General features: G+C 45.0%; 1 protein-coding gene across 2 annotated transcripts; it reads left to right on the top strand.

The window, feature by feature from the left end:
- Nucleotides 1–30,709: 30,709 nt before the first annotated feature.
- On the top strand, nt 30,710–55,375 carry VRK1 (VRK serine/threonine kinase 1). Of its 2 annotated transcripts, none has more exons than XM_083167664.1 (13): nt 30,710–30,954; nt 34,816–35,020; nt 37,855–37,910; nt 38,540–38,609; nt 39,199–39,286; nt 40,251–40,359; nt 42,489–42,581; nt 43,914–44,046; nt 46,299–46,419; nt 46,792–46,850; nt 47,743–47,918; nt 54,865–54,946; nt 55,188–55,375. In XM_083167664.1, the coding sequence occupies exons 2-13, from the start codon at nt 34,855–34,857 to the stop codon at nt 55,271–55,273; spliced, it is 1,239 nt and encodes a 412-aa protein (XP_083023790.1). In that variant the 5' UTR covers nt 30,710–30,954; nt 34,816–34,854; the 3' UTR covers nt 55,274–55,375. The 2 variants fall into 2 exon arrangements, with proteins under 2 accessions (XP_083023790.1, XP_083023789.1); XM_083167663.1 differs by having other exon boundaries at nt 30,711–30,954; nt 34,845–35,020.
- The last annotated feature ends 16,714 nt before the right edge of the window (nt 55,376–72,089 follow it).

Genomic DNA, 72,089 nt, shown 5'->3' with positions numbered 1-72,089 from the left:
TCGCCTTATACGCCTGCAAATACGGTAGTTAAAATATTGTCAGTATTTTGTCTTACATATCTATTCAAATAATACATTTTGGAACCAGACCGGGATTCTAGATGCAGATTGCAGGTAGTATTTAAATAGTCCTCACACCTGACAACAGGCTTACTCAGCGCTGATGTCTAACAGCCATATAACAGTTCACACAGAACTTAAGTGCAAAATATAACCACCATAATTGCTGTAATGCGAGCAGGAACATACCCATTTATAAGGAGAGAAGTTTGCCGCATGAAATGAGGCAAAAGTGGTTTTATGAAAAGAAACGTACTTGGTAGGTGAGGTAATTTGATCTTTATACGAGTAACTGCTTCCCTCGCAGCCTTCTAAAGTTATCAAACACAGCGCTCCACAGGCACTAATATGTGGGTCTGCTGATAAATTATACATTACAAAATATTGCTACGTCTTTAATGATCGCTCTTGAAATACCCAGGAATCCAAAACAAATGCAAAGTTTACAGTGGTCAGGGATACAGCAGGATGTGATTGCAGCTTTAAATCTGGAAGAGACAAAATACCCTCTAACTATTAAAATTGGAAACCAACAAAGCCACTCGGAGGCATTTATTTGGAAGGAAGCTGAAGGCGCCACACTACTAACCTTGTCATAAAACAAGTTCTTTACTTGTAAATGTGCACTGATTTATGAAAAATTAATGTGACCCGATTTATGGGAACAATATTATGCAAATACATATTTTATGTTTAAAACAAAATTAAAGGCATTTGCAAAATGTATGTTAGTAAACACACACACACACACACACACACACACACACACACGCGCACACATTGCATATAATAAATAATCTTCCCAGAGCTTATTATTTTCTGAACGCTGATAATTAAAAAAAAAAGGTCTTCATCCTGTTTTATTTGTTCCTCGATCAAAGTATCTTTAGCTTCTGTTTCTGCTGTGAGTGTATCTGAATGAGGCGCCCATTTATTCAATATTGGGTTTTTGATCCGATAATTAATATTTCTTATTGTTGCTGTTCGAGGTGATAATAAATTAAGTACAGCGACTAGTATTACATAGGCACGGACAGGGGTACTGACTGATAGGACCAAGCAGTTTCTTCTAATCAGATCGCTCCCCCGCATGTTCGCACGTGGGGGGAGCGATGTTTTGCGTCTGCGTATGTGTATTTATGCGCATGTGCAGGCGCCGGGTGCGAACGGACATGGCGGACTGCAAGGTCGCCATCCCATTTGCACCCAACAGTGCGGGCGGGGGCAGATAGAAGCGCCCATGGGAACACCCGGCGTTTGATGGGTATTCCCATGAAAACGCTGGGCGTAACCAGGGAAATGAGGCAGTGACGCGGCTGCCTGGCCAGGCAGCTGACATCACCGGACGCAAAGCTAAGGCACCTGGGAGTGTTCGTTTTGCGTGCAATTTCCACATCATTCGATGGTCTATAGACTGTAAGCTTGCGAGCAGGGTATCCGGACTATTTGTAGACAATAAGTAGATAGACAGCCATTAGGTCGACACCATTAGTTCGACAACTCAATATGTCGACATGCTTTTAGGTTGACATACCATTAGGTCGACATGTCATTAGGTCGACATACCATTAGGTCGACATGTCTTTAGGTCGACACTGCCATTAGGTCGACAGTGTCTAGGTCAACAGTCAAAAGGTCGACATGATTTTTTTCACTGTTTTTTGAGCCGACATGTGCCGGCAGGAGGTATTTCATGCCCTACTATCCACTAGGGCGTGGTGGGAGAATAAAATAGTGTGCCGAGCGCAGCGAGGCTCCGTGCCCGAAGCATAGCGAGCGAAGCGAGCGTTGCGAGGGGCTGCGGTTCACTTCAGACTGTGTCCATGTCGACTGTGTCGACATTTCGGCCAAAAAACAGTGAAAAAAACAATGTCGACCTTTTGACTGTCGACCTAGACACTGTCGACCTAATGGCAGTGTCGACCTAATGACATGTCGACCTAATGGTATGTCGACCTAATGACATGTCAACCTAAAAGCATGTCGACCTATTGAGTTGTCGAACTAATGGTGTCGACCTAATGGCTGTCTATCTACTTGTTGTCTACAAATGGTCCCACATCCCAGCGAGCAGGGCCCTCCTACCTCCATGTCGGTTTGTATCTACCCAGTTTGTTTAATCACTGTTGTTTCCAATTGTAAAGCGCAAAGGAATCTGTAAATAAATAAATAAATAATGGTTGGCGGCCATCGAATTATGTCATCCTCACCCCCTGGGCTGCGAATGGGTGTTTATGCAAAGCATCCATTCGCAGCCGTGCAGGCGAATTCGCAGTGCTGCGTGTGAACCAGAATAAGGTCCCAAGTCACTGCTATGTGTAAACATAAAGGGCCTCATTCGGACATGTTCGCTAGGCTGCATATGTTCACAGCCTAGCAAACATGCAGACGCCACCGGCCGACCAACCAAATGCCCGGCCGGCGCATGTATCACCGCATTTGCATGCAAGGGGATGTGTACACGTATGTCTTCGCTGACCAAATAATTTTTTTGACGTTTTCATATAAAAGTCAGTCTAGACCTGGGGTAGCCAACTCCAGTCCTCGAGAGCTGCCGATAGTTAATGTTTTCCAGGTCTCCTCACAGAATCGCAAGTGAAGTAATTAGCTCCACCTGTGGATCTTTTAAAACGTGTTAGTGAGTAATGAGTGCACCTGTGCAGCAGCTAGGTTGTCTGGAAAATGTGAACTGTTGGTAGCTCTCGAGGACTGGAGTTGGCTACCACTGGTCTAGACTGACTTTTATCTTGGCCGGAGATGGACGAATTCAGGGGGGTTGCTGAAGTCACGTGACATCCGCTGCCCCTCCTAAGCATACAGCGACACACCTGTGTGTGTGTAGGAGAATGCCTAGTGTTTTTATGGCCACGCCCATAAAGGGCTGGGCATTTCCTTGCTTCCGCCCCCGCCCACCCCCATACCTCTCAATATGAAGCAAATGGTCCGGTGAGCTGTTCGCTCCCAGGGTTTGTGCTTCGTGGATGGGGCCGAATTCGGCCCATTATGAAAGGGTCTGAATTGGCCCCAAAGTGATTACTTTTTTTGTTGTTGGAGGTTGTGGCGGGCACTGTGTGTTTTCGTTCATGTAGTGTGGCTTATTGGCTGCTGTTAGCATCCCGGCAGTCAGGATGCCAGCATTAAGTATTACAACCCAGGATCAGTGATTTTGGGGCACCAGTGCTAAACCTTGGAGGGAGATAAAGTGATAAGAGATAAAAAAAAACAACCCAATCAGCTTCTATTGTTTTTCAGGCTGTGTTGAAGCTGATTGGTTGCTATGGGCAACTCTTCTCCTAAAATGACAGGAGTTTGTTAGTTAGTACTTTTTCTCTGTCCACTCGCTGAAAGGCTTAGGTACATAGTTACATAGTAGGTAAGGCTGAAAAAAGACTTGCGTCCATCTAGTTCAACCTGGTATAGATATCCATTGCTGATTTGGTTGGTTCTGGTATTTTACAGACAAATTATATTTCTTATTTGTACCCATGGATGTTTTTCTCCAGTAAATGTTTGTCCAACTTTGCCTTGAACGCATTTAATGAGCCAGCCGTTACCACCTCTCTGGGAAGAGAGTTCCAGAGTTTGACTGTTCTGACCGTAAAGAAATTCTTTCTACTAGCTGAATGAAATCTTTTTTCTTCTAATCTATACTCATGCCCTCGCGTCCTAGATTCCTTTCTAGTAGAAAATAGGGTGTGTGACAGTTCCTTATATTGGCCCTTGATATACTTGTACATGTTGAGCATGTCCCCCCTTAAACGTCTCTTTTCTAATGTAAATAGTCCCAAATTGCTTAATCTCTCCCCGTAGCTTAAATTCTCCATTCCCCTAATAAGCTTTGTTGCTCGCCTTTGGACTTTTTCTAATTCTATGATGTCCTTTTTATAGTGTGGGGCCCAGAACTGTACTCCGTACTCTAGGTGAGGTCTCACCAATGCTTTATATAGTGGCATAATTACCCTTGAGTCCCTAGTTTCCATTCCCCTCTTAATACATGCCAGAATTTTGTTGGCCTTTTTTGTAGCTACATTACAATGGACACTACATCCTAGATTGCTGTCTATTTGGACTCCTAGATCCTTTTCAAGTATGGAATTACCCAGTTCCTCTCCGCTAAGGTTGTAACTTGCACACTGGTTGTGTCTCCCAAGGTGCATAACCTTACATTTATCTACATTGAACCTCATCTTCCATTTTTTTGCCCACTCATCTAGAATTGCAAGATCATTTTGAAGCATGGTGACATCTTCTGGTGATTTGATGACTTTGCTAAGTTTTGTATCGTCCGCAAAGATGGATACATTGCTGAGTAACCCTATCCCAATATCGTTAATAAAAATGTTAAACAAAATGGGCCCCAAAACCGAACCCTGGGGCACTCCACTTAGTACCGGTATCATATCTGATACGGCACCATTCACAACCACTCTTTGTTCTCTATTACATAGCCAATTCCCTACCCATCTGCAGATATTTTCACCCAATCCTAGGTTCTCCATTTTATTAATCAATCTCTTGTGTGGGACAGTATCAAATGCTTTAGCAAAATCTAGGAAAATCACATCTACAGCATTTCCATTATCAAGGTTTTTGCTAACCTCTTCATAGAACCCTAGTAGATTAGTTTGGCATGAACGATTTTTCACGAACCCATGTTGGTTAGTACTGAGTAGAAGGTGATGATCTAAATATTCCTAGATACCATCCCTTAAAAATCCTTCAAATAGTTTACCCACAATTGATGTTAAACTAACGGGTCTGTAATTAGCGGGATCTTCCTTTTTTCCTTTTTTGAATATTGGCACTACCTCTGCTATTCTCCAATCTTTTGGTACTATACCTGACGATAGTGACTTGCTAAAGATATAATGTAGGGGGGTAGCTAGTTCATCCCTTAATTCCATTAATACCCTCGGATGAATGGAATTGACCCCTTAGAACAGGCATGTCCAAACTATGGCCCTCCAGCTGTTGTGAAACTACAATTACCATCATGCCTTGCACAGTTTTGCTATTAGGGAATGCTAAAACTATTGCAAGGCATGCTGGGATGTGTAGTTTCACAACAGCTAGAGGGCCATAGTTTGGACATGCCTGCCTTAGTAGATGTGCCCGTTTATGACTTCTGGTGCTTGCAAGCCTTGGTCCTCTGACTTCCCTCTTAATGTCACTAGCTGGCAATAAAGTGGTATTTAACAAGTCGCACAGAAATTATAACCATAGAGTGATCTAACAATGCAGAAAGTCAGGTCCACAACATTGGTTTAGAATGGTTTCCAGTTCCAGCCGCAGCCATTGGTTGGCAAAACCAGTCCCCATTGACAGGAAACTTCTGTGGTTGCTCACCTCCAACTGGGGTCCCCTGTTATTTGGTCTTGGGTCAAAACTATAGGTCCAGGATTCATCACCACTGTTGACCTCCTAGAGTTAGAGCGACTGCCATCACACTTGGCCAGCATGTTGCAGAGCCAAGTCACCAGAGCCTCTTTCTACTCATAAGTCAGCTGAAGGGGCACTTAGAATGCAGAAACCTTGCTCAGGACAAGCTTTTCATGCAGTATCAAGTGGATAGATCACAATCTCCCTCTCTAACTGGGCCATGGTCACCTTGGCATCCACCTCATCTATGGCCCACATGGGAGCAAGGTTGTCCTCAAAGATGGTGGACACAGGTTGGCCGCAGCGTTCCTCATCTTCCATGAACCAACTCCCATGCCACTATTCTGCAAACCACACAAACACAATGGCAGGATGGTGCTTACTCCCCAAAAGCAGCTCACAGTCAGTACACATTCTCCTGCTGTGACAGACCACTCTTGTAGACAATCTTGGCTCTCCAGGGGCCTCTGTTGAGCTCCATAATGAGTTTGAGAAGAAAGTGAACATACTGACTTCTTTGATGTGCATTCTTGCGTATATATATATATATATATATATATATATATATATATATATATATATATATATATATATATATATATATGCTTCTGTGCCTCAACATTTCACCAGAGGTTTGGGGGGTTATTTTGGTCTGTTCGCACAGATCTTTCCTTCGCACGGGGACCGATGTTTGGCGTATTCACATGCGCAGCCGCATTTCTGCGCATGTGCATATTCCGGATACATGCAGCCACAGAGAACAGACTGTGTTCACCCAAGACTGCGGATGGGAGGGGGAGGGGGTGTTCGGGGGGGGGGGGGATTTGGGGGGCGTGTGGCAGCGGATAGTCACACCCATGGGAATGCCCAGCATGGGTGTTCCCATGGCAATCGGCCCGTGACATGGGTGCCTGGGGCAGGCAGCTGATATCACCGGATGTCAGCTGCCCGCCCACTTCCTGCTGAATGTCCACCGCAGATCTAAGGTTACCCGAGAGTAACCTTAAATGCCTTCCAGCCTTACACATCATTTGATGGTCGGCGACTATCGAATGATGTGGGTGTTAAACATCCATTCGCAGCCCTGCAAGCGCATGCGGCGTGCGAGTGGCGCAGGCACACCGGCATCTGCAGGACGGCGTCTGGTAGAATAACCGCCTTAGTCCGAGATTGCAGTTCACAACTAGACAGTCAGATTGTGTCTACTCAAACTAAGTTCTAGACATCTAGAAATGTATTGCATGCCCTCATATCAACGCAGCAAGCAAAAGCCAGGGTCACAGACACAATAAAGGAGTCAGAAAGGAGACAATGGGCTGGTACAAGGATAGGCAATACTCCATAACAGGTTTGTGCAACTACTGAATTTGGCACCGCCAAGCACCAGGCAGTCATGTTACCATGTACAATCACAACAGAAACCCGAATGCCCACCTGCTAAGTGGGAAACGCCAGCTGGGATCCAGGACAAGGAGGCCATTGGTGGCCAACAAGTTGTCTGAACTTAGATATTGGTCCAATCACCAAGTGTGGATGGCAGGTTGATGTTTTAAGAAGCAGTACTTGCTTAACTTAAATGTTCCCAAAATGTGTGCCTTGACACTCTGGGGTGCCATAAGACTCTTGCAGGGGTGCCTTCAGTTGGTGGTTCAGGACCAAATCAAATGTTTTATTGTCAAAGTGATAGCCAAATCCAGTGCTAGTGGTTGCCAATCATAAAACACATTCACAATCCAAACTGTAAACCACCACATAACTGAACTGACAGGATGACACGTAGGCACAATTGACTTCATTTAATATCGTTTCCCAAATTTATAAATAAAGAACTTTTTTTCTATGGGTGCCTTGAAAAATAAAATGCTGCTAGTCTAGGTCAGGTGTGGCCAAACCTGTCCTGAAGATCTACTAACTGTTCACGTGTCTCAGCCACCTGTGGATCTATAGTAGGAATGAATGTAGCAGGTTTGAAAATGTGACAGTTAGTAATGACTACAGCTGTGCACCAGCTAGGTGATCTGTGGAATGTGACAGTTAGTAATGACTACACCTGTGCACCAGCTAGGTAACCTGGAAAACGTGGACCATTAGAAGATCTCGAGGACCAGTTTGCCCCCCTGGTCTAGGGTGACATGATTCAAAAAACTTTTGGAACCATTTTTTTAGATAGAAAAATAAATATATTCAAATGCCAGAAAAGCTTTAAAAAGTGTGTGTGTGTGTGTGTGAGTGTCACACGTGGTCGAAGCACATGTATTGGGTACATAAGGCCAGGGCTGAAACTAGGATTTCTTGGGCCCGGGGCAAGGCAGTCATTTGGTGCCCCCCCCCCCCCCCCCCCCCACAGTCAGCCTCTGACTGGAGAGGGCAGCAAATGACTGCCTTGTGAGATGAACACTGACTGCCTCAGCGAGAGGGAGAAGTTGGCTATCCAGCTCTCCCACCTCAAAAAGCCCCACATGAGAACTGCCTAGTCTCCCCGGCCTGTGTGCGCATATGTGTGACAGCGAGAAAGAGAGCCGAGGGCTGCCGCTTCCCGAATGTCTTCAATAGAGATGTGCAGGTTCTGATTTAATCTGATTTCAAAGCAGGATCTTATTGGCTATCCCAAATCACATGACAGTTGTTGACAGTTGATAGCCAATAAGATCCTGCTTTGAAATCAGAGTAAATCAGAGCCTGCACATCTCTAATCTTCAAAGCGGGTCTGCTGCTATTTGTAATCTCGCGCCAAGTTGCGAGCCAATCGATTGGCTGGTGACCCAGCGTGAGCAGACCCGCTCTGAGTGAACACAGCTGGGCTGCTGCAGCCCTCCACTCTCTGCCCGGCTGTCAAACATACGCACACACAGGCCGGAGAGACCAGGAAGTTCTCGTGTGGGGCTTTTAGAGGTGGGCGAGCTGGACAGCCATCTTCTCCCTCTCGCTGAGGCAGTCAGTGTCCCACTGAGCCTGAGACACTGCATCAGCTCAATAACTATGCCCCCCCCCCCCATTCAACGCCCAGGACGCGTGACCCCCTAGCCTGCCCTTAGTTACGGCCCTGATAAGGCCAGGCAAAATTAAGACTCGCGAGTCTCATGTTTTATACAGTACCTGCCTAAAACAAAGCGGAAATCAATTTAAAGAGTGTTCCGTAGAACGTATCGGATGAAAGCCAGCCGACTGATGAATTCACCTCTGTCCACAGAAGCTCCAGCACTTAGTAATGTAAATAAACAGGTGTAACTCTGTGATCTCTCTATGTAAATATTCCCTATTAGGGAAAAAGAAGCACGTACACATTTATCACAGAGCCATTTTAGGGGTATGCTAATGGGCACAAGAATATTTCAAACTTCCATCGTGTGGGCTTAATCAGCAGCTGGAGATCAAAAGCCACCATGCGATTTTATACGCAATGGGCTGCTTCCAAAATACCCGGACATGGAATGAGATCAATGTCAAAATTGTTACATACAGCAAAGCACTTGCAATAAAAAGCTTTTTATGTGTCTTGTTCAAAGCGTTTAAGTGCCTTTTAGATCACTGATTGAACCGTACTCACTATAAAGCACAACCTTATAATACCAAAATACATTTCCAAAACAGAATTCCATTAGAGGAGAAAGGGTTTTTTGCTGCAACAGGAGAGATAATAATTCTTTCACCGTGTAATGGGATAAATGAAATGTTTGGTGATAAACAGAAAATGTTTGTATTGTTAGAAGAACACTCCATATAGTTTATGGCTATCTCTGTGTGTTTACAAATTATACACAGGATAATATGTGGACATGAGCTCATTAGAAAGTGATAAGTCTCTTGAAGGGACGAAGATGATACACAATCAGTTGAACGCAGCTTTGAAGTGCCGCGGAACGCGCTGCTCTCTGCCGGCTTATTTTCTCCATATGCCGGATACTGTAATGACAGACTGTACTGATGGCTGGTCTTCAGATCGAGCGTCGGTGTTGGATGCGGATTTCCTGATCTGATTTTGGATTCTTATTCTGGTTGACTCGCAAGGCTGCAAATTTCGCAGCCATGTGAGTCCCCCAGATGCCGGCAGCATGGCCGCCATGCCCCCCTCCCCCCGGCAACCATCAAATGATTTCTCCAGCTCTCGCAGATCTCCGGGCGCCCTGTGCAGGAAGCGAGTGGGCAGCTGACATCCGCTGATCCGCGCCACCGGCCATTACCTTGGAAACGGCCAGTGTTTTCTTGGGATCGCTTAGTGGCGTAACTACTAAATTTGCGCTCCCCTGTCCCCCCCCAAGTAGAGTTAAAACCCTCCCCTCCCTGATCCCTGCCTTATCCCTACTGTGTCCTAGCATCAGGGCCGTCTTAACATTAGGAAGGGCCCCTGGGCAACCTAGTTCACTGGACCCCCCCCCCCCCCAAATTAGTTTGCCCAGGAGCCCACAGTCACCTCCCCAACCCTCACCTCTCTGGCTCCGTGCGGCAGCCAGTCAGCTTCCGGCGGCCGGGGATCCGATCATCTTCGCTGGGGGATCCGGGCAGCGGGATCAGGGCAGCGGCGGTAGCTAGGAGCCTGCCCTGAAGTGGCAAAGCGCTATTAACTGGCGGGGCGGGAAGCGCTGTTGCATTTGAAAAGACTGGCCAGACGCTGATTGGCTGAATTCAGCCAATCAGCGTTCGGCCAGTCTTTTCAAATGCAGCAGCGCTTCCCGCCCCACCGGCAAATAGCGCTAATGGGAAAGATGGTGGCCGGGTGGCGGGGATCCGACCATCCTCGCTGGGGAAGGGGATCAGGGCGGCGGTGGCGGTAGCTAGGAGCCCGAAGCGGCGAAGCACTATTTGTCGGCGGGGGCGGGAAGCGCTGTTGAATTTGAAAAGACTGGCCGGATGCTGATTGGCTGAATTCAGCCAATCAGCATTCAGCCAGTCATTTTAAATGCAGCAGCGCTTCTCGCCCCCCCCTGCCGGCAAATAGCGCTTCGCCGCTTCGGGCTCCTAGCTACCGCCACCGATGCCCTGATCCCCCTGCCGGATCACCCAGTGAGGGTGATCAGAACCCCGGCACACGGACCCCCGAAATTAAATTCACTGCTAGCTAGGAGGTGAAGCGCTATTTGCCGGCGGGGTGGGAAGCGCGGTACTTGTGAGTTATCGGGGCGTCCGATTTTGTACTTACGATTTGCATGCGATTTGCATGCGATATCGCATACGATATCGCATACGATATCGGATCCGATTTGCGATTTACATGCGATTTACATGCGATTTAGCATGCGATTTGCATCAGATTTGCTATTCATTTCATTACCCCACTATCCCCAAAGTGTGTCTATCAACGTGAACCCGAAGCGTGGCGAGCGCAGCGAGCCCGCGAGGGGCGGCGGTACGCGTCCTCCGACCTTTTCATGCCCTACTATCCACTAGGGCGTGGAGTGAGAATAGAATAGTGTGGCGAGCGCAGCGAGCCACCGAGCCCGAAGCGTGGCGAGCGCAGCGAGCCCCGCGAGGGGACGCGGACACCTGTGAAGCCCGCAAGGGCACGCGGATACCTGTGAAGGTGTCCGCGTCCCCTCGCGGGGCTCGCTGCGCTCGCCACGCTTCGGGCTCGGTGGCTCGCTGCGCTCGCCACACTATTCTATTCTCACTCCACGCCCTAGTGGATAGTAGGGCATGAAAAGGTCGGAGGACGCGTACCGCCGTCCCTCGCGGGCTCGCTGCGCTCGCCACGCTTCGGGTTCACGTTGATAGACACACTTTGGGGATAGTGGGGTAATGAAATGAATAGCAAATCGGTACTTGTGAGGCTCCCGATTTTGTACTTACGATTTGCATGCGATTTGCATGCGATATCGCATACGATATCGCATACGATATCGGATCCAAAATCGGACGCCCAGATAACTCACAAGTACCGGAAGCGCTGTTGCCTTTTCAAAGACTGGCCGGATGCTGATTTTCTGAATTCAGCCAATCAGCGTCCGGCCAGTCTATTCAAATGCAACAGCGCTTCCCGCCCCGCCGGCAAATAGAGCTTCGCCGAATCAGGCTTCTAGCTACGGCCACCGCCCTGATCCCCCTGCCCGGATCCCCCAGCGAGGGTGAGCGGATTCCCGGACCCCGGCCACCATCTTTCCCATTGGGCTGGGCCGGGGGCCCCTAGGTCCTAGGGCCCCCGGGCAACTGCCCATCGTGCCCAATGGGAAAGACGGCACTGCCTAGCATATTGTAGCATACTGTGTCCGCCACCGGTCTTGTCTGCGGTCCTGGCGCTCCTCGAACTCCTGCTAATGAAAACTGACCCTCACAAAATGGCTGCCCCTAATAGCTGACGGTTTTTAAGGATGCTAGAGGCGGCCGCCGCCTCTAGCATCCTCAAAAACTGTCTGCTGTAAGGGGGCAGTCAGTTTGTGAAAGTTTTCATTTGCAGCAGGAGCCAGGAGGAGAGCCGGGACCGCAGACAAGTAAATCTGTCTGTCCCGGCCACAGACGTCAGAGGTCCCGGCAGCGGCGTAACAGTAGACCGTCGGTGACCACACTTTCTCAGCGCTTCTCCGCCACCGCGGGGCCTGCGGGGCAATTGTTACGCCACTGGGAATGCCCATGAAATGCTCAACAATCCCATGGGCTGCACCTCTCGACGCCACCCCACACGCACTGCTGGGTGCAAGCGGGACAGCAAACATGCAGTTACCCACGCGCACCAAGCGTCTGCACATGTGCAGACGCTAAACATCGGTCCCCCGTGCAAATGGACTGGGGACCGAGTAACTCAGAATAACCCCCTTTATGTTGTGATACATCTTCAGAGGAATATGCACCCCTTTTATTTTCTGGGGGGAGGGATGAGCCATAAATGATGGGTGTGTATTGGCTCAAAGACAATGGGTTCAATTCGGACCTGATCGCACAGCTGGGAATTTGCACAGTGGACGATTATCAATGAATTGCGCATGCATATGGGGGCAATGCCTGTGTGTGTGATGCCCGGTGGCGATGAACTCCTGTAACTTTTTGAGATTGCTGGTTATACACAAGGTGATTGACATGCAGTGGGCCTGTGGGAGTACTTAGAAAAACACAGGGCAGGCCAAAGGCTGATAGGGGAGGGTGTGAGGGTGTGTGATGTCAGCTCCAGGCTAGACATGCCTGTATTACAGGAGGGTGTGTTACATCAGCACCAGGGCGGATACACCTGTATTAGGGGAGGGTATGTGATGTCAGCTCCAGGCCAGATATAACTGTATCAGGGGAGGGTGTGTGACATCAGCTCCAGGCCGGTTATGCCTGTATTAGGGCAGGGTGTGTGATGTTAGCACCAGGCCGGATATACCTTTATATGGGGAGGGTGTGTGATGTCAGCACCAGGCTAGACATGCCTGTATTACAGGAGGGTGTGTGATGTCAGCTCCAGGCTAGACATGCCTGTATTACAGGAGGGTGTGTTACATCAGCTCCAGGCCGGATATGCCTGTATTAGGGGAGGGTGTGTGATGTCAGCATCAGGCCAGATATACCTGTATTAGGGGAGGGTGTGTGACGTCAGCTCCAGGCCGGATATACCTGTATTAGGGGAGGGTGTGTGACGTCAGCTCAAGGCTGGATATAGGGGGGGGGGGGTCTTATACTGCACACCTGATTTACATGAGGTGCTATCATGCTGGCACACTCCATGTTATTAATCAATCAATAATAGAGGTTCTTGGTATTTTAATTGGCCAAGAAATATTTGCCTACCAACCAGCTTCACAGTGACCTCATTTCTGGTGGGTCCCTAATACTAAGTTTGAATCTGGGGCACGGTACCCCACCCAAAAAGGCCAGCATAAGCCAGTCACCCCAGGGCTGCACACAAGTGAAAAAATAAGCTATAAGTGTGTTAATAAGAAAGAAGCAGAAGCTAGAGGTAAAAAAGTGTAGTGCTAGTAAGTATAGTATTAGTGAAAAATAGTGCTAAATAAATGTTAGGGTGTGCCTCCCCGAAAGCAACTCGGTTACACCAACCCAAGGGGAGCCACGCCCCAAATCCATCTCCAAGATATATCTGTATTAGGGGAGGGTGTGTGACATCAACTCCAGGCTGGATATAACTGTATTGGGGAGGTGTGTGACATCAGCACCAGGCCAGATATGCCTGTATTAGGGGAGGTGTTTGACGTGAGCTCCAGGCCGGATATACCTATATTAAGGAAGGGTGTGTGATGTCAGCTCCAGATGGAAATGCCGGTATTAGGGGAGGGTGTTTGATGTCAGCTCCAGGCCAGACATGCTTGTATTAGGGGAAGGTGTGAGACGTCAGCTCCAGGATTGAAATGCCTGTATTATAGTAAGGGTGCGTGATGTCAGCAACAGGCCGGATATGCCTGTATTAGGGGAGGATGTGAGACGTCAACACCAGGCAGGATATTCCTATATTAGGGGAGGGTGTGTGACGTCAGCACCAGGCCGGATATGCCTGTATTAGGGGAGGATGTGAGACGTCAGCACCAGGCCGGATATGCCTGTATCAGGGGAGAGTGTGTGACGTCAGCACCAGGCCGGATATGCCTGTATTATAGGGAGGGTGTGTGACAGGGCCGGATTATAACGGGGGCACAAGGGGTCAGTACCCCTGGGCCCCCCTCTAGCTAGGGCCCCCTGTGGTTGGCATGTATTTAAGAAAAATCTACAAACAGTGTCTTACCTTATACAGCCCTAACGTCTTCCGGGAACGGGATCGCACGCCCGGCTGGTAGTCGCATGTTGCTGACGTCACATACATGTGCGTCATCCGTGTGGCCATCACCATGGAAACCTGTCAACAATCCGGACAGAGCGCAAACAATTAGATATATTACCGGTTACAGGGCGAAATAGCCATTAAAGGGTATATATTACATGTGGCAGTGTGGGAGGCCAATGTCTCCAGGGAAAAGTATGTTGTCCAGTGCGATTTTAAACAATTTATGCATACCAGACGGGTCCAAAAGAAAGGTGTAAGGTGCAAGAAAGTCCGTATTGTAAAGTAAAACAAAATGGTAACAGGACCCAATTATTACCGACTTCACTGGGATGTTATATTTAAGGTACACTACCATAGAAGAATTTACAAATGCAGAACATTTGTTCACGTTGTAAAGTAAAAAATATATCACATATATAATAAAATAAATATTGAAATATAAAATAAAAAAAAACAAGTAATAAAGAATTTTACTTCTTCAGACACATTTATAGAACCAAAAAACATTGGTTATCTAAAACACGAATATAAACCATCAAATTTACAGAGTCAGACAAAGTTATGAAAGATCATTCAAAGTGCAAACCTACCAGCAGCAGCCTATTGGTTGTTCCTTCTCCAGTGTCAGAATGCAGACTGCTGGATTTTATGGACTGGTTTATAAAGGGATAGGCGTGTGACATCACTTCCTGTTAAACGGAGCCTGGGCTGTTTAAAACCCATATTATGTATAGTTCTGAAATAATTTATAGGATGCATTTTGCGCGCTGGTAGAACCCTATAAAGATTAGTCTTATGTCTGGCCTTTTTAACTGTAATTGCCCCTATGTTGGGCGAGCGTGCGTTTTAGCATGCGTTCCACTATAGGGCTCTTCTGTTTCCGGTATATGTTGAATGTCTGGACTTTTTGCGCATGCGCACTTAGTGCGTTCCAACCCGTGTGTACAACATGTGTTCCAGCACCAATTTATCCTGCGCAACATGTGCATTCCATCTCGGGCTCACTCCTTGCTTTCCAGCGCCAATCTGTGGTATGCTTTTATACTGGCCCTCCAATGTTTTAAAACAGGATTGAAATCAACACAATGTAATTTGGTGGGTTATATGCGCGCTGGGTGCTATACTGGTATATTATATAGGGGCGCCTTCGCTGCCTCTGATTATTTGTCCAATGTCTTACTATGACAGCGTCTGGTATACTTGGTGTGTGCATGTGCACTACATGCGTTCACATTGTCTTTGCTTTCAATAGATCATATTTTACTCACCTTTATTCAAAACATTTAAGGGTTGTTCTACCCAACGTTGTCATTAAATAACAGGCACCTTAATGTAATCCTAGGATGGTTTTAGTTAGAAAGTGCTTTATTAGAGATTCCCCATAGGGAAAAATTAATAAACTGATAATTAGTTGTCTTCAATGGCAGCAGTAGTTTATTCCATATGTCATATAATTAGTTCCAAATTATTTAAATGATACCATGAATCTCCTATAAAAAAAGAAATAGGAGTCTTCTTTTCACCAAAATATCTGGATCATCACATTTGGTTTAAATTCGAAGACACTTACATTGGCCCTTATTCTGATTGACGCGTACTTTACCGCATACTTTCGGATCGCGTCTTTACGGCGTCTGCGCATGCGTGGAGAACGCAACGCGCATGTGCCACGCCTTGACTCCGTACCTGTTCGGCCAAATCCCGTACAAAACTGTTCCCCGCAATCAGTCGGGAAATATGGGCGTATTATGGGCGTCATGCGGAATGACACATGGGCGTAGTTTCAAAGTGGGCAAAACGGGGCGGAAACATGGGCGGACACGGGGGAGTACACTTATGTTGGGGGGCGTACATTCGGATACCACTCCGAATGCACGCGATCAAAAAGGGAAGAAATGTGCGGTGTCCACAAGTGTACTATTGCTTTGCGGACACCACTCGTTCATGCGGTAGGCGAACGTACGCCTAATGACTACAAGCATTAACACCTGAACCCAATAGAATCGACTCCTTTACTCATTACTCACTAATAGGACGCTTGTCAGTGCTTTAATTGAAACCATTGCACTTCAATTGCTGTAAGGGTTAATGTGTGCAATGCATGTGTTAGGCATGCTTGTAAGGATATATTGGCATCTAATTGATTCCAATTCCAAATAAGAAGTTTTTTATGAGGATAGGTAATTGAATAAGTGGGTCATGTGATGTATTGCAGAAGATACATAATAGTGGGTTGTTTGGCGTAAATACTCCGCTTACGTGCGGTAGCACCGCTTGGCTCCCGTTCGGATGCGGTATTCCCGAGCATACTCTGTAATACTCTGTAATACCGTGCAGAATCTGAGTGTTTCTCCCGCACACGCATGGTTTGTATGTCGTCCGTAAACACGCCCTGTTCTTAAAGAGTGAGTCCGTCCGAATGCGGAGGACCCGTGGGCGTTTCTACGGACGATGGCCGCACGCGGCAGAACACCGTGGCGTGCGGACCGCTCCGTAAGAATGCGGGAATATCCACACCGATCAGAATAAGGGCCATTGTTCCCCTGATGAAGTTATTGTAGACGAAACGCACTGGAATTTGTTTCATGTGTTTCCTTTGACAACTTGAAGAAAAATAAACAAGTTCTGGATGAATATTTATGGACTTTATTTCCATAAATTAGGCGCCATACCACAATTGGGTTCTGTGTTGTTGCATTTGTCTCCTAACCCTCTGGGGACACTGTGGTAAGGCGGCCAACCTTGATTGGTTCAATATTTCTGTACAGCACGTGTGGATTATTGGCTTTTATATCTATATATATATATATAGATCTATATATATAGATATATATATCTATATATATAGATATATATATATATATATGGATTTTTGTAAGAACTTACCCTTTCTCTGATTCTATCCTGGTGATGCAGCTGACCTTGGGATGTAGTAGGGTCCAATAGGAGCCAGGCACCTATGCTAAACATTTTGAAGACGGCAGGCTCCTCCCTCACTGCATCCCATCATGCTTCAGTTCAACTTTCAGAGCACTAGGATACAACAACTCACCACAATGCCTGAACATATTATATGCACAATCAATTACGTAACCATTATAACATGGCAGTACATAAAAATGGAATTACTTACTGAGCGTAAGGGAGGGATCGCTGCGTCACCAGGATATAATCAGAGAAAGGGATTCGAATGGTAAGTTCTTACTAAAATCCCTTTTTCTTCTTCATCTATCCTGGTGACAGAGCTGACCATGGGACGTTCAAGAGCCGGTCCTTTTGGAGGGTACGCTCAGGTCTGCAGTTCTCATCACTGCTCGCCCGAATGATGCGTCCTCCGACGCAAACTCATGGAACCTGTAATATTTGGTAAAGGTGTGAACAGGTGACCAAGTGGCAGCCCTGCATACTTGTTCAGCCATAGCTCCATGGCGCACCGCCCAAGAGGCAGCCACTGACCTGGTGGTATGAGCATTGATCCTGGAAGGCACTGGCCTGCCCACTTTTGTATAGGCAAAAGCAATAACCGACCTCAACCTAGCAATGGTCTGCTTAGAAGCAGGCCAGCCCAATTTGTGTACATCCTACAACACCAAGAGAGAATCCGTATTCCGGATACCCTTCACTAGATGCGCAAGGCACGCACCACATCCAAATTCTTCAATCTGTCCCTTTTCCTGGTTTCTTCCTGAAGATTAAACACCAGAAGAACAATCTCCCGGTTTAAGTGAAATGAATAAACAACTTTTGGCAAAAATCTAGGAACTGTTCGAAGCACAGCCCGGTCATCATGAAAAACTAAAAACGGAGATAACGCTCCTAACTCCGAAACACGCCTAACCAAAGCGATTGCCAACAAAAAAGAAATTTAAGGTCAGCCGACCTTAATGGTTCAAACAAAGGTTTCTGTAAGACCAACAACACCAAGGACAAATCCCAAGGTGCCACCAGCTGCTTATAAGGAGGCTCCAATCTAGTAACCCCCTGCAAAAATGTCTGTATCTCTGGAATCAGAGCCACTTTCTTTGGAAAGTAAATGGACCTTTAAAGACTGAAGACTCAGTCCCGACGAAAAATCATCTTGCAAGAATTCCAACAATCTAGAAACTTTAAACCGAGAAGTGTGAACCCTCTGGCGTTCACACCATCTCATATAGATCTTCAAGTCCCTGTGATAGTTCTTTGATGACACTGGTTTTTGGGCACTGATCATGGTTTAAATGACCACCTCAGAAAACCCTTTCTTCCTTAAAATAGCGGCCTCAAAAGCCGTCAAACTCAGCCGAGCAAGGTCCTGATGATAAAACGGACCTTGACGGAGGAGGTCTGGTCGCAGAGGAAGATGGCACGACTGTGTCGACAACCTCCGGATGCTGGAATACCAAGATCTCATTGGCCAATCCGGTGCTATCAATATTAAGGTGATCCCCTGTGACCATACCCTCCGTAACACACGGGAAATCATTGGAAACGGGGGAAACACATAAGCCAGTTCGAACCGCCAAAGAATCGTCATGGCAACCACCACCCAAGCCAGAGGATCCCTGGTCCTTGCACAAAACTTGGGAACCTGGCAATTGTGTCTGGACGCCATCAAATCCACGTCCGGAAGCCCCCATCCATCCACAATCTCCGGAAACACTTGAGGGTGCAGTGCCCATTCTCCTTTCAGGAGCTTCTCCCTGCTCAGGAAATCCGCCTCCACATTCCTGACTCCTGGGATGAATACAGCAGATATGGCTGGAACATTGATCTCTGCCCACTGGAAAATTATTGTCACTTCTGTCATTGCTAACTGACTGCGTGTGCCCCCTTGGTGGTTCAAGTATGCCATAGCCGTGGCATTGTCCGGCTGGATGCGAATAGGAAACCCTCTCAGTCTCTCCTCTGCCTGTAATAGCGTCTGCCACACAGCCAGCAATTCCAGCACATTTATTGGAAGCACCGATTCCGCTACTGACCATAATCCTTGCAATCTCAAGTCCAGTACTACTGCTCCCCAGCCCCTGAGACTGGTGTCGGTGGTAACCACCAACCAATCCCACAACTGGAGAGAGCGACCCCACTGGAGCGAGTCCACATCCGTCCACCAAAGTAACGCTGATCTCGTTTCCATGGATAAGACTACTTTCTTCGATTTCATGGTCTTCGTGTCTCCCGACCAACAAGCCAGAATGTTCCATTGAAACTGACGTGAGTGGAATCTTGCATACTGTAACGTCTCGAACATTGCCACCATCTTGCCCAATAATTTCAGGCAATGCCAAAGTGACGGGCCCGGTGACCTTAGAATTGACCAAACCAGCTGACAGATGTCCTTGGCTTTTACTTCCGGAAGGAATACCCAATGTAAAGGAGAATCCAGGATAACTCCCAGAAACTGTAGTCTCTGAGTGGATTCCAAATGTGACTTTTGGAGATTTAGGATTCATCTGTGTTCCTGTAAAAACTGAATTGCCACTAATAGATTTTGATGCAATTTCTCCGCCGATTCTGCCTTGAAGAGCAGATCGTCCAAATATGGGATGACCACTATTCCCTGCATCCGGTGGGTAGCTGCCATAATTGCCATAATCTTTGTGAACACGCACGGTGCCGTGGCCAGCCCAAAGGGAAGTGCTTGAAACTGCTGGTGCAAATCTCCTATCGCAAAAAACGCAGTAAGGATTGATGTTCTTCGTGAATAGGAACGTGCAAATACGCGTTCTGAATGTCCATGGACGCCAGAAATTCCCCTGGTTCCAGGCTCAGTAACACCGTCCTCAGAGACTTCATCCTGAAATGGTCCACCCATAAATGGAGGTTTTTCCCTTTCCTGTAGGAAACCCCTACTGGACTGGCCCTTTGAAGACGCTAATCCCAGAAAGGACGGCTTAAAGGTACGAAAAGCAGCAAACCTGGATGAACCACGTTTTGCTGCAGGCGTAGGAAGAAAAGTACTCTTCCCACCTGTACCCTGCTTAATAATTTCCTCCAATTCAGATCCAAAAAGAAATTCCCCTTTGAAAGCCAAAGCCTCCAGGGCTTTCTTGGACTCAATAGCAGCCTCCCAGGCCTTGAGCCACAACACTCGACGAGCATGTACTGAAACTGCCGATACCTTAGAAAGCATCTTAACTGCCTCTTCACCGGCGTTGCAGGTATATTCTGCAGCAGCCTTCAATTTCTCTGCCCAAGCCAAGGCCTCTGAATCAGGCTGTAAGGAAGAACACAGTGTGTTAGCCCACACAATCATTGCTTTAGAAACCCACGCGATGCCCAGGATCAGCTTGTCCCTCTGTATATGCAGCCTTCAGCTCCGCAGTACTGTGCATCCAAAAGGTGCCGAACAGAGACAGAGGAAGAGACCATTGTCCCTGCTCCAGCGGGGTCCATGGCTCTTTGGTGCCATCTACCCCCTGGGAGCCGCTCCTACCATTGCTAATCCATTCCCTGGTGCCTCCCCCTCTGCTGGGAATCACATGGGATTGCCCGTGTCCGGGCTCCTGTAACAGGCTGTGCCCTCCGTGAAGGAGTCCAGCCTGTAAGCTCAATAAAAATGGCGGCCGCCATCCTGGGGGGTCCTTCACCTACAATCCCCCCCTTGCGGAGAGCCGGGCCCGGAGTCCCCCCTGAGCCCAGGCCGCCTCTACCGCTGTAGGGCTGAAAGCGCTGTGCAGAGAGACCAGACAGCATCTCTCTGCGCACAGGATGCTGACAGGACGCGATTCTGTCAGCTCCTGCTGCGCTGTCAGTGTGAGGATTCTCATAGAATCCTCACACTGTCGTCTGCACTAAACTATGTGTAAAATTAAGAAAAATAAAAAAACACCTAGCTAGTCCAATCTTCCGGCTGCGGAGCAGCCTGTTCAGCATAGCACCCACTCCTGTGGGCACCTAGAACGAACTGAAGCCTGATGGTATGCAGTGAGGGAGGAGCCTGCCGTCTTCAAAATATTTAGCATAGCTGCCTGGCTCCTATTGGACCCTTCTACATCCCAAGGTCAGCTGCGTCACCAAGATAGATGAAGAAGAAATATAAAACTTGAGTATTGGTCTCAGTCTTGTGCTGTGAGGTGTTGGGGAAGTACAGAAAGGAATATTATAGAGTGCACTAGAGGCTAAAATTAAAACTAAACCTAAAAATACCACCCAGCAGATTATAATACAATAAGATAATAACACTATTATGTCATAATACGGGTATTTGTTTAAATAAACAGCTTTACTGCAAAATGGATCCTGCGTCTTGTGAATAGATGCTGTTGTCAGACATTGGAAGGAAATATTGAATGTGACATCTTTTATGATGACATAACAGTGTCATTATCTTATAGTATTATAATCTGCTGGGTGGTATTGTAGGTTTAGTTATAATTGTAGCATCTAGAGCACTCTATAATATTACTTTGTATATATATATATATATATATATATATATATATATATATATATATATATATATATATCCCAATAGCAGTTACTGTAGCACACTTCATTTACATCATCTGGGGAAATGCTGAAGCCACGTAAATGTGGTATGGTGAATAGTTAAAGGCCAGCATAACACAAAAAAAATAGCAGAAGATAGCAAAAAAAAGCAAAAAGCTGTGTTTAATCATAAAGGTGGACACACCAGCATATCAAAAATAGTCCATATACATATTACCAGGTCAAAACAGCAGCATGGCAAATGTGGCATGGTGGTCCACCTAGAGGGTCACTGATGCCCGACGGCCGTTTCGGTGTGCTATCACCGTCCTCAGGAGCATGTGACCCTTCTAGGAGACCGGATATAAATAGCGTGTATCATTAACAAAATACCTGACACCTGTGTGCTCGTCTGTCACTGATTCCCTGCAGCTACCCGTGTCCAGGCAACGAACCTAAGCTTGGAGGTGCGGCCAGGAACTGACATGACGCTGTTTCCGGCTTTCGCCGTACACAGCGTCGTCTCCATGGCAACCTCATAACATACAGCGGGAGACACCGACGTCATGAACACGTCGTCGGGCTGGGTGGGAACCAGCCTCGGCGTCCGTCGTCATGGAAACGGGTCTCACTTAGCTGTATCCGCAGCACGTCGGTGAAGTGCGGGCGTCCCCAACTAAAAGCCGAGTGACACCGCAATCACCGGCGGTGCAAGGGAAATAAGTGCTTTCGACATAGAAAGTTGACAGGCTGGGGGCCTGATTCACCTCTCGTCAATGGGCACAATTTAAATGGGAAAATTGGACAGAGCTGCGGATTTGATCAAGACTTGCACTCAAGGTCATTAGTGAAAATAATACAGAAACAAATAAACAAATACACACAAAATATAATCCAAATCTAGCACCAAAGGCGTCAGAGGACACCATCATGTTGATAATCGTGAAAAGTATTAGTCCTGATCAAAGGAAACAATGTAGGGATTGTTCTTCGTTAAGTCCATTGGGTGAGGTACAGTTAAGTAAGTTGATCCAATAACACTCTCTCCGGAGTAACAAATTGCCCCGGTCCCCCCCTCTCCTCAGCGGGGGTATGTGGTCCAGAGGTTGGAAACGGAAGTCCTTTAAAGTATGACCACAATTATGAAAATGCTTAGCGACTGGTGGAGTACTGTTATCGATGGAACTTATAGCTTTCTTTATAGATGACCGATGCATAGCAATTCTTTCTTTAGCAGTCCTGATGGTCTTGCCGATATATATCATTTTACATGGACAAATTTTACATGGACACCGGAGAGAGTGTTATTGGATCAACTTACTTAACTGTACCTCACCCAATGGACTTAACGAAGAACAATCCCTACATTGTTTCCTTTGATCAGGACTAATACTTTTCACGATTATCAACATGATGGTGTCCTCTGACGCCTTTGGTGCTAGATTTGGATTATATTTTGTGTGTATTTGTTTATTTGTTTCTGTATTATTTTCACTAATGACCTTGAGTGCAAGTCTTGATCAAATCCGCAGCTCTGTCCAATTTTCCCATTTAAATTGTGCCCATTGACGAGAGGTGAATCAGGCCCCCAGCCTGTCAACTTTCTATGTCGAAAGCACTTATTTCCCCTGCACCGCCGGTGATTGCGGTGTCACTCGGCTTTTAGTTGGGGACGCCCGCACTTCACCGACGTGCTGCGGATACAGCTAAGTGAGACCCGTTTCCATGACGACGGACGCCGAGGCTGGTTCCCACCCAGCCCGACGACGTGTTCATGACGTCGGTGTCTCCCGCTGTATGTTATGAGGTTGCCATGGAGACGACGCTGTGTACGGCGAAAGCCGGAAACAGCGTCATGTCAGTTCCTGGCCGCACCTCCAAGCTTAGGTTCGTTGCCTGGACACGGGTAGCTGCAGGGAATCAGTGACAGACGAGCACACAGGTGTCAGGTATTTTGTTAATGATACACGCTATTTATATCCGGTCTCCTAGAAGGGTCACTTATGCTCCTGAGGACGGTGATAGCACACCGAAACGGCCGTCGGGCATCAGTGACCCTCTAGGTGGACCACCATGCCACATTTGCCATGCTGCTGTTTTGACCTGGTAATATGTATATGGACTATTTTTGATATGCTGGTGTGTCCACCTTTATGATTAAACACAGCTTTTTGCTTTTTTGCTATCTTCTGCTATTTTTTTGTGTTATGCTGGCCTTTAACTATTCACCATACCACATTTACGTGGCTTCAGCATTTCCCCAGATGATGTAAATGAAGTGTGCTAACTGCTATTGGGATATTTAACATTATTATGCAGATTGCACCTCGCTTTTAAAGAGACATTTTTTAAAGAGACAGGTTCTCTTTTTTGGATATTTTTCACATTTTTTTTCGTTACTTACTTCTTCTTTGGTGGTACCAATTGGCTTTGAGGATTACCATTATGGATGATACCAATGCATTGCCTGATGCTTTGACTGGAATCAAAAGATTCGATAGCAAGGATGAAGCTAGGATTTTATTCACCAATACAGAGTCGCTAGCTTTCGATGTGGATACGGCTGCAGAGGTTTATGCTGATCTTCTTAAGCTGAAGAAAAGGAAGGTTGAATTGACCTTACATGGTCTTACACTTTCACAGTATTTTAAAGATAAAATGATACCTCGAGGCTTCAGAATACGAAATCAGCCCACAATAGGGAGAACCAATAGCAATTTCTGTAAGCAATGGTGTCAAATCCTAAATGACTGTTCATTCCAATTGATTCTATTAGTCATTGAGCAGGTTAATGCTGATTTGGAAATATTAGATCAGGAAATTGTTACTTGTGAAAATTTGGGTTTAGAACTTTTAAAAAATGAACCAACGGGTGACATGACAGTTAAGTTAGAGGAATCCATCACTGCCTTCCCCACCGATTTACTAGCTTTCAAAAAAAGCAAGTACAAGGTGGTTAAGGATGACTACAGGGACATGCGGGTTTACGGTTGGGTATTGGGCAATGACAATCCTAAACCTAACTGGAGGGAGAATTTTAGGACGAGACGTAGACGGACAGGACGCCAGGATAGAGACTTTACTGATGTAGATACACACACCTCTGCTAGTGATTCAGACCAATCAGGGAAACGGGTTTTTCCAAAGGGCAGCGTTACCCGGTCCAAGTACAAGGGCCAAGGAGGAGAACTACTAGGAGGGGAGGAGTTAAGCTTAGGAAAAAGACAGCAAGGACGGAACAAAGGGAAACAGTAGTTTTTAATCTATCTAACTACACCCCTAGCACTGACGAGCTGGAAGTGCTTGGTAAGGGCTTGTCTTTTGTTAGGACCTTTAAACAGAGACCCTTTGACTTCGAAGTCGAACTATATCGATTTCATAGATTGTTGAAATTAAAAAACTTCTTTGCTAAAACCCCCCCATCTGATAAACCCACCAATTAATTCAAGTCTAAAAGCACCTTTGAGCCACCCTACTCTAATCCCTCGATTGAGATTTTCATTAATCTAGTTAAAAGGGATACCCTTGATTACATTAGTCACCAAAAAGTCTCATATTCTAATCTATCTAAACAACAAAATCTAGCGCTTCGAAGTCTAGGTTCCAATCAGGAGATAACCATCCGCCCCGCTGACAAGGGGGGCGGGGTGGTTATCTTAAATAGATGCGATTATGTATCAGAAATACAAAGACAGTTATCAGATTCCAGTTGTTATAAATGTTTGACCTACGACCCTACCTACAGTTATAAAAAAGAGATAGATTCTGTAATCTCCTTGGGCTTAGGCAACAACTGGTTAGATGAGACCACTGCTTACTTTTTGACTCAAACCCATCCTCGCATCCCCATCCTGTATATATTACCTAAAATTCACAAAACCCTAATCAAACCTCCCGGCCGACCCATAGTCTCTTCATGTGGTTCAATATGTCAACCGCTGTCCCAATACATTGATTTTTGGCTCCAGCCAGTGGTTCAGAACACCGCGTACTATTTACGTGACACTACGGATTTCATACTAAAATTAAAAAATTTGAAAAATATACCACCAAATGCACTGTTAGTGACACTGGACGTATCCAGCCTTTACACTAATATCATACATAAGGAGGGCTTAGATGCTGTTAGGGCCTTGATCACCGCCAGTCCACACTATGGGGGTCCCAATGTTAATTTTTTACTTTTACTCATGGAAATTGTGCTGACTAAAAATTATTTTTTGTTTGAAAATAGATTTTTTTTACAGCTGCAGGGCACGGCTATGGGGTCGAACATGGCCCCAGCCTATGACAACCTGTATATGCACATGTATGAGAATCAACACATTATGTCACATGATCAATTTTCACCTTTTGTATTTTTTTATGTAAGATATATTGACGACCTCTTCATGGTGTGGACTGGCGGTGTGGATCGCCTGACGTTTTTTGTGGACTATCTGAATTCTTTGGAGACTACTATACGTTTCACAATGGCTTACAGTGACCGTTACATTAGCTTTCTTGACGTTGGTGTAACTTTGACAGATGGGATGTTGTCGACTCAGATTTACAGAAAACCGACGGACAAAAATACTTTATTAATGGCAGACAGTTTTCATCCTATGCCGTTAAAGAGGGGCTTGCCACTGTCACAACTCCTTAGGGTTAGACGTATTACATCAGACTACAGTACATTAGCTGCAGCTCTTATTGAGATGGGTGACAGGTTCATTAACAGGGGTTACCCTGAACATGAAATACAGGATGCTATTACTCATTGTAAAAACTTGTCACAGGAACAATCTCTGGTGTCTACTACTAAGGACAATCTTAATGATAGACTAACCTTTGTAAGTACTTACTCCATAGCCTCAAAAAAGATTAGAGAAGTCATACAGAATCATTGGCACATTTTACAGGCCGATGACACCATGAGTAAATTCTGTGACAAGTTTCCTATGTTCTGTTACAAGAAGAGTAGTAATGCCAAAAATCTTGTTGCAAAATCTGATCTGTTACCTAAAAAGAAATTTGAGTGGCTTAGTCCTGTGAATGGTAGCTTCAGGTGTACCAAATGCATCAATTGTCAACATATGATAACCTCACCTGTCTTTACAGAACCTAATACATCCAGGACTTATCCTATACATTTCCATCTTGATTGTGACAGCCGATTTGTGGTTTACGCCATAATTTGTCCATGTAAAATGATATATATCGGCAAGACCATCAGGACTGCTAAAGAAAGAATTGCTATGCATCGGTCATCTATAAAGAAAGCTATAAGTTCCATCGATAACAGTACTCCACCAGTCGCTAAGCATTTTCATAATTGTGGTCATACTTTAAAGGACTTCCGTTTCCAACCTCTGGACCACATACCCCCGCTGAGGAGAGGGGGGGACCGGGGCAATTTGTTACTCCGGAGAGAGTGTTATTGGATCAACTTACTTAACTGTACCTCACCCAATGGACTTAACGAAGAACAATCCCTACATTGTTTCCTTTGATCAGGACTAATACTTTTCACGATTATCAACATGATGGTGTCCTCTGACGCCTTTGGTGCTAGATTTGGATTATATTTTATGTGTATTTGTTTATTTGTTTCTGTATTATTTTCACTAATGACCTTGAGTGCAAGTCTTGATCAAATCCGCAGCTCTGTCCAATTTTCCCATTTAAATTGTGCCCATTGACGAGAGGTGAATCAGGCCCCCAGCCTGTCAACTTTCTATGTCGAAAGCACTTATTTCCCCTGCACCGCCAGTGATTGCGGTGTCACTCGGCTTTTAGTTGGGGACGCCCGCACTTCACCGACGTGCTGCGGATACAGCTAAGTGAGACCCGTTTCCATGACGACGGACGCCGAGGCTGGTTCCCACCCAGCCCGACGACGTGTTCATGACGTCGGTGTCTCCCGCTGTATGTTATGAGGTTGCCATGGAGACGACGCTGTGTACGGCGAAAGCCGGAAACAGCGTCATGTCAGTTCCTGGCCGCACCTCCAAGCTTAGGTTCGTTGCCTGGACACGGGTAGCTGCAGGGAATCAGTGACAGACGAGCACACAGGTGTCAGGTATTTTGTTAATGATACACGCTATTTATATCCGGTCTCCTAGAAGGGTCACATGCTCCTGAGGACGGTGATAGCACACCGAAACGGCCGTCGGGCATCAGTGACCCTCTAGGTGGACCACCATGCCACATTTGCCATGCTGCTGTTTTGACCTGGTAATATGTATATGGACTATTTTTGATATGCTGGTGTGTCCACCTTTATATATATATATATATATATATATATAAAATATATATGTATAGATAGATACAAATGGATAAAAATGAGCACTCAGCACACTCTACATATATTTATATAATTTCTGCATTGTGATAGTGGGTTTAATATAGCCCTGACATAGTAACTGTTGAACAAAGAACGCTGTGATGGCGTAGGTGTGGCTTGTAAGAAGTGTGAAAAGCACGTTGGTAATTAACGCTACTCTCTAGGAGCAGTGCATAGAAATAGCATGTGGATAATAACATATTTATTACGCCTTATTTTTCTCTAGCAACATTTGTGGACAATTTGAAATGGCCAATTTACTGCTCCCGCGGCAGAGAGGTGACGCTAATGAAAGATGTGATTACAGGAGAAAATATACTGCAGGATTTTTTTTTTTGCTTTCCTTCTTATTTCTCCTTAACTTCCCACCCTCTATATTAGCAAGTTACACACAGAACACTGCTCTCATTCATCAGTAGAATGCAATATTACTGTTCGGGTAGTTTATATACAACTTGCAGGCAGCTACACGCTGGTCTATTTGTCACATCAAGCGGATAACATTGGGGGTTATTCTAGTCCATTCTTTCTGACAAAATCCTTCTTAGATGGACAAAACCATGTGCACTGCGGGTGGGGCAGATGTAACTTGTGCAGAGAGAATTAGATTTGGGTGGGGTTTTTCTTCAAAGTGAGATCTATATTGAAGTGTAAAATCATGCAGTCAGTATTTTCCCTGCACAGAAACAAAATAACTCACCCAAATCTAATTCTCTCTGCACATGTTACATCTGCCCCCCTGCAGTGCACATGGTTTTGTCCATCTAAGAAGGATTTTGTCAGAAAGAATGAACTAGAATAAACCCCATTGTGATGTACAAAGACATGAATCACTAGTTTATAAGGGCCTTATTCTAGTTCACTCTTTCTGACAAAATCCTTCTCAAATGGGCAAAACCATGTGCACTGCAGGTGGGGCAGATGTTACTTGTGCAGAGATAATTCGATTTGGGTGGGGTTTTACTGCAAAGTGAGATCTATATTGCAGTGTAAAAATAAAGCAGCCAGTATTTACCCTGCACAGAAACAAAATAACTCACCCAAATCTAATTCTCTCTGCACATTTTACATCTGCCCCACCTGCAGTGCACATGGTTTTGTCCATCTATAAAGGATTTTGTCAGAAAGAGTGAACTAGAATAAGGCCCTAAATACCTAAGAGTGTAAAGTACCACAAGATGCTTCAGCTATATGTGTTGTTTGTATTTTAACTATTGTAACATCAAGGTACAACTGGGGCTGATTTACAGCTGGATGGAGATACGGGCGGGCCAGTTGGCATTAACCTGTCTGCGACTTTATACAAATTGTGCTACAAAGAAATTTCCTGTTGATAAGGCTGCATACCTTCCAATTGTCCATGGTGGGATTCTCATGAGTACCGTAGGGGTGCCTGTTTTGCTGCTGTGGGGGCATGGCCAGAGGCTCTATAATTTGCTGACCATGCCTCCTGCCTGCGGAAACAACTGCTGTGTGCATAGCGTCTATTTATGGGTGACTCCCGACTGCCCCACCATGCCGCGGGACACTGCCGGTCCCAGGTGGGATGCGGGAACGTACCAAAAATATGTGATGTTCCGCGAAAATCTGGACAGTTGGAAGGTATGCAGCTGGGCAATTTGCAAACATGTACGCAGCACTTGCCACACACAAAAGAGGGACCATCTCTATGCAAACACTAAGCCATCTCCCATCTGGGACACCGACTTTAATTTTAAAGGAGCAGCGCTGTATGTAATATTTTTTTTTACTGTTTATTTAAATTCACAAAACAAACACAATATTGTTTTGTGAATTTTAAGTAAACAGTAAAAAATATTATTTCAAACAGGGCTGTTCCTTAAGTGCAGCGGTTCTCAAACTGTGGGTCCTGACCCCAAAGTGGATCCCGACCTTCTTAGCATGGGGTCACGACTGCATGTTGCTGAACATCAGGCTGATGACATTTCTAATCTCAGTCAGTGATTCAAGGTGTCTGGAAAAGTTGTTGCATTGTCTGTAATTTTAAACTCCTCACATCATTCCACAATGGTGCCATGTATGTGCTGTCTGCTGCATACACATGTGATGTGATGACCTTCTGGGGGAACTTGCTGGGGTCCCGTAATTATTTTTATTGTCTGATGGGGTCCCAGAGCCAAATAGTTTGAGGACCCCTGCTTTAGTGCAACTGGCCACCGATAGTGGAATACTATGCAATGGATGACCATCAATGTTTTTACCAATCAATTGGTCATCCATTTTCTTTGACTGATTGGCCTGTGGGTCAATCATCACATTGGGACGGGGCTTCATGGGTGGGGCGGTGCTATGTTCTGTGCCCCGGCACCTTGGTAGAAATGGACATCGCATCGCAATGTTTCATAGCGACCGATGATTTTGTTTTTAACGTATTTTTAGCATTCGATGGAGGCATTCCGATGTTTGCCGCCATTGAATAGTAAACATTTCATGGTTTTGAACCTCCCTCGCCAGCCATGCTGCAATGCTCCTACACATGCGTGGCCTTGCTAAAGATAATTGCGCATGTACAAATCATATTAAAAAAAAAATCTGTTGAATTATTTTGATGCGATGGTCAGTTATCATTGCATCGGAAGATTAGATGGGGGAAGCCCACCCGTCATTTTATGGTGGGCTTCTGTTATCCATCCCTTCACCTTGGAAAAAAAAAAAAAAAAAAAAACTTATTGGTTTATGCTTGACATCGATGGAGGGAAACCAACTAGTTCTCCCCCCATCGATCGCAAAACTATTCTACATCGACCATCGATAACTTCGAATCATCGATGGACGATCGCTACTGCCTACTTCCAAGTCCAGCTGCTCCCCCTTCCCCCCTCATAGGCAGTGGCACCTGACCCGACCCCGGACACTCTCACTGCCAGGCGGCCTCCCCCCGTGATGCCGAAGCCGGTGCCGGGGCACCTGACAGTGTCACACGCATTATACTTCCGGCAGGCTGGAACCCGGCTCCTAGAGCTTCAGCTTCGGGGCGCGTCACGTGTTACTACGTCATCACGCCGGGGACGCCGCTGAGCCTGCGCGAGCTCCTGAATTGAGTTTCCCGCGCGTAGAGGAAGTCAGTGAGAGATCTCAGGTACCGGAGCATGGGGACCACGTCCTGTACAGGGAGCCAGCCGGGGGGAGGCGGGACTGTATACAGAATGTACAGGGAAACACACACACATAATGTATTGGGGATGTTTGGTCTTATAATAGGGAGGCTGTATCGATAATATGTACAAGGAGTGAGGGGACCTTATTATAAGGAGGCTGTATACGTATAATGTACAGGGGGAGAGGTCCCGTCATAGGGAGGCTGTACATATAATGTGCAGGGGGAGAGGTCCCGCCATAGGGAGGCTGTACATATAATGTGCAGGGGGAGAGGTCCCGCCATAGGGAGGCTGTACATAGAATGTGCAGGGGGAGAGGTCCCGCCATAGGGAGGCTGTACATAGAATGTGCAGGGGGAGAGGTCCCGCCATAGGGAGGCTGTACATAGAATGTGCAGGGGGAGAGGTCCCGCCATAGGGAGGCTGTACATAGAATGTGCAGGGGGAGAGGTCCCGCCATAGGGAGGCTGTACATAGAATGTGCAGGGGGAGAGGTCCCGTCATAGGGAGGCTGTACATATGATGTGCAGGGGGAGAGGTCCCGCCATAGGGAGGCTGTACATATGATGTGCAGGGGGAGAGGTCCCGCCATAGGGAGGCTGTACATAGAATGTGCAAGGGGAGAGGTCCCGCCATAGGGAGGCTGTACATAGAATGTGCAGGGGGAGAGGTCCCGCCATAGGGAGGCTGTACATAGAATGTGCAGGGGGAGAGGTCCCGCCATAGGGAGGCTGTACATAGAATGTGCAGGGGGAGAGGTCCCGCCATAGGGAGGCTGTACATATAATGTGCAGGGGGAGAGGTCCCGTCATAGGGAGGCTGTACATATAATGTGCAGGGGGAGAGGTCCCGTCATAGGGAGGCTGTATATATATTATGTACAGGGGGAGAGGTCCCGTCATAGGGAGGCTGTATATATAATGTACAGGGGGAGAGGTCCCGTCATAGGGAGGCTGTCTATATAATGTACAGGAGGAGAGGTCCTGCCATAGGGAGGCTGTCTAAATAATGTACAGGAGGAGAGATCCCTTCATAGGGGGACTGTATATATAATGTACTGGACGAGAGGTGATTAGGGTCAGGCTATGATGAGGGCGTAAAGCACAAATGGGGAGGGTTAGGGTTATTTCACACGCTCTGGCTCCTGCTGGGCGGCGAAACCCTGCACGGCCAAGAAGCTGTGCCACACTCAGGAGTTTAGAATGGTGGGGATGGCCACAGCCCGGCTGCCGTCTCTTCCAGTAGTGGGATCCGGCTGCAACCGGGCGGTCAGGCCGTGGCCGTCCCGTGTGAATTGACACATTTGTGTCCATTATTAATTTCTGTGTGCGGCACGGCTTCCTGGCCATGCAGGGTTTTGCAGCCCAGCAGGAGCCGGACATGTAAAATAGCCCTTAGGCTGCTAGAAGAGGAGTCTGGCGATGGTAAGTATACTTACCTTCTCCCTGTTCAGATTCCCCTCTTTGGGATGCAGACATCCGCATTCCGACTGCTGGTCATCTGTATGTATCCCTGCAAAAGTAGACAGTTTATATTTTCCCCCATACATGCAAAATAAATAAATAAGTGCATCCCTACATTGTTAATGTATTGTTATTATTTGTGCGTGCAGGATAAATACTATCTGCTTTATAGCCAGGTACACAGCTCCCCCCATCTTAATACTCCTTTCACATCGCAAACCTGGGACAGACTGACGCTTTCAGATTAAACCCGGGTCACCCATTATACAGAGTATGACCCAGGTTTAACCCTTCATATAACTCGGTTCAAAATGCTGGGTTGGCCAACCCGTGTTTACTGTGGTGCGTTCGCACCTAACCTCCACCTGGGTTATATGTGCGATGTGTAAAGGGTATAAATCTGGCATGTTTTATATTTTCCCCACCCAACTGTGAAGTTCGCCAGCTGGTTCCCCGTGAGTCTGACAAACGTTTTACTCCTTTGAGTGCCAATAATGCTGTGAAAGATCCTCAAAATATCAGCTAAACAATGCCTGCGCCGCTCACAGCGTTTGTTCTTGTTTTAATTGCAACATTTAACTAAACTTCAAGTAATTGACTTTGCTGTGTTTGTATTTATACTAAAAGAACAGTCGCTGTGAGCGGCGCTGGCATTTTTAGCGGATATTTTGAGGATCTCTCACAGCAGCATTGGCACTAAAAGTAGCAATGTTTTGAAAGGAAAAGCCAGGCTATTACTTTTAATGATTTGCTACCGGTGCCAGTTAGGTGCATTCCTCTCTACCTATTCCTGTCTATATTTTGTTTCCACGTGGTTCCAAAAGTTCGATTTTAGTGCACTAAGCACAATACACTTACAAGTGTGTTACAGATGAAGCCGTTGTAGTAATGGTGTCAAGATCTATGACTCTTACTAGGGTTATACCTATCCACCGGTGGTATATCATGTAATATTTTCCTTTGGAAGGACCCACTTCCTACCCGAGTCTCCATTATGTTCATGTATCAATTCTTACGTAACTGCTGGTAATAGGTGTTGCTTTATTTGTACAATTAATGTGTGTGCAGAGACTTGCATTGGATCTCTCCGTCCCAATATATTACTTCTTAGCATTTGTATAGTGGGACAAAGTGGTGCGAGATGAGTATGCCCGGGTATTACGGGTAAAGTGGCACCATTTTGTTTTTTGTTAGTATACTGCCTACATGAATTGCCTTGGCATTATTTGCTTGTGGGCTATGGAAATATCATTGTCTGTTTGAGCTGCATTGTATATTTTGAGAGTAAAGGCCCATACAAATTGGGCGACTTTGAGCTGAAAGTTGCTCAAAACAGCAGGCTTGAGAGGCTTTCAGCTCAAAGCCGTCCAGTGTGTATGGCCAGGCGATGAGCGCTGCTGCGTGCTACCGCAACTTCACCAGATGAGCGGTTTTCGGGACAGCTTTGCATAGCGCTCTGCTATGCAATGCCGTCCTCCCCCCTCCTTCGATGCCGGGCAGGGGGAAAGCCGCAAAGTGTGTATGCACTGAGCGGCTTTCCCAGCAGCGATGATGTCATCATCGCTGTCCATACACTCTGGGCATAGTTGCCCAGTGTGTATGGACCTTTAATCATATAATGAACAATCAAATGAGTATAACTGATCTGAATAAATATACACAGAATTACTACTGTTTATACCTAAATGTGTCCTTCATGTTGATTCTCTTCAGCAGGTTCCCATGTTAGGATTGAGATGCTTCTCTGTTAAAACAAGCAGGCATGCGTATTGTGTATTAGTTGGTTCATACATTGGGGCAGTGGAGTCTCGACTTTCTACCCGGTTTAAAGGCCCCCATACACTAGTGCACGGGTTCTCAAACTCGGTCCTCAGTACCCCACACAGTGAATGTTTCGCAGGTCTCCTCACAGACTCAAAAGTGAAATAGTTAGCTCCACTTGTGGATCTTTTAAAACATGTCCATGAGAAATGAGTGCACCTGGCGGGTGACCTGGAAACCGTGAACTTAGTGGGGTCTTGAGGACCGAGTTTGAGAACCCCTGCACTAGTTTGTTGTTTGCCCTTTTCTAAGCTTTGAGCAGATTGTGTGATAAGTGCCAAATGGTATCCCATTTACTTCTGATTCTGATCCAGTGCGTGGTCTTGTGAGCATCAGATACAGAGATTCTCACCCCCTGCACCAAAACACATCATATCCCAGGATGGTGAATGGGATCACATGCCATACATCATATGCAAAATGACCACATAAGATGTTGCCAAGCACTTAGGCACCTATTGATCACATTTAGGATCCAGGAAATATTCCTTTGACTGCAGTAATAGATCCATGGACGTTGCACAAGGTTATTTGTTGCTCCCACGTAATATTTTCCAGCCAAGCAAAAATTCCCAAATCGCTTTCAGATCCAGACAAATGCCTCCACGTAAGAAGGCCGCCGCCCCAGCTGCCAGGAAGGCTCCGGCTAAGCGAAAGTTGGCTGAGGAGTTCCCACCAGGAGAGGTATTAAGCGATTCTGGAAAAAAGCAGTGGAAGCTGGGACTGCCCATCGGACAGGGGGGCTTCGGACGGCTTTATCTTGGTAAGGGTTTTAGTGTTCAGAATCGAATGACTGTATTCTGGCTATTAAAGATAACCTGCTTATGACAAGCTGTATGGTCTTTGGATGTGTCTTTTGTTGCCGTACATGAAAACCTTTGGTACTTGTGTATTATCACGGCGCCCATCGCATACCACTAATTAAAGTATGCGATGGGACCCAATTTTCGGGTCCAAAGACCCGCACTGTACAATAAATAATGGCATGCGATCCGATTTTTTTATTGTACAGGCACCCTGATGAGTGACTACTATGTTAAATGCACCCCCATTGTTAACGCCACCCCCACTATAAACGCCAACCCGAAGTGTGGCAAGTGGCGGCGGTACGCGTCCTCCGACCTTTTGATATCCCCACTATCCACGTCGGCGTTGAGTTTAGATAGCGTGGCGAGCCACCGAGCCCGAAGCGTGGCGAGCGGCCGCGAAATACATGTGAAGTAATCCGCATCCCCTCGCGGGGCGGCGGTACGCGTCCTGCGACCTTTTTATACCCCCACTATCCACGTCGGCGTGGAGTAGATTTTAGATAGCGTGTTGAGCGCAGCGAGTCACCGAGCCCGAAAGCGTGGCGAGCGTCCTCGGAATACATGTGCGCGCGCCACGCTTGTGGCTCGCTGCGCTCGCCACACTATCTAAAATCAACTCCACGTCGATGTGGATAGTGGGGGTATGAAAAATTTGGATGATGCGTACCGACGCCCCTCGCGGGCTCGCTGCACTCGCCACGCTTCGGGTTGGCGTTTATAGTGGGGGTGGCGTTAACAATGGGGGTGCATTTAACATAGTAATCACTCATCGGGGTGCCTGTACAATTAAAAATCGGATCGCATGCGATGCGATTGATACGATGCCTCCGATGGAAATCTTGGGCGCCGTGATAGTACACAAGTACCAAACCTTTTTATATAATTTCTTCCCATTCTGGTATTGTACCTCTCAGAATGGGAATTGCATTTTGTTGTAGATTTAAGAAAAATTAATCGTTCAACATTCAATGGATATGTCAGGCATCCAGAAATGAAAGGCAATAATGAAACAAACCTAAGTAGCGCTGATGTGATTCAAGTGTTTATCAATTGTAAAGGTCATCTGTGATCCATTGTGTATTTATTGCTGTTAACAATAATTAAAAACAATGAATGATAAATTACCCACCTATATATTTATATTTTTGTTACCAGACCAAATCCATAAGACCAATAATAATGTCCGACTCCTGATGTATATGGCACAGTCCAAGCACACAATCTGGGATGAGTAAATGGTGCTTTGTGAAGGAGTGCTGGTGCGAGCCTTCAGATAACACTCAGGGCCAAATCTAATAGGGTGAGAGTTTCAGAAAGTGAGAGATTTTGGGAGAGTTTTCCCATGTTTTTTAAAGCAGCAATCAATTACATGGCAAAAACCAACCTGGTTTTGCAGTGTAATTGATTGCTGCTTTAAAAAACATGGGAAAACTCTCCCAAAAGCTCTCACTTTCTGAAACTCTCACCCTATTACATTTGGCCCACAGTATAAACTTAACTTTAACTCCAGTTACAATGCAACTGTTTCCCTTAATTCTATCAGACGATAGAAACACATTTTGGAATAATAGCCAACAGTACAAAAGCCAGCCATTGCTGACTGTCCAATTTCTTTCTACTTGGTTAGCTCAGCGACCCCATATCAATGTTATAAGAGAAGCTTGTGTAATGTCCAGCACTGCAGCATTACATTGGACAAAGTGACAGCCAGTCGGCGTTTAATGCAACTCCATTACATTTTTACATTTATTATGGTTTATTTATATGGAGCCACAAGGGTTCCGCAGCGCTAACAATACATAAAGGAGCAAAAAACAAAATAAAAAAATTACAGTACAAGGCAATTTAGGACAAGTACACGGATAGTTGCATCAGGGGACAGGACACAAGCAATTATCATGGTGGCAGATATATATATATATATATATAAAAAAATTTGGGGGGGGGGAGAAAAGCATGAGGAGAGACACCTGATGGGGGCACCCTGATTTTTATTAGTGTTCCCGCTAGGCTGTTTTAAAGGGCAAAATGCGCCCTGCCCCTCTGGTAGCTCCCCGCTTAAACAGCCTGCCTCCGTCCCCTCTTGTGTGACCTGGAAAGCCCGCCGCCGCTGTAGATAGCGATGCCTGGCGCTTCCCCGGCAGTGTAGAGCCTTGTGGGTGGCCGGGCCCGCCCCCTTCAATGATGCCGGTGGCAGGGCCTGCCCATTTTCGTCACGACGCGGCCCGGGCACACCCCTTTTGTGACGTTGACGGCGCAGGACCACCCAAAACAGTGATGTCGGCGGGCCCGGTCCGACCCCCTTCCGCTGCCCCCGTGCAGTGGCACCCTGCCCGCCCTAGTTCCCAGAAGGAACACTATTTATCACTGTATTGTATTCACCCGAAGTCCCAGGGTTACACCAGGTAACTAAACCTTGGAGTTCTGTGGATGGGAACAGCGTGATGCGACACTGCAGAGCATTTGGATGAACATGAGGACCATTTGGACGCAGCATTTGTAAATAATGCGGAATTCGGTCTGTTCTCCAGCAGTCACATCCCCACCGCAGAGACGCTGACGTGGTGGCATTAAATGTTCTGTGGCTATAATGCAACTTTAGGGAGTGCACTATTATTTTCATCTCTCTTCAAATCAGTGTCGCGTTTTGTAGGTAACCCAACACCACTTAGAAAACTTTTTTTTTGCCAATAAAAATGTACTCTCCAATTGCTCCCGCTAATCTGATTTAAGCAGTAAATTTGTTTTTACATTTTTATATCCCATTCTTTTTGTTTTTATAAATCAGCCGATGAAAACTCTTCCAAAATCGTAGGACCAGATGCTCCCTATGTGATAAAAGTGGTAAGTGTCCTAGCTGCTTCTATTTGTATCTGCGAGAGTGTGCTTAACGGCAGTTGGGTTCTAGAAGTGAAATATATTGAAATTTGTATTAATATTGTCGCTTTATTATTGCCTTTACATGAGTCTCGCGAGGAATAGTCATTTTGTCAATGAAGACTTATTTAAAGATGTAAAAAAAAAATGACTGCACAGCCGAATCTTTAATAAGAAAATCCTAATAGATGTACAAATATATACATAAGAGCGAAGTTACAGATTAGGCGATTAGCATACACTATAATTGTTCGGAAGTATTCGCACAGTGCGGAGGGGACTATGGTTCTGCCTACTGATATATAGCAAACCCTTTACAGATTTTATTGAATAGAAATTAAGCAGCACATTTTCCTGGAAGAACAATTGACATTATTATGCAGTGTAGGAGAGATGGCTTGGTGATTAAACCTAAAAACCATACAAACTGTATGAAGTACTGAATGCGTAGCTTCACAGACCAAGCCTGGTGACTGCTGGATGTTAAACCCTTTGGCCAGCAGCCTTTCCCCTGCTGCCATGTGTGACACTGACAGAAGTGTTCTCTTTTGTTGTGGGCGCAGAAATAAAGTTTTGTGTTTCTTTTTGGGTTCTAGGAACCGAGCGAAAATGGACCGTTGTTCTCCGAACTTAAATTCTACATGCGGGCGGCAAAACCTGACCTAAGTAAGTGGCCTTTATTTATAAAACATTGACTAGTATTAACCGTTTCAGTACCAGCATTGCTGTGAGAGATCCTCGAAATATCTGCTAAAAATGCCAGCGCCGCTCACAGCAACTTCTATTTTGGGGCGCAATATTTAACTAAACCTCAATGAATTGACTTGGCTGTACTTGTATTTTTATACTAAAAGAAATTGCTGTGAGCGGTGCTGGCATTTTTAGCATTTTGAGGACCTCTCACAGAAATGTTGGCACACACATGGTTAAGGATTGGAGCCAAACATTAAGTGGGGTGGATGCTGATTCACTGTGTGGCTTTTTTCATTGCTGTTAATCTCCGAATTATTTAGTTCTTTTTATGCTGCTGTTTTGTCCAACCTGTGGCTCTCCAGCTGTTGTGAAACTACACATCCCAGCATGCATTGCCACAGTTTTAGCATTCTCTAATAGCAAACTGTGGCAAGGGATGCTGGGACTTGCAGTTTCACAACAGTTGGAGAGCCACTGGTTGGCCAGGCCTGATGTAAACTGTGCTGCTTGCAGCTATGCTGGTCTGCCACCTCTGTCTTTGTAACTTCCTATGTTATTGCAGTTCAGAAATGGACCAGCGCTCATAAGATGAAATATATTGGTGTGCCCAGATATTGGGGATCCGGACTGCATGAAAAAAGCGGGAAAAGGTAATTTCAGTATTGCTAGCTAGAATGCAACTGTGGTCTATTGAACAATACAATAAGGGCCTGATTCAACATGGCTCGTAAATAGCCGGATTTGGTCCGGGGACCGATAGTCCGGCTCTGCGTATATGCGAATGTGCAAGACTGGATCGCTTTCAGTGACCATCACAGTCACAGGCATTCATACAGAGTGGCAGGGGAAGGGTGCGTGGGGACACACAGTGTTTCCTGGTGCGCCCAGAAAAAAAAAAAAGTTGGGCTTCCCCATGTGAACGCAGGCGTGCTGAATCTTGCCCGGGGCGGGCCCCCGCACTGTTCACAGACCTTTCCAGGGCCAAATAAAAGTCAGAATGTGTGAGCTGGCATATCTATGCGCAGGAGGGACGGCCGGCGTTTAACCACTCGGTAAGCAGCAAATTTATGCGGTTTACTGAGCTAAACTGAATCAGCCCCTAAGTGCAGTTTAAATGCACCTCAGCATAGCTATAAGTAACCCATGATAAGATGTATATACATCAGTTGTCATGTAAGTTCATGCTCTATACGATGTTGTACCTTACATTGACACACATGCTTGTGTTCTGCTGGTGCTTTCCCTATAGGAAGCAATGATCCATATTCTGATGTGTAACTCCTATTAGTACACTGGACCCACAGGCCCATTGTGTTGGATTTTTATGATGTAGGATTTTGAAAGTAACATTACTGCATCATTTCAGATTCCGGCCTGAAACTAAAGTACTTCTCATGATTTTTTCTGTAAAGGGTTAATACTGCTATTATTGATTTCTAGTACTTACCCAAATCTAGGATGGGCTGAGAGGAAGTTAAGATACTTTTTCCATTGCGTACCCCATCATTAATTGTTTGGAATGCAGGTGAGGGGTTTCCCGAGTGTGATGCCCAGTCATTGTACACGTTCTCCCTGATACAGATACAGAATATAAGCATTTATTTGTACTTTCAGTTATCGCTTCATGGTAATGGATCGGTTTGGGAAGGACTTGCAGAAGCTTTTTGAGGACGGCGGCAAACGGTTCACCCACAAAACTGTGCTGCTGCTGGGACTCAGACTGGTAGGCATCTTTCTATTCACATCTCATGAGTCATCACGGGTGCAGAGGTGGCAGTGGTATATTGTGGGCTACGGTGAGGTCTGCTTATTTAAGCACAATAGGAATCAAAGTTTTCAGGGTCAAATAAACAAGCTCATAGATGTTTTTATAATGTGATAAAATGTGCCTCTGTTGCCTACCAATTGTGATGTCCGCCTCCTCTCCCTGCTTTGTTCTCCTAACATTTGAGTTCATTCACATTGTGATTCATCAGTCCTTTCATTGTAACAGATCTCTCAGACTGCAAGCTTGTTTGGCCAGGGCCATTGTTATTGTACTTGATTGCGAGGGGATGATATGACAGCACTGTTACATGTCGTGTTTTATAGAAGAAGGGTGACATACTAACACATGCTAAATGCATTTCAGCTTTCCTGTGTGACTAAGTGCAAGTCTATTATTGCTTTGAAGGCGGTTCAGTGCTGCTCAATGCAGCAAGGCCCCCCCCCCCCCCGTGCGCTATCCTCCTGCCCTCTCGTCCTCCCTCCTGGGTGATGCTGGCAAACCACCGGGTCCCCAGATATCGATGCTGTAAGTACTACGGATTTGATATCGATGGCTCCCGGGCAGAGCCAGATGTAGGTCTAAATGGGCCTGGAGCTGAAAATGATCAAGGGCCTATTATGCGCAATAATAGGGGTTGCGTCTAAAAAAAATATATAGTTTTACCTGCAATATCTCTAGAACCAATGAACCCATATGGACCAGTTATCAGATTGAAGGCCCAGCGTTTTGGTTTCGACTGAGATCAACCTCGAGTTTCTGTGATGCAGGAGGGGGAACTGGCAGCCGTTGGTACCGGGTGGAGGTCGGAATTAGCGGGTCCCATGTTATCCTATGGGGAAAATGTTCCAGGTTTGCCTGGCGGTATCTCTGGTTCCCGGGGGGCTAGCGACGCGGGGCTGGTCTCGTTGGACAGCCCTGACCCTCTCCTATTTGGAGAGTGGGCCTGGAGCTATAGCTCCATCAGGTCCATTGTTAATCCGGCTCTGCTCCCGGGTCAGGCCGTGTGTGCAAGGCATTATTTACAGCATCATTATCTGGGGCTGTTTGTGCTGGACGGCAGTAAGGCATTGCATACTTTGGAACTTAAACTTTGTACAGCAGTCATGTCCAACCTGCGGCCCTCCAGCTGTTGTGAAACTACAAGTCCCATCATGCCTTGCCACAGTTTTTGCTAAAAGGGAGTGCTGAAACTATGGCAAGGTGTGCTGCGATGTGTAGTTTCACAACATCTGGAGGGCCGCAGGTTGGACATGCCTGTTCTACAGTATTGCGACAAATGTGGGAAAATTAGTGGTGAGATCTGTGAGTTGGTTCTGGTAATTGGTAACTAGATTGTGCTACTCTCCTTTCCCGAAAACCCCTTGTTTAACCCCATGTGTATTGGTGAATATCATATGATACATTGCGGTTGACCACAGTTTAGGTGCGAAATGCTGACATTGAATATATAAACTAATTCAATGTGTGTTTTTATTTTAAATCTTTTAAAAAGAGGACTAGATAACCACTCACACCAATCGAGCATAGCATTATTAGCTGCCGCTGGGGAAAATGTATTCACAATTGGTAAGATAATATTGTACACTGAAGCTGTGTTTGGCAGTGTGCTGCGATATTCGCATCTTTACCTGGCTTTGGGTGCCGTATTACGTTGTGTGACTTGCTTTATGATTGTGATGTTCCGAATGTATATATATTGTGTACAGCAGGCAGTTTGCACCATTTATATAGTCTTCATTCTAAGCACCTTGCATCTTCCAAAACCTGTGCAGTTCCTCTTCCCTGCCTGGGGTGTCGCTCTCTGTTGCGGTGTTCTAACACAGTGTGGTCTGTATTGCAAAAACTGATATGCAGACCAGAACTGTGCTTTAGAAGCACCACAGCAGAGAGCAACACCCCAGGCAGGGAAGAGGAACTTCAGGCAGATAATAGTTTTGTATGTCATATATGAAATGTCATTCCCTCAATGGTTTCTGCAGTGCAGTCGTCATTATGACTTTGCTACATTGAGTAATATGATTTATTTTTGCTTTAGTCTGTAACTAAAAATTGGGCTCCTTACATTGTAATGGTTCTTGTCTTAGATTGATATTCTGGAGTATGTACATGAACATGAATACGTACATGCCGATATCAAAGCCTCCAATCTTCTCCTTCACCATAAAAATCCAGATCAGGTAATGTGGAATTTGTTAACACAGAAGTATCATTCTTAGCACCAGACAATCAAACTTTGTGTAGAAAAAATGTCACATCCATTGCTCCCTGTACGGTCGCTGACTACTTTGTGCACGGTTACATTAGTGTTGCATATCTAATTTAGTGTTCATTCTAGCACCCGCCATCTTTGAAAACCCATGCAGTTCCTCTTCCCTGCCCGGAGTGTCGCTGTCTGCTGTAGTGCTTCTAGCACAGTGTGGTCTGTATATCAGCACTGATATGCAAACCATTCTTGTGCTAGAAACACCACAGCAGACAGCGACACCCCAGGCAGGGAACAGGAATTGCATGGGTTTTTAAAGATGGCGGGTGCTAGAATGAACACTATAATTCAGCATAGTTGCCTGCTGCATCCTGGTTGCTTCACACTGCGACTAAGATTCAGAAAAGACAGTCGGTGCTTGCAGAGTCACGCAGTCACTGGGGCGGCCTGTGATGGGCAGTTTGGCACACCTGAAGAATTACTGGAGGAGGACACATCTGTAACTGGATGAAATCAGAAGCACAACACAGAAAAATTAGTAAGGGTGCTACGGTCTGTACACATATATTCGATCCTTGGCTGTTTAGGTTAAACGCTCCTGATCATCTAAGTGGAAGGAATCCAGCCATAAGGTGGTAGCAGCATTAGCACTAAGCAGGTCATCTATGAGGAGTGAGAAGTCATAAAATGCAACCACCCTCTTGTCTGCTGCAGAAGCCTTATATGCTGATTATCGGTTGATGATCCTGCATCGGCATTGTATACACACCTGGGGCCTTATTCTAATCTGATGGCACGAGGGAGCGATGTTTTGCTAATTTGCATTTCTGCACATACACTACCAGTGTGGGCGGGGGGGGGGGGCGTGATTCAGCGGCGAGGGGACGTGCGCATGGGAATGCCCAGCATGGAAATTAGGCAGTGATGCGGCTGCACAGGAAACAAGCAAAGCTAAGACACCAGAGTGTCTTAGCTTCGTGTGCTCCTTCCAAATTATTCGATGTTCGCAGACCATCAAAGGATTTTTGCAAAACTTCCGTTATTAGCTATACGGGGAAATTCACCAAATTGGGGGCGGGGGCAGCTGTCCGAGCGGCAGGTGGCGTTGAATCCATATGCAACACGAAATTCGCAGCATTGCGTATGGGCCAGAATAAGGTCCCTACAGTATACATAATAGCCTGTTCACCCGATATCAGGATAATTGGCCAACTATTATACAGGCTTATGCCCAGCTTAAATCTGTTTTAAATACCAAGCGGCAGTTTGTCCTTGGTGAAGTCATTGCTTTTTGTGGTCCGTGCAGGTGTTCCTGGTGGATTATGGCCTTGCTTACAGATACTGCCCTGAGGGGGTTCACAAAGACTACAAAGAGGATCCCAGGAAATGTCACGACGGCACAATAGAATTTACAAGTGTGGATGCCCACAAAGGAGTCAGTAAGTATATTATTAATTGTGGTGTGTAATGCTCATCACACAGTATACATTTATCCACACTGGTTTTTGATTTGAGAATCAATAAGATTGGGCACACACTGGAGCAATGTCAGCACTATGTTCAGTTTTGTAACTACATATCCCCTACATCGCTCAGTAGGTTGCACGCTACCGCGGTTGGTACCGACGGACGCTCTGTTGTGCTGCACATCAAACTATGCGGGATCACAATCCACCTGTAGTATTCTATCGAAGGATGGAACCTGATCGATTCATCATTCATAAACAATGTGCCAGTGTGTGCATCTATTCCGCACTGATAGACGTTCGTTCCTATGTCGCGCCGGACACTTTAGTGTGTACCCAGCCATACAGTTTTAACCTGGAATCAGGAGGTTATGAAACATTTTGCGATGATATCCCACAAATATTGTTTAATAAATATGACCCTAAATGTTTCACTCATCTGGAGAATAGCTCTTTGTCCTTAATTACCTTTTACCATCAAATATAGTCTAGACATCACATTTCTCCTCACTGTCTTTTAAACACTGTAACAAGCAGCTGGCATATAAATCATTTTGTTTATCATAGACTATTGCTAAAAAGAACATGAAGTTAGAATACCAAATATTTATGAGTGGCACCTTCCCTTTATAACTTCAGTGGTCTGTCACTGGTTCTTCACAAACATCAAGCTGAAGTGTTTGTCTCAGCTGTTCACTTACTATGCTAGGGGGGTGCTGTTATTGCACAAGTAAAACTGTATTTCTGTCCAAGTAACTCGCTGAGCCTCCTACATACAGTATGCAAATTTGTTTGGCACCGCACGTGAATGTGACATCCCTGAAATTCTTAGAAATGAGTTTCTGGAGTCGGCTAAAGAAAATACTTTTATTTTCCGAAATTATCATCTGGCTGGAGAAAAACAGAAATTTTACTTGGTGCATAATTATTTAACCAAAGATCACAAATGTGTACTTTCCTACTGATAACAAAGGCTACTTATTTTGGAGAAATGATCTATACTAACAAAGAGATGGTCTCCAAGCGCTGGTCACTTTATTGCACAATTCTGAATGGGCGTCCATCGTGCACAGTAAGCACAATATGACCTCTGACTGGGTGTCCATAGTGCACAGTAAGCGCAATATGACCTCTGACTGGGTGTCCATAGTGCACAGTAAGCGCAATATGACCTCTGATTGGGTGTCCATAGTGCACACTATGACCTCTGATTTGATGTCCATATTGCGCAGTATGACCTATGATTGGAGGTCCATAGTACACAGTAAGCACAATATGACCTCTGATTGGGTGTCCATATTGCGCTGTATGATCTATGATTGGAGGTCCATAGTACTATGACCTCTGATTGGGTGTCTGTAGTACACAGTAAACGCACTATGACCTCTGATTGGGTGTCCATAGTGCACAGTAAGCGCACTATGACCTCTGATTGGGTGTCCATAGTGCACAATATAAGCAATATGACCTCTGATTGGGTGTCCGTAGTACACAGTAAGCACCCTATGATTGGGTGTTCATAGTACACAGTAAGCGCACTATGACCTCTGATTGGATGTCTGTACAGTAAGCGCACTGACCTGAGTGGGTGAACATATGAGGGCGAATACGAAAGAAGCACATCAGTCTCATGGCACACAAATGTGTCCACCTCAGACCGTTCCCCAGCTATCACCTTCCACTTTATCACTTTACCAGGCTTAATACATCTTCCCCACTGTAACATTTCCCCAGTGATGAATGAGAAATGAAGGTAACACCTGGCTTCCATACAGGTGTAACTCATGCACTGTATCAGTAAATAACAACCCATATAGGTCGCAGTCACTAATAAAATTGTTGAACTGCCTGTAATGCCCCAAGATACGGCTAACATTGGTGTGAAGTCACATTCGTGACTTTAAAAGAAAGATACCATTGTTTGAATTGAAAAGCGCTACAGAATGTGCTGTAATATACAAGACATTTAATAAAGGTAATCCTTTGGTCACATTTGGCAGGTTCTTCAGTGACCAACCCAGACTATCTTGTCGCTGTTTCATAAGCGGCAGAAGTCTGCGGTAGGAACATTATTAGCAGAGAGCCACAGCGGCCGGAAGCACAGGATGTTTATGTCTGTGCAGTAATTCATATGGTAGCAACAACTAAACTGTTTTGCCCACTTACTAGAAATCAGTCATAGAAAAAGCATGCTGGCATTTACTGAGTGTTTACTGCTCTGCCAGGTCCTTCCAGAAGAGGAGACTTGGAAATTCTGGGCTATTGCATGATTCAGTGGCTGTGTGGTAAACTTCCGTGGGAGGACAACTTGACGGACCCGAATTATGTTACCAACTCAAAAATAAGGTACGGTTCTTTCTAATTAACATTCTAAACATTGCAATTGTTCTCCGCATAGGGATATAATTGGTAAAGATTGCATCCCTAGCTTATCAACTGCTCAAAAATAACAAAATCTATGCGGACAATGCAACAATAGTTTGGTATTGGATTGCAAATGCAAATCACGGTGTCATCTGAAAATTTGCGGATGAGCTATCAGTTCTGAATTAAGCCCTTAGACAGCACATTGAGAAACGGCTACAGAAGTATCAGTGGGTTTGTTCTCAAGTAGACTCTTCCGCTATTGGTCACAAGTGTTTGATGTTTTAACAAGCATGAACAGACCATTAAACTCTCATTAGATTGTGTCTCCATGACTAGTCTTATTGATTTCAGATATGGCGATGAAATCTCCACACTCATTGAATCGTGTTTCCCTGGGAAGAAGAAACCAGGTAAGAGCGTCATTGACACCATTGATGGGAAGAGCAGTAGGTGTATGTTGGGATCATCACTTTAAAGTATGCTCTTTATTTCGGTATGTTTTATGTGTTCTCCGTAGTCTTCGGAAATAATTTCTGCTGTGGAAAGAAGGTCTGTACGTTCATTGTGTGTCCACCACAACTGAAGCGTTCTGGTATAGCGAATCAATGCTGTCTAGGATAGTTGAAGTATGAACCAAGTTGACCTGTGACATTCGGCACCAAAAAAAACGTGAAAAACTCATGTCGACCATGTGGCCGTCCACCACACTTCCGTCGCTCTAACGCTGGTGTCTAACTTCCGTTACGGTCCATCTAGACGCGGTTGACTATCTTTAGGCATCTAACTAGACGGGTTCCACTAAGCGTGGTCGACCATGACATAGTCATTGAAGACATTGTAGATCGGTTGACCGGATACCAACAGAACGCACTCAGAAAAAGCAGGGACAGGGGCCACTAATGGTGCATGAGATTCCTTTTACTATAACAAAAAAAAAAAAAAGAATTAATATTATCCCCATTTTAAATAAAACCATACAACGTATCTGAAATGTTTTTCTGGCGGAAGGGTCGATCTGTGGATCTGCTTTTTCTTTAGGGTCCCCCGTACACATCCGGTTATATAACACATTTAGGGAGGCTGGTTGACACGTTTCACCGAATATAACCACAGGCAACTTCATGTCCTCCAGAGGAACATGTGTTCTTCTAATATTCTCCAGTGCATCAAATTAGCTAACAATATAATTATTATTTTTTCATATACTGGCCTATTAGTGACCGACTTGTGTTTTGTTACATCTGTCAAATACAGTTTTGTCCTTCTCTTATAATTTGACAGTTGATGTGTTTATGTCGACAGATGAGATTGCCAAATACATGATGGCGGTTAAAGCGCTTGGTTATTCTGCTAAACCTTCGTATCAGCAGCTAAGAGAGATACTATTGCAAGGCCTGAAGGCTCTGGGCACCAAAGACGATGGAAAGCTGGAATTTCCAGCTAGTCAGAATGGAGAGATGCCAACAAAGGATAAGAAGGTACCACTGTAAATCCTGCATTTCATCCGTATGTGTCAATTTTAAACCATTAATGTCATGCTAACCCTTGCATCTTATCCTGGTGCCCCACGCTTACCAGATTTGATGTGGCGGATCACAATATTTGCAAACCAAAAGGAACCGTGCAAAAATTTATTTGTCCAGCATCCTGTATGTCACATACAATGTTTTTTTTTATTTTGAAGTAGAATGAAAAATTGGTTCCTAACCTTTTTTCTTCCCCATAGCCCTTGATTAGGCTTTTCATTTATGGGTACCCCCTCCTCTCAATTTTAAATGTCCACAGTACTTGTAAGCGGTATGTGTGTCCTTCTATTAAGGAGTATCGGAGGAGTAGTGTGCGTTCCAGAATCCGGTCCCCTTTGTCTGGCAGCTGGCTGTGTACTGTCTCTGGGGTTCCTGCTGATGCCTGTAGGATTAATGCCACTGCTTCTTCAACCTGTGTCAGCATGGGGCATATGATCGCTGATATCTGAAATAGCTCCCAGTGGATTGCTGGTCAGGCAACAGAACGAGGAGACGCTGCAGACGGAACCAGAAGTGACACGATGGTTCAGCTCCACAGCAATAGGAGACTTCTTCCGCCATTATCAATGTCATTTCAAAAACCCCAACCGGTCTGCAGGTTGGGAACCACAGGTCTAGGTAACTGCTTTTGTCCTTCAAATGCCCTTGTATTCATTTGTTTGTGTCTCATTTTACTTTATCGCAACTCTAATAGCTTCTTGTGCACAGGAGGCAGTCCTTAAATGCTCATGGGCCATAATTCTGAGCCGCAGTCGCTGGTGGTGATCACACACCTGTGCAGCTGCTACCTGTACTCATGGCTGTATTGTATCAGACTCGAGGAACTTGGCTATATCTCTTTGTCGACAGAACCTCACTTGCAACATGGAGTTCTTGTTAGAGACTGTTTTATTATTCAGTCTTTCATAGTTTGAGTTTCCATTGGTTCGCATGCGTCTTTGTGCGAGAGGCCAGCTCCGTGCTGACAGGAATTTGCAAGGACAACGAGCTCTGTATCTACTAACTGCAGGGGAGTATCGGGAGCCCTTTGCTGGTCATTGTTATATGTTTTTGTAGTTCTCTTCCATTCCCCGAGTTGTATACTTGCATCATCCTTTTCCCTTTTCAGCATGTCCTATAAACGTACCAGAGCCTCTTCTTTTGGGGTGACCTAATTCTTCACCTGTTCTCAATGTCAATCTAAATTACCTAAGAAACAGACAGGGGCTGATGGCCTTTGCCAATCTTGTGTCGTCATCCATGATATCTGAGCAAAATGTTTGTATGCGACCATGACAGAAATTGTCCAACTGTTTTTTTCCCCCCAATTAGCTACCAGGGTGCGGTATCTGCTTATACACCTGTTACACCAAGGACCCAATGGATGAATCGCCTGTTGTCAGTTACTACTCGGATTGACCGTTATCCAGATGTTTATTTAAAAACAAATCAGCTTTTTAATCCTCTGAGACCGGCCAAGTGAACCAGCTCTTCTTCGCTCCAGTATTGGGAAGGATCAGACATGAGTTTTTCCTCCCAAGTTGAAAGAGAAGATTCTGATTTTAGAGCAATCCAAGCGATCTCCATCTGCAGGACAGGAGCTCTTCATCCGAGTCTCCGGTTACCTTGAGATGTCTTTGGTACGCTCCTCCTTAGCCTTCTGGCAGCAAGTTTGTGATTCTGTTGCTTGGGTTAACAAAGCTATTCAGACATGGTCAGAATAGTTGCCTGAGGCTATTCAGGCTGATCTACAAAAGTCTGAATTATTGATGTTACTCCTTCATATTCAGGAGTCCTCTGAATACATTGCAGCCGCTAGCCTGATATCAAACCGCGGGGAGCTGACCCGGAATTGAGGAGGCCTCTGGAGGCCATTCTGTTTTCCCTTAATGTACTTTTAAGGCTCTGTATTAAAAAAAGGTTCTTCCTGTAAGGAACCTTAAAGAAACCATCACTAAAGCATGTGATTAAGGGGCAGATTTAATTAAGCCTCGTGAAATTATAAAGTGGCCGGTGATAATGCAGCAGCCAATCCGCTCCTAATTATCAAGTTACAGGCTGGGTTTGAAAAATGACAGACAGGAGCTGATTGGCCGCTGTTATCACTGTCCATCTGATCACTTCACTAGGCTTAATAAATGTGCCCCATAATCTTTAATTTCTTAAGGCAGGCATGTCCAAACGATGGCTGTTGTGAAACTACAAGTCCCATCATGTCTTGCCACAGTTTAGCTACTAGGGAATGCTAAAACTATGGCAAGGGATGCTGGGATGTGTAGTTTCACAACAGCTGGAGAGCCACAGTTTGGACATGCCTGTCTTAAGGGATAGTTGGCCATGTATCTCAACATCTGGAAAAGTTTTTTTATTCCACACTACATCCAAAACATAAAGAGAGCTTAAACGCCTAATATACACTTATTGACCCATTCTAATTTGGGAAAGACAGTACTGCCTTTTCGTTTGCTCCTCTGTCTTCTCACTTCTGTCTACCAATCGATCTACTGAAACTCGGAGCAGCATTAAAAGTATTTCTTAAATCTTAACGATTTCCTAAGACAAGGATGAGTGAAATACAGCCACAGTAGTGACCCATGTAGACCACCAAGGAGGAGCAAAGTGGTCCCACGCAAACAGAGCGATCAAATGAATTGTACATCGGGTGGAGCAAAATGTTGTATCGTTCTTTGCTGTCTTTATTCCAGATTTAGACAGCAGGGAAGTGGACGAACTCAGCAAAAATATTCTCCTGGGGAATGGTCGCTTTTACTCAAAATAGTCAATGGGTCCAGTACAACAAAATGTAACCAAGATGGCATATCTGTTGCATTAAACGGTAAACCACTATTGTACAAGAAACAGAGGTCTAATCACATTTCTCATAGCTATCATGTATGTTCCTTGGAACTGTCACCCGCTTAATCTGTTTCCTCTGATTCTTTTGTTGACAGAAGTGTGTTTAAAAATGGTAAAGATGAATGGATTATAAACAAGTCTTCTACCAACAAGAATTATAGACAAGTCTTCTACCAGATTGGTGGAGAAGATTGCGGTACTCAAGGATTACAGCCGTCTTTACCTTCCTTTGTGATATCCTGACCTCATTACATTGGATATTATATGTGTAGCCTCCTGTACATTACTCCAGTCGCTCTGAGCCTAATTCATGTGAGTGAGGAACTGCACAGCCTCCGTGAAGCAGCCTCGCAATTCCATACAATTCAAATGCAGTTGGACGGGTCTATAGGAGAAAAACACCTTTTGCATCCAACTGTGAGATCCGAGTTCTGCATCTTAGGACGTAGCCTCGAGTCGCTGTCAGTTGTGAGGGTTCAAGTTCAGCCTGCGTGAGCTTGGAGAATTTGTGAATTGGGCCATTTCTTGTAGATCCCACTATATTGTTTACCCCATTACATTGGAAATTTTTGTTCCAAAATGGCTTTTTCGTAGCGTAAGAAAATATACAAACGCCTGACCTATAGTGAGTACTATTCTCATGTCGTGTTGGAGCCACCATATCAGAGATCGATCATGTACAGTAGGACAGCGTTGGCCAAACTGGTCCTTGAGATCTTCCAACGGTCCACATTTTCCAGACTACCTAGCTGGTGCACAGCTGCAGTCATTACTAACTGTCACATGACCCAGATCACCTAGCTGGTGCACAGCTGCATTCATTACTAACTGTGACATGACCTAACTCACCTAGCTGGTGCACAGGTGCAGTCATTACTAATGTCACATGACCCAGATCACCTAGCTGGTGCACAGCTGCAGTCATTACTAACTGTGACATGACCTAACTCACCTAGCTGGTGCACAGGTGCAGTCATTACTAACTGTTACATTTTCAAACCTGCTGCATTCATTCCTACTATAGAGCCACAGGTCACCTGAGACACATGGACTGTTGGTAGCTCTTGAGGTCACCCCTATAGGATGTCAACCTCCATTACCGTAGTGTGCTGGTGGAATGTTGTGCGTTTTCCTGTTTAGAGTTGCCGATCCCTCATTTGCACCTATAACGTATCATTGACTGATTTCAGCAACGTGACATTTTTGTGGATGAAATGCTGCGCCATGTTTTTTGGATCCAACATTTTAAAAATTATATGTTTTTTTCGGTTTATTTAACAAAACTGAAGCAGGAGGGCCCCTCAAGAAGTCCGATGTTGAGCGCTCTGTACAGCCCCGTTGAAAAGCTGGGAACTATTCTAATTTCCAGTCGTCCATTCGGCCTGTGCATAACGACGGCATAAGAAGCACAATAATGAGATCCTCCCCCCCCCCCCCCCCCCCCTGTATTTGTGTTCGGAATGAGAAGTGTCGGTGTGTATTCCTGACTAATGCATCACAAATGTGCTGACACGCTGGCCTTGAAGTCATAGCTGGCGATCATCAGGCCTGTGCAGCGGCAGACAAGATGTACCTAATGCACTCCATCAATGCAGTTTGCATATGGGAGTTCCCACGGGGAAGCTGCTCCGTGCCAGCTGAGGGTTACCTGCCCATTGCAGTTATTGTATGTAATTATCAAACCAATCTGTTCAGCCCAGCAGGGTTTAGATGGTAATCTGAAAGCAGTGCTCCTTCCATGAGAAATGGATTGCACTATCCACCCCCTCACCTTCTATCCCCATCAGCTTTGTATCCGTACAGCTGCTTTCTTAGCAAAGCTTAGCATGCAAAGTCCAATTGTTAGACTTGTAATTTAATGTAATTGTCCGACTAGAGCATTGCAGAGGAAGTGCAGACCTTTAAATATGCCTGGGGGGTGGTATGAAATGAATAATGTAGATGCTAATTGATAGTGCTAATAATTAATGGGTGTTGCGTTGCTCACACCGTGTGCAGAATGGTAAGTTAAAGAACTACAAGTGAGGTTTCAGTCTTCATCTGTGTCATACTGTTGTCCTAATGCTATGAGGAGGCTTGGGGTACTGGCAAGTTACTATTATTTTATGTAGTTTATACCATTTGAAGGTTTTAGAATACTATGGTGACCATTTATTAACACATCTTAGCTATTTAAAACTCACTGCATATGATAAATGGTACTTCAGCCAATCGGTTTCCAACTGTCATGTGTTTGAAAAAATGACAGCTGGGAGCTGATTGGTTGGAGCATCAGTTATCGTACGCAGTGAGTTTTAAATAGCTAAAACTCATGGTTAGATGTATTTCAATTATTTCTAATTTGCTCTGCCTGGTTTGACATATAATTGTACACTACGTTTTAAATGCAATAAATCATAGAATAACAGTGTGATTCTATAGTGGCCATTGCTATTCGTTTGCATTGAAGGGGGTATTCAATCCCTGACAATATTTCCAAAAGTCAGAAGTATCGGCATATTCAATGTTTTACTTGGTGAATCCGTGTCTTTTTAGGCTGAAATGGTCGCTAATTCGGCAATTTAGCATCCGTTTCCGCCAATGCAGTTTCAAATAGCCGAATCTGCAGCTGCGAGTCCCATCCCGAAAAAAGGCCAGGATTGAATAGGTCCTCGCTGATATTTTTGACTATCAGCCATGATTGAATACCGTCCTAAGGCTGAGACAGGTTCTCAGCTTGGAAGGTAAACAGTAATAATTTGCTGCAATAATACTGACAAAATTATTATTTCAACTAGAAACCTAACCTTGCCAATGTCTTGAGTATATGTTCTATTAATTTTGCAACTCATTTGATAAATAAAAGTCAGTTTTCATGTAAAACACAAAATTGTCTTGGTGACCCCACACTTATGAATTGTAGTGTATGTATGTATGTATGTATGTATGTATGTACAGTCAGGTCCATAAATAATGGGAAATTGACACAATTCTCATACACCACCACAATGGGCTCTATACACCACTACAAAGGATTTGAAATGAATCAAACAAGATGTGCTTTGACTGTAGACTTTCAGCTCTAATTTGAGGGTGTTTACATCCAAATCAGGTGAATGATGTAGGAATTGCAACGGTTTCTATATGTGCCTCTCACTTTTTAAGCGACCAAAAGTAATGGGACAAACAAAACAATCCTAAAGGTACCCATAGACGGTCCGTTCCCAGACCGTCCGTTTTGTACTATGCGATGCGCGCTCCCGCGCATCACATAGTACGGTACAAAAAATATGTGCTGCACATACTTTTTGTACTAGCTAAACATCGTATCAGATCGCATTGCATGCACTAGGCATGCGATCCGATACAATGCATGCTAATTAAGACCCAAACGGATCCGTTTAACGGACCGTGTATGGGCACCTTAAATCTAACTTTCACTTTTTAAATCCGTTGCAGTCAATTACAGCCTGAAGTCTGACATCACCAGACGGTGGGTTTCATCCCTGGTGATGCTCTGCCAGGCCTCTATTGCAAATGTCTTCAGTTCCTGCTTGTACTTGGGGCATTTTTCCTTCAGTTTTGTCTTCATCAAGTGAAATGCATGCTCAATCGGATTCAGGACTGTATGTATGTATGTATGTATGTATGTATGAGCCCAAACTAGGTAGAACGTATCCTCTCTGCCATGTTGATGCTATGTACTGAGATGAGGGGTGGTTTACCTAACAAATTCTGGAAGACCGCCTCCGCTAGTATCTGGGAGGGATTCGTTATTGAATCCCGGCGTTAAAAATCCTGACGCTGGAATCCCGACCGCTGGATTTTGGCGATCGGGATTCCAGCATCGGGATTTTGAACGCCTGGATTCCGACCACCGGGAAATTGACTGCATCCCTCTGGGAGAGTAAGTTTTCAGAGTGGGGGTCTCCGTCTGGAAAGGATAACAGCGTAGGGAAATGGCAGGATCTTTCTGCGTCCTAAATGGACTGTCTTGGTTATTTTGTAGTTTGTGAAAGCGATTAGTTTTCCATATTGTAAAATAGAAATTCCAATGTTAAGAGCCGAACATCTTGTTTTGCAGAGAAAGATGCTTAAGTCATCTGATGAGGTACAGGAGGGAGAAGCAAGTGGAGAAGCAGAAGCGAAGATGAAAAAGCCCAGGGGTGAGTGATCTCTGCGCCATTCAGTCTGTAATGTAAAGTTAACACCCCACCCCTGTAGAGAGAAGGATTTGCATACGGCAGAACAATGGGTATACATAACAAATGTAACCTTTATCTTCATTGTCTGGTGGAGCCGCTGACCAAGCTGGACAGTTTGTATCCATTTTAAATAAAGTCTTTTTTATTGTCTGGGTTGAACCTCTGGTGCATCTTCTAGTTTTCTATCTGTGTTTCTTTATAGGACGCTCTGCAAAACCTGCTGCTAGCCCCTCGCAAACACCACCAAAGGGGAGAGGAAGAGGACGAGGAAGAGGCCAAAAAAGATAGTACCGCGTGACACTTTTTACATGTGTTTTTATGTTTTGAATGAAGAATATATTTTGACCTGTCCATAATATCTCTTGAAATTAAACATTTTATTGATGATTATGCTGCGTGTCCTATTTCGCGACAGCAACGTTTGGTGGCTTAGCAGATATGGCGGCTCATTTGTTTGTGCTGCTGGCACAGCCTCTCTTGAATCCATCACCTTGATAAATGACATAAACTTGTGCTTTAGGGTAGTGTTGGGAGTACTTTAGATTTGCTCCCAGCTTATACAGGGCTGGAGAGATCCTATTGCGTCTGAGGACAGTGTAACATTATGGAGTTGCTTCAGCCCTTGTAAATGCATTTATTTATTTTATTTTTTAAAGCTTTTAAAGGTCTCCTTTATATCCCTAAGGCATATGTGCTTAGTGTTTGCCTTATTACAACTACGGGGTCTCTTGGCACCATAGATTGATCTTCTCATCTATAGAACGTGAAGTGATATTCATGATTGTTGGCGTATGTGGCGGTTTTCTCCTGCTGTCGTCAGTCAGGACGTCTCGATTTTCCATATGACATAGTGTATTTGAGGTACAGTGGTTAGCAATGCTTCCTCGCATAACTAGGGGTGATTCTGTCCAATTACTTATATGTGTTGTGTTTACATGTGCTCCCCGCGTTTGTGTGAACTTCCTCTTAGTATTCCTCTGGTTTCTTCCCACACCCAAACAGCATACTGATCAGTTAATAGGCTGTAAAATAGACCCATTAATTGTGTGTAATAGTAAGTTTAGACTTAAATCTCCAATGGGGGCACAAGTATGTATTCTGTGGAAAGCATTACATAATATACTAGGCGAATTGGCGACTTCTGCAGTGTACTTCCACTTTGAGCTGTTACCATTTTTAGTCCACAAACTCTTCACCCCACCACCAGTCCCTAATTACTCCTACCTCCAATCTCTCTTCACAGCTCCCACTCTCCATACCCAGCAAGTCAGAAACAGATCAGCGTGCCTGCAACAATTGCTTTCAATTTTTGTTATGACATCCTTTAGCACACAAAGGAGTAATTTAGTTTGTCTAGGTGCCTGTAGTGGCACTTCACACCATAGAGGTGAGGAGTAGTTAGCCACACACACCACAACAATATTCTCTCATGTGCTAATCAGTAATTACAATAGGTCAATTAAATTAGTAAGCAGCCTTAGCGCTATATTTTCCTGAAGGGATGGGAAATAAAAACAAATATATACAACAGAAAGGGAATAGGCGCTCCTCCAAAGTCTTTAGGAGGGATGTGACGCACGAACTGGCGTTACTTTCATGATCCAAATAATGAAAATATAAGCATCCTCCGAATAAGATTGATTAAAGAAGACCTAAATATGAACAAAAACTTTTTTGTGTACCAAATAAAAGTAGGCTACACTGGAAATACCTCTCGTCAGAGTAGTGCTGTTTCCTAGCAAGTCAGGAGCAAGTGTGCACATTAGGGACCACTCACTCTGGTCCTCTCCGTTTAACCAAAGCTGGTACATCACAATTGGAGAAATGATGACCCTGATGAAGTCTTTTAAAAAGACGAAACGCGTTGAGTTGTTTTATGAAAGTATTGAAGAAATATATTGCAATACTGCATTAAGAACTCTAATAAATTTAATTTGGAGGACGCTTATGTTTTCATTATTTGGATCATGGAAGAGTAACTCCAATTCCTGCTTCACTTGCCTCCTAAAAACTTTGGAGGAGCGCCTATTCACTATTTTTGTGTGTGTGTGTGTGTGTGTGTGTGTGTGTGTGTGTGTATATATGTTCATATAGCTTGACCTTGGTATAGTCAAGCGTCAGAAAAGACATGGCAGCTGCTGTTGCACTGTATATTTGCTGGGCCTTTGGCCTCCAACTGGAGCAGGGACGTCAAGAATGTTGTCTACATTGTGCACAATTATTAAGACCGTTTATGTTAACAAATCAGCTAAATCCCTGTATGCTGATATTTCATTGCAAATACAGGTTTTTTTATTCCCGAGTATAATCCATGTTTTAGAAACATGCCCTAAGTATAAAAGTAGTTGCTTACGATTTGCAGGCACAACCACATTGATAGGGGGTGTGATCTTGCAGTGCGTTACGGCAGATATTCAACCGCACAGCCACAAAATAAGTGGTTACAAGCATATAGTGTAGTTCGCGTGTAATGATCCTTTAATACACATTCGTTATGTCTTCATGCAAGGGAAATAAAGCCCACACAGCTTGTGGATGTAATAAGTTTATTGAGATTGCATCGACACGGTGTATGTCGGGGTGTTTTTTTATTTTTTTTGTTACAGTGGGTCTGCGTTTGGTGTGGGCTCTTGCCGCAATCAAGGAGAAATGCCTTTAGACTGCATTTACAGCTCTTGATGACTCCAGTTGTGTGTAAATATTAGAAAACAGCAGGGTAATACATTCCAAGAATCACTTGAGTGGTGCCGCAAAGACAAGTGTCCTTACTGGTATTGTAGTCATACTCCCAAGATCTCCCGCTGTTTCTAATCAGTGCGCACAGCCGTGAAAAAACTGGACTGACATTTACAGGCGCAGCAGGGAGATACTTGACTAGGGAACGTTAAAGATTGTACTACCTGCGTTTCAAAGTGGCCACTGTATATGATAAATCTTCACAGGGGAACCAGTCTTCTCTCCATCTGATGGCTTAATGAGGATATCGATAATGAAGCAGATCCCGTGCACTCCCACACGGCCCCATGACCAATGTACGTTTAGTAAAGTGAAATGTATCCCTTTACGTGTCTTCGCTTGGGCTAATTGGAAATCCTGTTTTCATTCGATTAGTAAAAGGGGAAGAAAGAAATTCTTCCCGTGCCTTGCAAATATACCGGCTTTTCCAGAAGACCTACTGTAGCTTAAATTGTGCCACTGAATGGTAAGACTGAATGGCATTAATGCAGTCGGGTTTTTTTTTTTTTTTATATGAAGATGGCTTGGTTCTCTTCTCTTCCATTCCCTGGGGATTAGAAGCAGACCGCCTGCCATTTGCTCTTGCTAATTCTGCCTAGCATTATCGCCGGGGATGGTTTGTAATTAGCCATCTAACACTTAGGATTTAATAGTTGAAACCATATTTTAGCCAAGTCCTAATTCTAATTTATGTTCACTCAATTAATAAAGTTTAGAATGAGCACTTTGATAAAAAAAAAAAAAAAAGATGGGTTTAAAATAAAGCATGCAGGGTGGTTTGCTGTTCTTTCCCCAGAGCTGTCCAGGGTTCTGAATTTTATTCTGGCTCGTACTGATGCATAATCTGCTTTATGGATGAATTCTTTGGCCAAAAGCTGAGGTGCGTTCTTACAGGGGACAGAGAACGCTGCACACGAGTGGAAGGGGAAGTCATGCTTTCGCTTGGCACGTTTTAAGGCCGTCTAAATGGAATGTGGCTTTTTTTTTTTTTTTTTTTTTAATCCCTCTTCTGCAACCTATAAAAATTATTACCAAAACCATCTGAGGCTCCTTCTGGTAGCGGAGGGAGAGTTTGTTGCTGGGTTGGACCTCAGTCACACCACCAAGTGCTGCCAGCAATTACAAGCACCCCAGGGGGAAGGCAGACCAATCCAATCTGTGTGCGTGGAACGTATATCACTGGTGTATCTAACATAGAAATATAGAATTTAACGGCACATAAGAACAAACTAGTTCCCCCCCCCCCCCTTTTTTTTACCATATTGTTACCTCAAACCCAATTTTAACCTTTATTTCTTTTAAAATTATATCCTTATGTCTATGTTATGCATTTTTATATTGTTCAGATTTCCACTGGACCTCCCTTCAGTGCCAGTGCATTTCCTTGTGTTCTAATACTTCTCTAGCTGTGAAGAATGTTTCCCTCCTGGACCTTGGTAAAACCCTTGATAAATGTGACTGTGCCTATTATGTTCCCCCTTTCTGCTCCAAACTACACATATTGAGATGTTTTATTCTTTCTGAGTAAGGTTTGTGATGTAGTCATGCACCATTTTTGTTGCTCTTCTTTGTACCTCATCTAATGTATTTATCTCCTTCTGGAGATCTAAGGACAGTGCTTGATATAATATATGTTGGATCAATATTACATATAATACATTTATTGAATCGATAATAAAATGTAATTGATAATAAAATGTAAAGTATAAAGACAAATAAAACAATTTTAAAGGACACACTCAGATATTTTGTTGTACAGTGGACAACTTTACCAAAGGAGATATGTCCTCCAGAACTGGATGGTATTCTAGATGAGGTCATACCAATGACCTATACAGAACTGGACACTGTATTCTAGATGAGGCTGTACCAATGACCTATAACATTGATGGCTAACCTTGACACTCCAGTTGTTGTTGAACTACACATCCCAGCATGCCCTGCATCAGTTTTAGCATGGACAAATTGCAAAACTGATGCATGGCATGCTGGGATGTGTAGTTTAACATCTGGAGTGTCAAAGTTAGCCATCACTGACCTATACAGAACTGGGCACAGTATCTAGATGATGTCGTACCAATGACCTATACAGCACTGGGCACAGTGCTCTAGATGAGGTTGTACCGATGACCTATACAGAACTGGGCACAGTGCTGTAGATGAGGCCGTACCAATGACCTATACAGAACTGGGCATAGTATCTAGATGAGGCTGTACCAGTGACTTATACGGAACTGGGCACAGTGCTCTAGATGAGGCCATACCAATGACCCATACAGATCTACGTACAGTATCTAGATGAGACCGTACCAGTGACCTATACAGAACTGGGCACAGTATTCTAGATGAGGCCATACCAGTGACCTATACAGAACTGGGCCCAGTATCTAGATGAGGCTGTGCCAGTGACCTATACAGAACTGGGCACAGTAGTCTAGATGAGGCTGTACCAGTGACCTATACGGAACTGGGCACAGTGCTCTAGATGAGGCTGTACCAGTGACCTATACGGAACTGGGCACAGTGCTCTAGATGAGGAGGAGCACCATGTCCTCTCGCATGGCTTGCTGCACCTGCTATGCTTCGGGCATGGTACCTTGCTACGCTCGGCACACAATTTTATTCTCTAACAACGACCTAGTGGATGGTAGGGCATGAAATACCGTCTGTCTGGCTAAAAAAAAAGTGAAAAACCCGATATCGAACTTTTGACTGTTGACCTTCCCCATGTTGGCCTAATGACCCTGTCTACCTAATGCTTGTCAACCTAATGACCATAACCCAAACTGGGCACAATGCTCTAGATAAGGCCATACCAATAACCTATACAGAACTGGGCACAGTATCTAGATGAGGCCGTACCAGTGACCTATACCGAACTGGGCACAGTATCTAGATAAGGCCATACCAATGACCTACCACGGGCACAGTATCTAGATGAGGCTGTACCAATGACCTAGACAGAACTGGGCACAGTATCTAGATAAGGCCGTACCAGTGACCTATACAGAACTGGGCACAGTAGCTAGATAAGGCCATACCAATGACCTATACAGATTTGGGCACAGTGCTCTAGATTAGGGCATACCTGTGACCTATACAGAACTGGACACAGTATCTAGATGAGGCCATACGAATGACCTATACAGAGCTGGGCACAGTGCTCTAGATGAGGCCGTACCAAAGATATATACAGAACTGGGCACAGTATTCTCGATGAGGCTGTACCAATGACCTATACAGAACTTGGCATAGTGCTCTAGATGAGGCCGTACCAGTGACCTAAGCAGAACTGGGCACAGTGCCCTAGATAAGGCCGTACCAGTGACTTATACAGAACTGGGCACAGTATCTAGATGAGGCCGTACCAATGACCTACAGTATACAAAACTGGGCACAGTATTCTCGATGAGGCCGTACCAATAACCCATACAGTGGCATTATTACTTCTTGCTGCTTATTCCTCTCCCTATGCACAAAGCATCTGACGACCTCATTGCTTTGTTACATTGCCTACCTATCTTTAAATCATCTGAAATAGTGACTCCTCAAACCCTTTCCTCCTCAGTAGTTACCATTATAGTGCCCTCGATACTATATTTAGCCTTAGGAGTTTTGAGACCCAAGTGCATGAATTTGCAATTTTTGGCATTAAACTGTAATTGCCATTTTCCTGACCATTCCTCTAATCTACCCAGATCATCAGTCAGTTGTGTTACCCCTCCCGGTGTGTCTACCCCAGGCATTCCCAACCACGGTCCTCAAGGCACACCAACAGTGCAGGTTTTAGTTATATCCAGGCTTGAGCACAGGTGACTTAATTAGTACCTGAGTGATTCTGATTAAACATCTGTGCTGAAGCCTGGATATCACTAAAACCTGCACTGTTGGTGTGCCTTGAGGACCGTGGTTGGGAATGTCTGGTCTACCCTGTTACATACCTCTGTGTTATCTGCAATAAGGCACACTTTACCCTCCATACCATTTGCAATGTCACCAATAAAGATATTAAAAAGTACTAGTTCAAGTACAGATCCCTGGGGTACTCCACTGGTAACATTACCCTCCTGTGAATGCTCAGTTTACTGCATCTTTCAGTTTTCTATCCTGCAACCAAGATCTTATCCATGCAACCAGCTTATCTCATGTAACCAAGGCTGTGACTTAAGGTCCATACACACTGGGTGACAATGCCCTGCGTGTATGGACAGCGATGATTGCTATCATCGCTGGGGGGGGGAAGCCACTCAGTGCATACACTCAGAGTGGCTTTCCCCCTGCCCGGCACTGTCAGCGCGGAGAGGACAGGTTTGCATAGCGCAGCGCTATGCAAAGCTGTCCTCAAAGCCGCTCATCTGCTGGTATTACCAGCAGATGTAGGGCTTTACCGGCGATGATGCAGGAGTGTGCAGCAGCGCTCATCGCTGGGCCATACACACTGGGTGTCTTTGAGCTGAAAGCCGCTCAAACTTGCTGTATTGAGCGGCTTTTAGCTCAAAGTCGCCCAGTGTGTATGGGCCTTTAAAAGATGATTAATCCTGATGTTTTAATATGGAGAACAAACATTCTGTTTTTTTTTTTGTTTTTTTTTCTATAGGACACCCTATAGGCGCTATAGGACACCCATACTAGCTAGTTATCCATCAAATGACAGTTTAGTAGATATAGGTCTTTTATTTTTTTTTGTTATGTGGATTATAAATCCCCTTCATTGGCTTATACATATGTTATATTCTACCCACAATGAGTCTGCAGCACCTTAAAAAGTGCATACACACGGGTCTATTTACTAAGCCTTGGAGAGAGATCAAGTAAACAACCAACCAGAAGAAAGATTTCTGATAACCACAGCGCAAAAAAGTCCCAGCCCAGGGTAACACCAAGAGAAGCTTCCACCACAAGTAGCTTAGGTACATACAATTTACAAATGATGGTATACCCACTGGCGAGACTAAATTTCAGACTTACACAATATGGTATCTTATTGCAATGAGGGTTAGAGTCTGAGGTCTGAAAAACTCAGAAAACAAAAGAAAAAACCATAGTGCAATTTTGTATAACACTTCCAATGTTTTTAATTTTCACAGGCCACTCACATGATAGGTCATAAATGCGCATATCACAAGTCTTTGATGGCAGACTGAAGAGCTTTTCCAGACCTATATGGGCTTGATGAAAAAATAAAATAGTGCAATCCTGTAGCTTTAAAATTTGGAAGAATTTATTGGTAACACTCACAATTTTTAAAAGAAAAGCATATCACCCATTCCGGGTAGGTAAGAACACGGATCATCAGTGGTTTCCCCGGCAGAAGTATCCAGAGGTGGTCCCCGGTGTCCGGTCTTTTTGGTGGTGATAACTGTGCTTGAGCGCGCTTTCGGGCCAAATGTGCCCTTCCTCAGAAGCATAATGATCACCATCTAACTGGGCGGCTCTTAAATCCCCCGTTTAATCAGTACAACAACAAACAGCTGAAACTCCGGCTGATTTCGGCCGGATGTGACGTCATGTCCGCCGCTATTATACTTCCGGCTATGTACAAAGTCTCTGCAAGAAACGTTCCTAGCTGGATGTACAGCCGGGTTCCTAGACGGAAGTGATGCAGGAGATTGTTGTTGTGCGTTAATATAGGTAATATACATGGAGATACAGAATAAAAAAACATGATATAAGAACATTGCACTATTGATATTTAAAACACATAGTATTATTCATAAAACCCCAAGTGACTTCACAGAAATCATTTGATTTCAAAGTCACCATTCAGACCCGCTGGAACCAATGTTTTCAGTTTGTAAATCCACTGCATCTCGGTCTTTGCAAGCCGGACCTCAATGTCATTACAACGCCAAGATGAGTTGATCTGTTGAATTCCCCAAAAGGTTTTAATTTGGCACGGGTCTGAATGGTGAACTTTTTTGAAACGTGCAGATAAAGTATGATTTTCTATACCCTTTTTGATGTTATAGACGTGCTCTGCCAGTCTAGTTTTTAAGCACCTAGTGGTTTTGCCCACGTATATTAAGCCACATTTGCACTCTATACCATATATTACATTACGTGTGTTACAGGTGATGAAGTCTTTTATTGGGTATTTTACTCCTTTAGCTTCAAAGTCCTTTATTTTGCTTGGACCCTTTGTGGACATACACATCTGGCAGAGGCCGCATCGATGGAAGCCCACACTTTGACTTTGAAATCAAATGGTTTCTGTGAAGTCACTTTGGGTTTTATGAATAATGTGTTTTAAATATCAATAGTGCAATGTTCTTATATCATGTTTTTTTATTCTGTATCTCCATGTATATTACCTATTGGAATAATGGACTGGATGAGGACATTCTGTTTGTTAAAAACGAGTGGATGAAACTTATCAAAACGGAGGAATAGCGGAGACTGCCTGTGGAACGCAAACAGGAAGCCCGCTTGGAACGCACAACAACAATCTCCTGCGTCACTTCCGTCTAGGAACCCGGCTGTACATCCAGCTAGAAACGTTTCTTGCGGAGACTTTGTACATAGCCGGAAGTATAATAGCGGCGGACATGACGTCACATCCGGCCGAAATCAGCCGGAGTTTCAGCTGTTTGTTGTTGTACTGATTAAACGGGGGATTTAAGAGCCGCCCCGTTAGATGGTGATCATTATGCTTCTGAGGAAGGGCACATTTGGCCCGAAAGCGCGCTCAAGCACAGTTATCACCACCAAAAAGACCGGACACCGGGGACCACCTCTGGATACTTCTACCGGGGAAACCACTGATGATCCGTGTTCTTACCTACCCGGAATGGGTGATATGCTTTTATTCTTTTAAAAATTGTGAGTGTTACCAATAAATTGTTTCAAATTTTAAAGCTACAGGATTGCACTATTTTATTTTTTCATCAAGCCCATATAGGTCTGGAAAAGCCCTTTAGTCTGCCATCAAAGACTTGTGATATGCGCATTTATGACCTATCATGTGAGTGGCCTGTGAAAATTAAAAACCATGGAAGTGTTATACAAAATTGCACTATGGTTTTTTCTTTTGTTTTCTGAGTTTTTCAGACCTCAGACTCTAACCCTCATTGCAATAAGATACCATATTGTGTAAGTCTGAAATTTAGTCTCGCCAGTGGGTATACCATCATTTGTAAATTATAAACAACCAACCAGCTCCTAGCTGTCATTTTTCAAATCAAGCCTATAACATGACTGTTATGAGCTGCTACTGGTATTTTATCTTCATCCACTTCATCTACCTCCCCCTGTTTAACCTTAAGGGGTTCATTTTACTACTAGTTAAAAGCCTGTCAAAATGACTGTTTGTGCAATGTACTTTGAGCTGTGACCGTTTTTACGTTCACTTTGAGCTGTGACAGTTTTTAGCCCAGAAACTCTCCACCCCACCCCCAGTCCCTATCTGCTCCTACCTTCAATCTGTCTTCACAGCTCCCTCTATGCCATGGGTGTGGAACCTCAGGCCCGGGGGCCGTATGCGGCCCCCGTAGCCGGTCTGAGTGGCCCTCCCACCCGCCTGGCAGCTTTGCCGGGAGTCAAGTTAAGGAGAATTTTGGCAAGAGGTAGGTAGTTCTCGCGAGATTCCTCTTAATTAACAGCAGCGGGAGAATTTCAGTCCCAGTCAGCTTCAGCCGCCGGAGCGTGGGACGGCTGCAGCAGGACAATTTGTAAGAGAAATATTTGCATATGGCCCCCGAAGGATTTTTTCCCCCATAAAAACTGCCCTTGGCACAAAAAAGGTTCCCCACCCCTGCTCTATGCATATCCAGCAAGTTTGAAACCGATCTGTGTCCGTGCTAAAATTGCTTTCGCTTTCTGTTTTGAATTTAATCTGTGGAGTGGCCGCTAGTGGTCACTGACAGTACTTTATATATCTTGACTTTTCTCCCCATTATGTCCCAGCCAGAGAACTGATGCTACAATCACAGAGCACCAAATCCTAGAACAGTAGCAGTTCTTCAAACGTCCTTCTTGTTCTGAGAACTGATTTGATTTTGTTTTACTTCTCCTTGATGTTTCGTGTAGTCATGCGAAAAGGATTTAGTTTCTAGTGTAGATCATTCCCGGCACCAAGTTGCTATGTGCTAGCAAGGATAAGGGTCTTTTAACGTGACTGCAGTAGACTGGGCGATTCATCCATATGGAAGAAGTAATGCATGGAGCATGTGTTTTCGGAGAACAGTGCTGACATCGGACACGCAGCAGTTGAAAGTATCTCTAATTGAATGTTTCATTTTAACACATCGAGACGCGCCTCCTTTTGCCAGCTAGCGTCAGCTGTCTTATGAATTGTAAATGTTTTCGTGGTAAAAGTACACACACTGGCACGGGAAGCCATCACACGGAATAATTCCGGCCTTAGCGCCGCATCTGTGCAGACATAATCAGCGTTAGAAGGGCTTGAAGTGTACAGTTGCAGAAGTATTACTGTACGTGCGTCTGATGGGTCCTGTCACTAGCGGTTCTATCAATTATTGGAGGTCAAGTCTAAGGATAGGGGTAATAACATGGAAACACATGTTAACACAGACTTAAAATGACAGCAGATAGCGGTCACGGTCTACTTGTAGCTTTCCAGTTGTTGTGGAACTAAAAGTCCCAGCATCTGTGGTCAGTCATAGAGGTTACATTTAGGTCTGTCATTATTGGACTTGTTTCCATGGAAGAAAAGCCTGAAACATTCATTCTATGGCTGAAGTATTTAAAATAAGCTTATTTAAAATAGGTTATCATTATTTTTTTTTTTGCAAGCGAATGCTCTCAGCTTCCCAATATGCAAAATCTACCCACTACCCCCAATTAACATTATGACGTGGTATCTCAAGTTTAAATTATGTCACAGAACAGAGTGCCCCCAGTTCATATTATGCCACATTACAATGACTAGGTCCAGGGTTATAACTATATATATATATATATATATATATACATAATATATATACACATACATACATACATACATGGGGGCATGTGTGTCACATTATATATGTGCAGTTTAAGTAGCACTGAATGTATTTTTCTACCGCAAGAGCGAGTTTTTAGAGTGTAAAAAAAAACAGAAGTCCCGTGCGTTCCATCAGGACTTCCGGAAGTTGGGCTATGCGTTCCACAGGTTATTTGGTAGTGTATACCATAAGTGGCGGGATTTTCAAACAGGAAATATGCCTGATATGGACTACATAAACAGGGCCTTGGAGTGAAACAGTCACACTCCTGAGGAACCAGCCAGAAGGGCAAGGACGAAACACGTCGAGGTGACTGGTTCTATCGTGTGGTGATGAACTGACTTCATCTTTAACAGATAAGCGAAAAATAATTTTTATACTGTGCGGATATTTTATTTTTGTGATGGGAATAAAATTGTGTAAATTTATTACACTATTGTTTCCTCTTTTGTTGCTCTTATTCCTCATATATTTCCGGTAAGAGAAGTACCTTAGCACTAAAAGAAGTGTTCCGGATAGACGTTGGATACTCATATTTAAAATCGCACAGCAAACAGTGGTGGATTACCACCAAAAACTGTACTCCTTGAATTATTGGGGTGCTCTTGTCTCTCTACGTGGTAGAGGGAGTTGTATGAATATATACATATTGCACTAGGAGGCGCATATCTCATATATATAGAGAGAGAGAGAGAGAGAGAGAGATTGATTTAGGCCGCGCTAGTCCTTTCAATACTTCCAATATATATTCAAACTGTACGGTGCAGCTCCTCCGATGGCCGATCCCACGGCACAATACAGTACATGCGAAGAAAATAGGATATGCGCACAATGAGCAATATATTCAATTCCTTTATATAATAAAACAATAGCTCACGTACAGGTAGGTTTTTAGTAATCAGCTTGCCAGCATAAATAGAAGCATAGGGTGCAGTCTCTTCCACGTTGAGTCAAAGCCGCGAAGCTCTCGATCCACCGTCGATAGGACCACCCACGCAAACGTCACTGGACACGCCTCTACGCGTTTCGTCACTCAATTGGACTTCGACGAATTGAGTGTCGAAACGCGTAGAGGCGTGTCCAGTGACGTGTCTACCTGACTACACGATTGATTGGAGAAGGCACCGGGTTAAGCTGAAACTGAATAAGAGACAGGAGTGCCGGGCATACAGCAACAATATATATATATATATATATATATATATATATATATATAGTACTTGTGAGTTAACTGGGCGCCCGATTTCTAAATCGGGTCGGATCGGGCACATCGCATCGCATGCGACCATCGGATGCGATGCGATGCGATGACCCGATTTTTCCATAGGAATCAATGTTAAAATGGACTGAGTCCATTTTAACATGGAATTCAATGGGAAAAGGGGTCCTTTTCATACCCCTGCTATCCAAGTGGGCATGGAGTTGGATATAAACCTGTGGCGAGCGTAGCGAGCCACCGAGCCCGAAGCGTGGCGAGCATACACAGAATACCGTCCCCTCGCGGGGCTCGCTTCGCTCGCCACGCTTCGGGCTTGGTGGCTCGCTACGCTCGCCACAGGTTGGATACTGTGCCCACTTGGATAGTAGGGGTATGAAAAGGACCCCTTTTCCCATTGAATTCCATGTTAAAATGTACTCAGTCCATTTTAACATTGATTCCTATGGAAAAATCGGGTCATCGCATCCGATGGTCGCATGCGATGCGATGCGATATCGCATCGCATCTGATTGTATGCCTTAACTTAAGGCATACAATCAAAAAATCGGGCGCCCAGATAACTCATAAGTACCATATATATATATATATATATACGCCCTCTGACTAAGTTGAATGACAAAATGCGTCAGGACGTGGCCGACGACGCTCTACACTGCTGCACCTTCTGCCGTTCCTGATTGCTGACACCCCTGCCTGCCCAGTAGCAAACCAGCGCCCTGGCTTCCATGTGGAGTAGTCCGGGATCCTGGCACTTGTGAGCAGTCTTGCCTTTGGTTATGTTTTAAATCCATGTGGTATCCAGCCCACAGTGTTCTTTTATATGGTACGAGTCTTCACTATCTTGTACTGAGGAGACTTCTGCCTATTAATAAATTAATTTGTACGTTAATGCACCATGAAATTCTTTTTCCAGGAGATAGATATATATATATCTAGATATCTATATATATATATATATATATATATATATATATATATATATATATATATATATATATATATCTATATTTTGTAGGCACCAAGGCACAATTCTGTAAAGACGCATACACACTGGGTGATTTTGAAGTGAAAGCAGCTGACTTTTTTACTATTTGAGCTGCTTTCAGCATCAAAAGATGCCCAGTGTTTGTGGCCTGGCAGTGAGAGCTGATGCATGCTCCTGCATCATTGCTGACTGGCGCCGGTTATGGGCTGGTAATACCTGCCCATGAGCGGAGGAGTGGACGGCTTTCCATAGTGTCTTGCTATGGAAAGCCGTCCACCCCAGCGAAAATTGTTTGGACGGGCGAAAATCGCTCAGTGTACCTTATGTGTTCACCTTATGTGTACCACCCAATCACAGAAAATGTTTATAACACAACTGGGACATGGAACGTGACCCCTCTCAGGTCTGGGCCCCATAGCAGCTGCACCTATGGCAGCTACACCCTGTATATAACACATGTAACTGTTGACAGGGAATGTGGCCCCTCTCATGTCTGGGCCCCATAGCAGCTGCCCTCCCTGCACCTATGGTAGCTACACCCTGTATATAACACATGTAACTGTGACAGGGAAGGTGGCCCCTCTCAGCTCTGGGCCCCATAGCAGCTGCACCTATGGTAGCTACACCCTGTATATAACACATGTAACTGTGACAGGGAAGGTGGCCCCTCTCAGCTCTGGGCCCCGTAGCAGCTGCACCTATGGTAGCTACACCCTGTATATAACACATGTAACTGTGACAGGGAAGGTGGCCCCTCTCAAGTCGGGCCCATAGCATCTGCACCCCCCCCCGCCACTATGGTACCTACACCCTGTATATAACACATGTAACTGTCTGTGACTGGGAAGGTGGCCCCTCTCAGCTCTGGGCCCCAAAGCAGCTGCACTCCCTGCACCTACACCCTGTATATAACACATGTAACTGTCTGTGACTGAGAAGGTGGCCCCCTCTCATCTCTGGGCCCCATAGCAGCTGCACTCCCTGCACCTATGGTAGCTACACCCTGTATAACACATGTAACTGTGAAGGGGAAAGTGGCCCCCTCTCAGCTTTTAGCCCTATATCAGCTGCACTCCCTGCTCCTATGGTAGCTACACCCCTGTATATAACACATGTAACTGTGACAGGGAAGGTGGCCGCTCTCAGCTCTGGGCCCCATAGTACTATATATAATAGCTATGCACTTGTATATGCCTTTATTAAGGGGTCTGTATAAGGTGTGGCCCCCTCTCTGCATGGTATTGCTTTCTTTTAAATGACACTCTGCAACAAACCAAGAGAAAAAGACTCTAAACAGTTAAGCAGATACATCATAATAAATACTATTCTTTCTTATTACAGAGTCCTGTACAGGAAAGTAACGACATGTATTAAATAGTTTAATGTATAAAGGAAAGGTAAACCTCACTAAACTATGCACAGAGCAGTGTCTGTCGACTATTTGTTATTTACATGGTGTCACCCAGAGTCTGTAGCACTGCAGAGGGAAAATTACAATGACAAAATACACCTACACTATTACCGACAGAAGACCAGCACCAAAATACTGACATCACCGATGATGCCGTTGCTGGAATCCTGACTGCCAGCATTCCAAATGTAAATATGCAGGGATCTGTAGTGTTAGGCTAAGGAGGGGGGGGGGGGGGGGGGGGTGATAGGTTTAGGCACTACAGGTGGAATAAGGGTTAGGCACTTAGCAGGTGGGGTTAGATGTGAGGTAAGAAACTGCTATAATTTTGGTTTCCCATGAGGAATGAGAAGGCAGTGCAGCTTCCCGTTTCCTGTGTTGGGCTGACGTTCCCTGCAGCTGAGCCCTGTGCACTGTGTGGGGCTGACATTCCTGGTGGCTGAGCACTGTGTGGGGCTGACATTCCGGCAGCTGAGTCCTGTGTCCTGTGTGGGGCTGACTTTTACCAGTGACTGAGTCATGTGCACTATGTGGGGCTGACATTCCCAGAAGCTGAGTTCTGTGCACTCTGTGGGACGGACATTCCTTGTGGCTGGCATTACCAGCAGCTGAGTCCTGTGTGTGACTGACATTCCCTGCAGCTGAGTCCCGGTTCCTTTGTATGGCTGACATTCCGTGCAGCTGAGTCCCGGTTCCTTTGTATGGCTGACATTCCCAGCGGCTGAGTCCCATTCCCTGTGTGTGGCTGGCATTGCCTACAGCCGAGTGACGTGCCTTGTGTGTGGTTGATATTCCCATCGGCTGAGTCCTGTGCACTGTGTGGGGCTGACATTCCTGGCCACTAAGTCCTGTGCACTGTGGGGGATGACATTCCTCATGGCTGAGTCCTGTGTGGGGCTGGCATTACCAGCAGCTGAGTCCTGTGCCCTGTGTGTAGCTGACATTCCCTGCAGCTGAGTCCCGGTTCCTTTGTGTGGCTGACATTCCCAGCGGCTGAGTCCCATTCCCTGTGTGTGGCTGGCATTGCCTAAAGCCGAGTCCCGTGCCTTGTGTATGGTTGATATTCCCATCGGCTGAGTTCTGTGCACTGTGTGGGGCTGACATTCCTGGCCGCTAAGTCCTGTGCACTGTGGGGCTGAAATTCCTGGCCACTAAGTCCTGTGCACTGTGTTTGGCTGACATTTCCTGCTGCTGAGTCGTATGCCCTGTGTGTGGCTGACATCCCCTGCTGCTGAGTCCTGTGCCCTTTGTGTGGCTGACATCCCCTGCTGCTGAGTCCTGCACCCTGTGTGTGGCTGACATCCCCTGCTGCTGAGTCCTGTGTGCGGTTGACATTCCCTGCTGCTGAGTCCTGTGTGTGGCTGACCTTCCCTGTGGCTGAGTACTGTGCCCTGTGTGTGGCTGACATTCCCTGTGGCTGAATCCTGTGCCCTGTGTGTGGCTGATATTTCCGGCAGCTGAGTCCTGTGCACTGTGTGTGGCTGACATTCCCTGCTGCTGAGTCCTGTGCTCTGTGTGGATGACATTCCTTGCGGCTGAGTCCTGTGCCCTGTGTGTGGCTGACATTTCCGTCAGCTGAGTCCTGTGCACTGTGCGGGCTGTCATTCCTGGTGGCTGAGCCCTGCAGATTGCGGCTGGAGCATGTTAGTTCTGTAAGGAGTTAACTGCTAGCTGAAAAGCTCTGTGAATCTCCTGCCAAGATACATCCAGCACGTGTCCTTAAGAATAGCTTCTGTCAGCCAAAGAGACCCATTCGACCTACGTAAACGCCTACAACAATTCTGTGTATCCTGTCCTCCTGTTCTTTG

Source organism: Crinia signifera, chromosome 12 (genome assembly GCF_055691185.1).
Source record: "Crinia signifera chromosome 12, ASM5569118v1, whole genome shotgun sequence".
Classification (NCBI taxonomy): Eukaryota; Metazoa; Chordata; class Amphibia; order Anura; family Myobatrachidae; genus Crinia; species Crinia signifera.
Note: the sequence above shows the minus strand (reverse complement) of the source record. Positions and strands in the feature narration are given on the sequence as shown.

What these genes read in the sequence shown, in the direction of transcription:
- VRK1 (XM_083167664.1), top strand. Translation starts at nt 34,855, where the DNA reads ATGCCTCCACGTAAGAAGGCCGCCGCCCCAGCTGCCAGGAAGGCTCCG. An exon ending in TGCTGCTGGGACTCAGACTG is followed by an intron (nt 40,360 to 42,488) that starts GTAGGCATCTTT and finishes TTCTTGTCTTAG; the next exon opens with ATTGATATTCTGGAGTATGT. An exon ending in ACCATAAAAATCCAGATCAG is followed by an intron (nt 42,582 to 43,913) that starts GTAATGTGGAAT and finishes TGGTCCGTGCAG; the next exon opens with GTGTTCCTGGTGGATTATGG.